At 40.5% G+C, this 72,089-nt stretch overlaps 4 protein-coding genes across 4 annotated transcripts; 2 read left to right on the forward strand and 2 right to left on the reverse strand.

The window, feature by feature from the left end:
- Positions 1-936: 936 nt before the first annotated feature.
- Positions 937-3,439, forward strand: LOC307028049 (general transcription factor II-I repeat domain-containing protein 2-like). The gene is made up of 2 exons (XM_079662779.1): positions 937-2,728; positions 2,847-3,439. The coding sequence occupies exon 1, from the start codon at positions 1,106-1,108 to the stop codon at positions 2,708-2,710; it is 1,605 nt and encodes a 534-aa protein (XP_079518905.1). The 5' UTR covers positions 937-1,105; the 3' UTR covers positions 2,711-2,728; positions 2,847-3,439.
- On the reverse strand, positions 3,360-7,397 carry LOC307028050 (uncharacterized protein). The gene is made up of 2 exons (XM_079662780.1): positions 5,331-7,397; positions 3,360-4,716 (listed from the first exon to the last, which is right to left on the reverse strand). The coding sequence occupies exon 1, from the start codon at positions 7,284-7,286 to the stop codon at positions 6,132-6,134; it is 1,155 nt and encodes a 384-aa protein (XP_079518906.1). The 5' UTR covers positions 7,287-7,397; the 3' UTR covers positions 3,360-4,716; positions 5,331-6,131.
- A 6,343-nt stretch (positions 7,398-13,740) lies between these two features.
- LOC307030547 (uncharacterized protein) lies at positions 13,741-20,000 on the forward strand. Its single transcript, XM_079667043.1, has 17 exons — positions 13,741-13,970; positions 14,100-14,223; positions 14,325-14,399; positions 14,568-14,963; positions 15,151-15,255; positions 15,364-15,596; positions 15,676-15,854; positions 16,444-16,537; positions 16,620-16,855; positions 17,073-17,187; positions 17,588-17,705; positions 17,809-17,900; positions 18,324-18,441; positions 18,539-18,640; positions 18,739-18,912; positions 19,378-19,554; positions 19,782-20,000. The coding sequence occupies exons 1-14, from the start codon at positions 13,902-13,904 to the stop codon at positions 18,634-18,636; spliced, it is 2,052 nt and encodes a 683-aa protein (XP_079523169.1). The 5' UTR covers positions 13,741-13,901; the 3' UTR covers positions 18,637-18,640; positions 18,739-18,912; positions 19,378-19,554; positions 19,782-20,000.
- A 4,926-nt stretch (positions 20,001-24,926) lies between these two features.
- LOC307028905 (uncharacterized protein) lies at positions 24,927-35,647 on the reverse strand. The gene is made up of 5 exons (XM_079664312.1): positions 35,201-35,647; positions 33,506-33,700; positions 28,160-28,322; positions 26,906-27,334; positions 24,927-26,075 (listed from the first exon to the last, which is right to left on the reverse strand). Exons 1-5 carry the CDS (start codon positions 35,276-35,278, stop codon positions 26,020-26,022), a joined length of 921 nt encoding a protein of 306 aa, XP_079520438.1. The 5' UTR covers positions 35,279-35,647; the 3' UTR covers positions 24,927-26,019.
- Positions 35,648-72,089: the final 36,442 nt, after the last annotated feature.

Below are 72,089 nucleotides of genomic sequence, written 5' to 3' on the forward strand. Positions count from 1 at the left end.
TTTCCCTTGTGTATAACTTCTAGTGTTTGCATTCAATATCATTCTTCAAAATAGCAGCAATGGCTTGGTATCAGAACATTTCTTCCTCCCTCCTTTCACAGAAACCGTTCTCATACCACGCTCAGTGTTAAGGCACTTATTTTTAGAAAGTGAAAAGAAACAAACCATTTCAGAATAGCAATGATTTATACAACATGAAATCTACCATATTAGAATAGTATAAAATAATAAAGTCAAATAAAATGGACTATCTTAGAATAGTGTAAAATTTATTGGAATAATAAAAATATACTATCTTGGAATAGTATGAAGTAAATTGAAATGGATTCACTCCATTTTAGCATTTTTATTTTGCTCACTTCTTCACATGATTTCATCATTTCAAGAATCACATCGGCTGGACATCCATTGATCAATCTCATCTCCGAACATCCATATCATTTAAACTAACTCATCATTGTCATCAACATCTGTATACGGGGGTTGGTCGTCTTGTTCTGCTAGCATTTGTAACTGTCTCCTCATGAGAAATGTACCCTCCCTCCTTTCATACCATTTAAGGCAGTGGTCCCCAAACTACGGCCCGCGGGCCGGATACGGCCCGCCTCCACATTTGACCCGGCCCCTTGAACAATTTCCAATATCAGAGACGCATTACCTCCCCCCCTCCCCCCCCCCCCCCGCATTATTATTTTTTCAGTCGGGCCACGCGATCGAGACCAATGCACGCATAGAACTGGGTGAAGTGAGCCTCCCCGACTGAATCCCTGAAATGTTTCCTCATGTCAATAAAGCTCATTTGAATTGAATTATGACGCTAAAAAAATGTTGCTAACGACCTCACTGTCTTTGCCCTAATCATAAAACGTGAACCTACCCCCCCCCCCAGAACGGAATAATGGCAAAAAGGTTAGGTAAGAGAAAAATTGATTCAGAATGCAGGGTATTTAACTTGCAGTGGACACACGATTATTTTTTTGTTCAATGCAAAGAAAAGGCTGTTTGTCTCATCTGTCAAGAGGCCGTGGCGGTATTCAAAGAATACAATCTGCGCCGACATTATGAATCCCATCACAAAGACAAGTATGATAGCTTGCGAGGCCAAATGCGAGCAGACAAACTAGCAAAGCTAAAAAGTGGACTGTTAGCTCAGCAGACTACATTTGTACGCCAAACTCAGCTGAACCATTCATCTGTTCGTGCCAGCCTCCGTGTTGCTCAACTGATAGCAAGCTGCGGTAAACCTTTCACTGAGGGAGAGTTTGTCAAGAAATGTCTGAATATTGTCGTGGAGGAGGTGTGTCCCGAGAAGAAAGATGTTTTTAATGCCGTGAGTCTGTCTTCGAGTACAATCACCAGACGCGTTGAAGAAATTGGGGGTAATGTATATGCCCAGCTGCAGCAGAAGACAAAAGAATTTGACTTTTTTTCATTAGCACTTGATGAGAGCACGGACGTGCAAGACACAGCGCAGCTTCTTATTTTTATTCGTGGAGTTAGCGCACATTTTGACATGTGCGAGGAGCTGGCAGCCCTCCAAAGTCTGAAAGGCACTACGACGGGGGAGGATATTTTCGGCAAAGTATGTCAAACCATCGAAGAGTTGGATCTGGACTGGGCAAAGCTTGCCAGCATCACGACTGACGGGGCTCCGAGTATGGTGGGCGCGACTCGGGGTCTGATAGGACGCATGAACCGGGAGATGGAAGAGCGGGGTCTCACCGCCCCGCTACAAGTGCACTGCCTAATTCACCAGCAAGCACTGTGCTGCAAAGTGTTGAAGTGGGATTCTGTCATGAAGGTGGTGGTATCATGCATAAACTTCATCAGAGCAAATGGACTTAAACACAGGCAGTTCCAACAATTCCTGTCTGACCTGGAGTCTGTGCACGGAGATGTATTATACTACACAGAGATCCGATGGCTGAGCCGCGGCAGAGTTTTGAGGCGTTTTTACGAGCTGCTACCTGAAATTAACGCATTTCTTCATTCAAAAGGCAAAACGGTCCCAGAGCTGATCGACCCAGAATGGAAATGGCACCTCGCATTTTTTACAGACGTGACAGAACTGCTGAACGGCCTTAACTTGCAGCTACAAGGCCAGGGGAAACTCATTTGCGACATGTATTCCCACATAAAAGCATTTGAGGTGAAACAAGCGCTGCTTTTGGAGCAAGTGAAAAAGCACAACTTCACCCATCTCCCTGCTACCCAAAAGCTTTCTGCAGAGAAACCAGCGGTCCCGTTCCCAGCTGAAAAGTGTGTGGAAGCACTAGAAATGCTGAAGGCGGAGTTCGGTGTGCGATTCCGTGAACTACATGTTCATGCAAAAGAAATCCGTCTTTTCCAGAACCCCTTTGTTGCAGACATCGATGAAGCCCAGCCTTCTTATCAGTTTGAGCTGGCCGAGTTACAGAGCTGTGATGTTCTGAAAGACTCATTCAAGCCCACCAGTCTCATTGACTTCTATGCCGCCCTCCCTCAAGACACGTACCCTAACATAAAAAAACACGCAATGAAGATGTCCACAGTTTTTGGCAGCACGTATATCTGCGAGCAAACCTTTTCACGCATGAAACACCTGAAAACTCAGAGGAGATCAAGATTGACAGATGAACATCTGCATCAGTGTTTGAGACTGGCTGTGACTAGAATGGAACCTGACATTGAACTTCTCACCAGCCAGATGCAGGCCCACAGTTCACACTGATGAACATACAGTACATAGGTAAGCTCACTATAAAAAATCCATCTCCACAACCATACTTGTATTGAAATGTATTGTGCTGTGTAGGTGCTGTATCACTTAGTTTGGTTTCTCAGCCTGCTTGCTTTGTGTTTTTCAGGGGGAAGTTGATGAGAGAGAGCAAACACTGGTGTCTACTAGGCTATAATACTGGAACTTACACAACTGGACTATAAGGAAAGAACACAAGAACTTTGAGAGACTGCTCATATGAGTCATTTAAGAGATTTTGCTGTGACAACTGAAGCTGAACTTTTACCAAGATTGTGCACAGCAAAATAGAAGCATTGTTTCTGTGAAGAACCCAGAGAGGGTTATTTGGGTATTCATAATACTGTTATTACATATTTCCTGACTTTTTTTCTGTGAAGAACCCAGAGAGGGTTATTTGGGTATTCATAATACTGTTATTACATATTTCCTGACTCTTTTTCTGTGAAGAACCCAGAGAGGGTTATTTGGGTATTATTGATTTCATAATACTGTTATTACATATTTCCTGACTTTTTTTCTGTGAAGAACCCAGAGAGGGTTATTTGATTTTTATTGATTTCATAAATAGTGTTATTATATATTTCCTGAGTTAAATTTTTCTGTGAAGAACACAGAGGGGGTTATTTGATCTCAGAAAGGGTTATTCATATTTGCTTATGTGTGGCTTTTTGGAAAACAATAAATTCTTACATTTAGGCACCACTGCGATCGTCACACTTTTTCTGTTACAAACTGACCCGGCCCCCCATCAGAGAAGGGAAAAGTTATGTGGCCCTCACTGGAAAAAGTTTGGGGACCCCTGATTTAAGGTATGAAAGTAATATGTTCTCTAGAAGGGGCCGTTGTGCGTTCTACTCTGGGGTACGGCATTCTAGACAGTCATTTCTGGGAGAAGATTTTGGTCAGTTACAACAGTTGTAGAATTTCATCACTTAAAAGTTCCTACTCAGTACCTTTGGGTGGTCTGTTCTAATGCAGTGATAAAGTCCCTGAAATGGTGTGAAAACTCGTGGAATATCAATAACTCATTATACTAATTTATTTTCAATTCTGGTCTACTTAAATAGCTATGCTAACCCCTTTAACAGTGTGTGGAACCTTGGGTGCCGAGCATGTGATAATTACTTCCTCCTTTAACAAGGATTTTAAAAACAGAAGTCATTTCATTAATGGTTTGTAGTTTAATTCAGGAATTTACACTTATGGCAGATATGTTTCTCCTTTAAATAACATCTCTAAATGTCAGGTCATCACTGATTAAATGGTGTCTTTTAAAACTCATACTCTGGTCCCGTGCGCTCCCTGTGAAGCTGCAAGTAAGATTTAAAACATCTGCAGGGTGGGTTGAGCGACCCCTTCTCCATGAACGATATTTGTTTTAACAAATATGCACCATTACAATGAGTGATCCAAGGCCCTGCATGTATTACTCCCAATTATATAAATTTCTTTTAATTAAAATGTGCAATCTCTCTTTGCCCAGTGTCTTTTTAAAACTCTACATCTTGGAAGAAAAACAAATGTTATTTCCACCTTAATCTTCCCTCCTGAGGTAATAACCATGCTACAATGGAGAAATCAATACTCTAGATTGGAATACTATCTTTGGCTTGGTACTAGCTCTACCTTTAACATTTTCCATACAAATAAAGATTTGTCTGCTTTTATAGAGTGGTTACTAAAACCATCCCTTTAAACTGTAGGTCTATAATGTAACAAATTAAATCTTCCCCAAATTCACACATGAATAAAAAACTCTTAAAGAATAATTTGTTCATATGATGAAAAGATTGAATAATATGTTCTACCCTCAGTGTGTTTTTAGGGTTATTTAATAGTTTCCTCTTTTTTTCTTTATAAATTCACCAATTGATTAATTCATGGCTAATAAATATTTTTCTTTACGTATTTCTCGTTGGTGAATAAGTGTGTTTATGTGTAAACTCACTCACTCCCGTTTTCCTCAGCCTCTCCTCCTACAAAAAACGACCAAATAGGTCGATTGTTTAAGCAGTGTTGATCAAGAAATTACGACCCATAGCCACGTAGCTTTCCCCATATTCATTTCTAGCAGCAGTTTATTACGACCTTTTGTCACGTTTTGTCACGATCGTAATCCCGTGAATTTTAACCTTGTGTTATGCCCCTAATATGGGGAAAATATAAGACAAAGGAAACAGAGACGATGTTAGCTTGCTTCAAGTCTTATGTATTATGCCCGCCAACAACATGGTACACATAGCACGCTGTATAATACAGAACATGGATTCTTGATATAAAACAACCACTAACAATGCGCGTACTGCAAACGTACATCCAATTTAACACACAAGATGTCACTTTTTAAATGCACAGTACAAACATACATATCCAAATTAACACCCAAACTCCCCTTCTTGGAGCTAAACTACACTATCATAGCTAGCTGCGCTAGCATAGCTAACGGCGCTCGCAAAGCTAGCATACACAGCTACAACAATTACAGAACCTAGAGAAACCCTCCAAAAATACCTCTAACAACTATCACTATTCACATAAATATTATACACAGTCAGTCTACATATATAACGTTTCTCACGGATGAACTCACCTAATATGGGGAAAATATAAGACAAAGGAAACAGAGACGATGTTAGCTTGCTTCAAGTCTTATGTATTATGCACCCGCGGCAAGCAAAACGCGCCCTCTGCTGGACAGACCCGGAAGGTCATCAACCATGACTTATATCTATTACACACTCCCCTTCAAAACAGATGTCGTCCCGACATTCTAATCCACAATATTATGCCTACATGTCAGCAACATCTATAACATTTATTAAACACATACCACGCTCACTGTTCAGTCTGGCAAAAGTACACACACTCAATTTACACATTTAAGCCCTTGGCTTAGTAGAAAGTCCATCATTGTATGACAAACATATGTTCACAAGCTCTCCGTTTGTTTTTGTTTTTTACAGTCCCTGAATGTATGTTGTGTGTGTGAGTGCTCTACTTCTTGCTGCATATGTGGCCAGAAGAAACGGTCTCGAATATGCATTATTTCAGGCTAAACATGTTTAGTACATTTACCTATAAAGTGCAATGTTAAAGTCTGGAACTCTTTTCATACATTTGTTTTTGACCTCCTTTGTCACACATAGTTTCAACATAGTCCGTTGCTACCTTGTTAACAGTTCTGCCTGTGCAGCATGTCCAAGTGAACTACACTCCTTTAAAACAGGTGAGTGAGATATGATTGACTGTAACAGTGTCATGTAATGATATATTGTGTGAAAACACAGCCCATAAATGTATCTCATGTCAACAATCACTTTGAATGTGACCTCTGCCGTCCATTTTCCTTTTTATGTGTTCTTTGAGTGTAATGTATGTGCATTTACTCAGTTCAATGGTGTGCAATGTCACTACCCTCATATCCATAGTACTGCTGAAAGTGGTATGGCGGTACAGTGTGTGTCCATGGCACCTTTAAGTTTGTATGCAGAGGTGGTGCTTTTATGTTGTAGCAGGCTGGTGAGCCAAGCCTATCATATGTGAAGACCTTTGGTCGTCTGCATTGTCGTCGATGCCCTTGAAGCTCCTTACTACTGGGGTCACTTTGAGCAGGTGATGGGACAGCATTCTCCACAGGTAGATCCTCAACGTAGCTGTCATTCTCCACAGGTAGATCCTCAACGCAGCTGTTTTCAACGTAGCTGTCATTCTCCACAGGTAGATCCTCAACATAGCTGTCCCCAACGTAGCTGTCCTCCCCCTCCGGCAAGTACCCAACTTCGTGTGCCATTTCTTGTTCTTTCTCTGGCTCAGCTGACAGGTTTTCCTCAGAGTGTATGCATTCAAGCTCCACAGGTGTACTAGTGCACGCAGGATTCACTGTCTCAGGTGGGCATGGATTTGATTGCTGCTTAAGTGGTGCTAGATAATACTCATCATCCTCTTCCTCCTCCCCTGTTTGCTCCGCTTCCTCATTTCTCTCCTGACTCTTTCTCTTTGCACGTGGCTGTACTTGAGTTTCCAGCGGCAGGTTGTCACATGGGAGGAGAAGATTACGATGTAAAACCCTTGATCTCCCTGTCCCTCTCTCAGGTCTGAGTTCATAAACAGGGATATCTTGACTCACTTGACGCACAACTGTGTGAATAGCATCTTCCCAGTGATTTCTCAGTTTGCCAGGACCACCGCGAGGTGTCATGTTCCTGATTAATACACGATCACCAGGCTGTAATACTGAGCTTCTCACCTTACTGCCATAATGTGTCTTGCTTCTCATAGCAGCTTTGTGAGCATTTTCTCTTGTGATCTCGTATGCCTCCTCCATGCCCTGCCTCCACTTTTCCATGTAACGATGATGATTACTGTCCCCTTGCTCCACGGTCAAGTCGAACAGCATATCAACTGGCGACCGTGGAGAGCGTCCGTACAACAGGTTGAAGGGTGAGAAACCTGTTACATCACTACGAGTACAGTTGTAGGAGTAAATCAGTTTATTTAGTGAGTCTTTCCAGTTAGTCTTTTGTCTCTCTGTGAGGGTCTTTAACATCTGGAGTAATGTTCGGTTAAACCGCTCGACCTGTCCGTTTCCTTGTGGGTGGTAGGGAGTGGTTCTCGACCCAGCAACTCCACAGTACTTTTTCAATTGTGTGAACAATTGGTTTTCAAATTCACCACCCTGATCATGGTGTATTCTTGTCGGAAAGCCGAAATCTCAGCACATAGTCGTTAAAGCAACTGTTTTTCCTGATTTGGAAGTCGTGGCGTAGGCCTGGGCAAAACGTGTAAAGTGGTCAACAATTACAAGAATATATTCATAGCCACCCTTACATTTGTCAAGGTGCAAGAAATCAATTGAGACAAGCTCAAACGGTTGAGTGGTGACAATGTTCGTCAGTGGCGCTCTTGTCTGACGGCTTGGTTTCTTGTGCTTGAGGCACACACATCTCCTCATGACATAATCTTCGATTTCTCGTTGCATGTAGGGCCAGTAAAACCGGTCCCGTACCAAAGATGTAGTCCTGTCTGCACCTTGATGGCCCATTTCATCATGGAGCTCCTTTAATACTGTACTTTTGTGCTTTTCTGGAAGCACAAGCTGTGTTCTGTTTGAAGTTTTCCTGTACAACACTCCACTCTCATTCATCTCCAACTTGTCCCACTCTCTTAGCAGACATAAGATTTGTGAACTGAGTTGTTTGAGTTCTGAGCCTGATGGCTTCTTTTCTGCCAGCTTATACTGAATCACTGCTCCAACATTGAGATCATTTCTTTGGTCATGTTTGATCTGTCCTATTGTCAATGGAATGATAGATGCGTCTACAGTTAATGCTGCACAACTTAATGAGACACCCATTGACCATGACACACTGGATTCATCCTGGTTCTCCACTGCTTGTGTAGCTGCTCCAATCACATCATATGACATTTCCTCTGTACACTCATCCATGAATACTTCCACGTCCAAAGGCATTCTGGACAGACTGTCAGCATCAATGTTTTCCGTACCAGGACGGTATTTAATTATGAAATGGAAGTCTGCCAGTTCTGCTACCCATCGACAACCTGTTGCATTCAGTTTGGCAGTGGACAGTACATATGTAAGTGGGTTATTGTCACTGTAGACGGTGAAGAATGGTGCATAGTATAGGTAATCACGGAATTTTTCTGTGATTGCCCATTTGAGGGCAAGAAACTCTAATTTGCCTGAGTGTAGATTGTAATTTTTCTCTGCTGTTGTTAAAGTACGTGAACCATAAGCAATCACACGAAGCTTTCCATTTTGCTTTTGGTACAATACTGCCCCCAATCCCTGGTTGGAAGCATCGGTATGGAGGACAAATGGCTGTGAAAACTCTGGGAAACCTAGAACAGGAGGCTGCGAGAGACAGTCTATCAACTGTTCCAATATTAACTGATGCATGTCAGTCCATTTGATGGGTGTGTTGGATGAAACTCCTCTACTGTTTCTTTTTGTTTTCGTTTTTTTCAGCATTTCAGTTTCTGTAGGTGCTTTATGCAGGTCATACAAGGGACAGGCAATACGTGAAAAATCTTTGATATACTGCCTGTAATAACTTAATAGTCCCATTATTGCTATTAACTCACCGATAGTTCCTGGGTGTTTGTTTTTCAGGGCCGTTACTGCAGCAGTATCGGCAGGGTCCACTCTATTTCCCTCAGCAGACACAATTCTTCCAAGGTAACGTACTTGTGTTTTAAACAGGTCACACTTTCTGGGCTTTAGTTTTATCCCATGCTCCCTCAGCCGTTGCAGCACCCTTCTGACAGCATTGATATGATCCTCAAATGTCCTGCTAAACACAAGAACATCATCAAGATATGGCACACATATTTCATCCCTTAAGCCCTCCAAGCACTCTTCCATGCAGCGCTGGAATGCTGCAGGGGCATTCATGAGTCCAAACGGGATTCGTACCCACTCATAAAGGCCCCAGGGGGTCACAAAGGCTGTTAGGTGTCTACTGTCTTTGGCCATGAAACCCTGGTGGTATGCCTTACCCTGGTCCAGCAGTGAAAAGAGTGTGTTTCCTCCCAGGTTATCCATAATGTCCTGTACTCTGGGGATGGGATGGCGATCTGAGTGGGTTTTCCTGTTGAGCTCCCTGTAGTCAATACATAAACGTAGAGTTCCGTCCTTTTTTCTTACGCAGACGATTGGAGAGGAGTAGGAAGACATGGACTTTTCAACCCACCCTTGTGCTATCAAGTCCAGTAAGTAATCTTTCATCTCCTTGTATAAGGGTTTTGGAACAGAGCGGTAGGCTCTTGACACTGGCTCAGCATCTTGTCGTGAAATCTTCATTTGCAAGTTTTCCACACAGCCTATGTCGTCATCAGACTTGGAAAATGAGTCTGATTCTTCTCTTAGCATCTGACTGACTATTTGTCTCTGGTGTTCATCAAGGTGAGTCAAATCCACAGGAGGATCCCACTGCTCATGCACAGGGGGGCTTTCACTGGAGATCTGGGCGTTGACATGGTGGATTGATGCAGCAGGTTTTTGGTCTGTTTTAAATATGTTTGCAGGATATACTGATCTGACTGACTGTACAGTTCCAATAATAGTTCTTGCTGCCATCGTAATGTCATGATTTGTTGTGTTTTGCACACTAACAATAATTATTGGGACTGTATCTGCCTTCACGGACACAAGAGTATCACAAAACTCTAATCCTTCAGGCCATTGTGGGCTCTCATTTGGCTCAAAAACCAGAGTTTTATCCTCTTTGAAAAATGGAGCCTGTACTCGACACTCGAGTTGAATGGAGTTACGTTTAGGCACACTAACTCTCTCATTTGCTGTTCTTACGTTATAGTCACATGTCTGTCCTACACTCACAGCATTAATAAAGGCTTTTGCTTTGTTTTTTCGAAGATGAGGAAAGGCAATTTTTACTGTCTGTACAAGCTTCTCTTTATCCCCATGTCTTTTCTGGCCTGGCTGACTGGCTATCACAAGGTGCTCAATGACATTAAAGCCAATAATGGGACACTGCTGTTGGTTACCTTTTAGCACTAGCATGGGTATTAGCAACTCGGTATCACTTGCAGTAAGTTTAAAGGACACTTCAAGCCAACCAACATATGGCATTTCTGTACCATTGGCCGCTTCAATTTGTAAAGAGTCTATAGGGTCAATTAGCTCTGCTACATCTCTTAGCGGTACATCAGTTAGATGGCTTTCTTTCCATACCTCATCTATAGCACAAATTTGTGAGCCTGTATCCCAGAGGGCCTGAGTTTTCTGTTCGTGTAGGAAACACCTGATGAGGCACTTTTTCCCTACTAACTCTCTCACAGTAGCTGTTTTTTCTTTTGCAATATTTTGTTTGTGCTTGGATTTGTCATGTGACTGTGTCGCTTTCTTAATACCTGAACATGTGTATGTCTTACAATGCCTTTTGTGTGCAGGCCAATGGTTCTCCTGACATTCTTTAGAACAATACAGTGTAATTTTGCAAGTTGAACAGTATTGTAGTTCCCTACTCTTTTTCTCTTCATTGCAATTTGCACAAGATTGGGACTTATCTGTGTGGCCGGTTGCTGCATGTCCCATGGGAGCAACCCCTCTTAGTTTAAAGGGCTCCGCCTAGTGGGTCCCTCTACCCTCTGTGCCTTACAACCTGCTCTGAAATGTTCACTGCTTCCACACCTAAAGCAATGCTGACAGTACTCTTCGTCTGCATGAGTACAGGAAACACACCTAGGTCGGGGGCGTGGTGCTGGGTAGTATCGCTGCGGTGCATACCCTTGTTGAAACTGAGCCGTTTCTCTTACTCGTGCCGGGTGGAATGCCGGTCGGTACTCCTGCACTGCTGCTGGTGGCTGCTGGTGGTACACGCTGTTGGCATTGAATTCAGCCCTATAGGGAGAGGGTTGTTGGGGTGAAAACACAGGATAAGGGGCGGAAATATTAGCTGGTTCTCTGCTTGGTGAGGGATGCTGTGGGGGTGCAGATGTGGCCGTTTGGATCGTTTCTCTGATTTGGGAGACCTCAGCTCTCAGGGCTTGCAACAGCACCATGTCAGAGCGCATTCCTTTGATTTCTGACAGCAGATCAGTGGGCAGAGTAACTGTGTTTTGCTGGCTGGTGCTTTTCATTTCCACCGGAACTTCAGTGGACTTGACTGTATTCACATTTGTTACTCGTGATGGGGCAGCAAGTTTCTTTTTATCCTGTCTCTCTTTTTCATTGGTGTACGCAATGTTCACTTTCTCCAGCAGCAGCTCATCCGAAGTACTTATCTGCATGAGGAGAGGCTGCAGGTCACTTTTAATATTGTCATTCTGTAGACCAGTCAGGACAGTATGCATGAAGAGACTCTGGACTAGTGCTGGGTCATATTTTAGGTTTGACTCGGCTTCTTGAGAAGCAAACAGGATTTTCTGTCTCATGTCCATAGTTCTAATCAGGAAGTTTTGAGGCGTTTCTTTACTACTCTGAACCTCAGAGGTGAGTTGTTTGTATAACTCTGTGACACCTTTCTCCTGGTAATGAGACCGGAGAATTCGGCGAAGGGCAGGCAGTGTAAGGTTTTCCTTCGCTTCAAGGTAACTCCGTAACTGCAGGCCTGGTGTGATGGCACGGATTACAGCATCAATGATCTCTGACTCTGGGTAGCCCTTACTAAAGCCATTTTCAATTTGTCTGGCCAGACTAGAAAATGTGAGCCTATCTTTTTGTCCTGGCTCGCCTATTTGGCCTGCGATCTTAAGATCTTTGCGCCACATAGAACTACTGGGGAGTACTTGGGCCAGATTTCTTTCTGGGGGGCTGAACCCGGCAGGGTGGTTCATGCTTGTGTTCATTAGGTCATGCATTGCATTTTCTTTTTCTTGTAATGACAACCTTAGTGCCTCTACCTCCTTCTGGAGATCTTCCCTTTTGACACTGTCATGTACATTTGTTGTAATTTTGGCTTTGTCTATGATATCCTGCACATTAAGAAGTTCGGACATGCCTTCATCCTCTAGCTCGGCCATTTCTTCACGTTCATTATGCTTTGTGACATGAGAAATTAATTGACTGCGAGATTTACCAGTCACATGCACATTATCCGGTCCTGAAATCTCCAGTTCATTGCACACTTTAATCAGTTGTTCTACAGTCAGTGTATACAATGCACCTGTAATGTCCAGCTGCAGCTTCTCCAATTCAGCCTCCATTGTATCAGAGAAGTGGGCAGAAATAGCAAATGAGGGTTTATCTTACTTAATTAGTTTTTTTTGCTGCTCCCTAGTGGTGACTTTTCACACTTCAGGATGCAGGTTACCAACGTTGTCTGAAAACGACCTCGACTGCCTTTCCAAGCTCCTTTCTCCGATGACTGGGTTGTTTAAGGGGATGATTGATCAGAGGATTCCACTAACAACTCAGGGATGGTCCTCAAATCAAATCTCCCAGCAGCGCCTCCAAATGTTATGCCCCTAATATGGGGAAAATATAAGACAAAGGAAACAGAGACGATGTTAGCTTGCTTCAAGTCTTATGTATTATGCACCCGCGGCAAGCAACACGCGCCCTCTGCTGGACAGACCCGGAAGGTCATCAACCATGACTTATATCTATTACACTTGCGCATCAATAAAAGTGCGACGAGCCAAGAAGATGAAGATGAAGAAGAAGAAGAATTGTTAAAGAGCGTCAGAGCTTTACAAGTGGTAAATCTGATTTCTGTATTTCATTTGATTTGTTTACGCTTTTAATTAATCCTGTCGTTTTTCTACTACTCATGTTTAACCACGATATTTCAGTTTGACGTTTTAGGGCTGGCCCGTGGCATAGGCAGTATAGGCGAATGCTTGTTGTTAGCAATAGCATGGCTGCAAAGGTTAGCGCTTAGCTTAGCGCTTAGCTTATATGCGCTAACGGATATGTATTGCAATATAAGAAGGTTCGTCTACAACAAGTTGGAGGGAGAGTTTTCTCCTTCGCACAAAAGGAGCTAAAATCTTGCCTAAAAACAAAACCCTTGGTAGCACGTGACATAACACATAACAATGGCAAAAGTATGTATATTCAGCTAACCAGACCAGGACATGATATGACCGTAAATAATGCGAAAGGAAATGGCATTTTAATAATAATAATAATAATAGTTGACATTTACATGGCGCTTTTCATAATGCACACACTTTTTTTTTTTTTTCTTCTTCTAAATGTCACCTAACATGTTGCATTAATGATAGTTAGGGTAAGTTCAACACTTGAATATCATCAGGTCATAGTTGTTTTACTACTTTAAACATTCGCTAATTCAACTTAAGTTTTGTGAAAGCATCACATCTAGTTAAAAAGATAAATATATTTCCCTGTAATTACTGATTTACCTGGGACTTGATTGATTTTGGTGTCTGTAGTTTTATTTTGGCAAATGCTTATTTATGAAGCAACAATTAAATTAAATGGTAGCACAGCTAATCTGAGTTCATCTGTTTGGTTTTTTTCAGGTCATCTATCAATTCAATTATTTGAAGTAGCCTATTATCCTAAAAAAATCAACGGTTCTTTTCAGAGCCATATTCCTCTTCCTACTCTCTTTCACCCCTCTCGTTTTCTTGTCTTTTGTTTTGTTTTTCTCCCTCCCTGTATGTCAGTTCATCCTTTGTTTGTTGTTGCCCTTTTTATCCTCACTTAAAAATGGCATCCAAGCAACTGAATGAATGGCTAGAGATAGGGAATGCCCTCGCAGATGAGTTGGCAAATAAGGCAAGTACAACATTATCCAAATATGTATTATAACATTTACTCAAATGATAAAAGACACACACATTACAAAGATGTGTGTGCAACAATTAAGGGAAATATATAATCTCTTTTATATATTTATATATTAAGATACCAAAGAAACCGAAGATACAGAAGATACCAAAGAAAAGAACGCAAGGATCAAATGTTTCCTGGAGGAAGAGGGACCTGGATGGGAACATTATAGCCCAACATTGGAATAAGAATCGATCTGGTCTGTAAAATATAATCTAGTTCTAGTGTTTCATTAAGTTTTAATGTCGTTGGTCGGTCCTCAATAATGTTTCCCATATCATCGTACTTTGTTTTATGCAGTTAAACCTTCCAGCTCTCAGGAGTCCCCAGAGGTCGAGGAGACACATGAGATTCCTCTACAGGTCCCAAGTCTTGGTATGCACAATGAATTCTTAAATTATCCTTCAACTTGAAATGTAGGTAATTGTTTGTAGTATGTAATAGCTTTGTTCATGATACATTGTAAAGTGAAAAGCCATGTATGGAATATCTTTTTTTAATTAAACTAAATTCCATGATTTGTTTTATATTTTGTTATTTTAGATCAACATCTTCAGACACTGAGAAACCTGTTGGGTTCTCTCACTGTCCCTGCATCATCAGAAGAAACACCCACTGCATCAACATGGACCCAAAGACAGTTGAAACGTGAACAAAAATTCAGAGCTGCAATGCCAGAGCTCCTTAATTTGAAATTGGCTGCAGAGATTGTCACTACACGTTCCTGTCTCCAATGCAAAACTGCTGATGCTGTGGTCCGGTGCTTGGACTGTGTTCCACCAGGAACTCCCTTTCTTTGTCCGGCATGTGACCCTATTATCCATGGTAAACATGTCTTCCATGACAGGGAAGCCATGTTTGATGGGTTTTACAGACCTATTCCTCCCACATCCTTAGTGGTTGTGGATGAAAGTGGCCAATATGGACTCTGTGAACAAGGTGGGTTCAAATAATGTATTACATATTCCCTTACCATGGTTTCCTAATGTGCACTACATATACAGCGGCATCATTTTCACCATGTCGGAAGTTTGCTTTAACTGTTAAAATGTCTCAATTTGTATTGACTACATGTCCTAACATGTCCTAACATGCATATGAATCTCTGAAATTGTCTTTGCTGAAGTGTGTCTGCTTCCAATTCCTCCGCCATCCCAAATCTGCTTCTGTGGTCCAAGCCAAGATTTCACCATCATCCCAGGAAAGCAGACCGTGTTGGTGACTATCAATGGTTTGTTGCCACCAGAAGACGATCAAGCAGAAATACAGGATTACTATTATACTTTTGTCCTACATTGCATAGATAGCTGTCAAATTGCACATTTATATTTTTTCTCAGGTCCATACAACGTTCGTCTGCCTTCTGTGTGCTGTCCAATTTGTTCCGCCAAATGGTCCCCGAGCATAGGTGACTTGCTGGGATACAAATACTGGCCAGCAACCGACAGCTGCAAAATAATTGTTAAGTTTGATGTGTTCACATCATTCGAGCAAATGAAATTGGCCAGCCCAGCATTATCCCAGCAAGTATTTATAAAAATGCTTGAACATCGATCGTTTTCCACAGGAAGGGTAAGAATAAAATGTGGTTTTCAAGATTTTTGAATACCAAACTTTTAATTAACCAAATGAATACCATTCTTGTTTCCAGACAGGCAGAATCTGTAGCGATACCTTCCACAGAGTCTTTCGGGAGTTTGCCTTCTGTAATTACAGACAAGAAGATCTATGCCTGGTGGAGCCCTTTAAATGCCCAGCATGCACACCTGACATGCTGGCTATTGCTGTAGATGGCAATAGAAAGCATTATCGCTTCAAGAAGTCCAGAGGGTCAGTGAAATCATATTCTCATTTTAGTTGTTGTTTTATTGACTAAGCTGAATGTCTTTGCTGAAATGTTTAACTTTCCCCAACTCTGCAATTTCTTTTTCCAAAGTTTGTAGACCATCAGAAAACAATAGTTGGTTTGAAATTACACATAATTATATAAATCCAATTCATAAACATTATTGTATATGACGCCTGTAAAGTTAACTCAACTTTAAAATGTTAAATGGTTGACGTTAGTTGGATATGTTGGAGCTAAGAACCAGTTTTGGATATAATCGCTTCATGAAAAATGTATTAAATTGCCCAGGAACCTTTTTTTATGCCTTCCTCTGCCCTATTCCATGCCCATCAATATAAAGGATGTACTTTTCTTTTTACCTTTTTACAAGAAGTCAGTAAACTTTTCACTAATGTTAAATAATGGTGACAAGAGACTTTACACAGAATTACAGATCAAATTCACAAAGACCTTTTCCACATTTATGAAAATATTATGGCAAAAGCAAATTGGCCACATTAAATAGAGGACACAATCAAACTTATGTATGTATGATAATGTTGCTTACAATTTCTTTCTCGAATTTCGCAGGACAGATGAACCGTCTCTATTTGATGGACTGTTCATTGCCCAGGACAGTAAAGTGTCTGCCTTTGTCGACAAAATCAGGAGCCAGATGATGATTGTAAGAATCTATTCAACCCACTAACCCTTTTATTTATTTTACTTAGCACAGGGTTAAATGTAACAGATTGTGTCTATTTCAGAAAAGTGGTCGTGATGTTTGTGGACCGGCAACATTCACAGCTTGCAGAGAAACCTCACACAAGTCCAGGGCCAAGGTGGATGAGGAAGGCCTGCAAATAGCTGTGTGCAGACATGGCATCTTACTACAAGGCCTAAATCACTACCGTGGTGAAATATATGCCTACCCAATGTTCCTGCAGAAGGAGCTGGCTGAAGTTGCGAATGCAACATTCTTTTGTATGGATGTTGCCTGCAGGTAGTTATAACTATTGCAAAATTGGAAGTGTTTGTGGGAAACGTGTTATCTATTTAATTCTTGAACATCCAGTAGATGTTAAGCAAAAAAAGCATTCATTTGGATAAATGCTGATGTTGGTTACAAGGATTGTACCGGTAATTTTAAGGACCTGGTTTATCTTTTTACTATTATGCCATCATGCAACTGGAAAAGCTAATTGATTTTGTCATTACAGGTACTGGCCTTATTTGGAGAAGATGGCAGCAAAGTTGCCTGAGCTCCAACCACTTACAGAGATGAAACCTTTTCTCTCTGTAATGCACGCCAAAGCCCACACAGGCAAATGCGAGGTACAGTATGCAAGTTAAACATTTGTGTCACTAGATTCAAATGTTTTAGAAATTGTAGTGCACATAAGAATATCATGTAGTATATTCTATTCAAGCCTGTGGAATAATTGTAATAGTTACAAATGTTGACAAAATTGTTAAAAACAGACTGTCACAAGGATAGGCTTCCAAAACCCATTATGTTTATTTTAGTAAATATATCCGCACTGTAGAAATAATGAATGAACAGAGCTTCAAATAACTGCAGTTGTGAAATTGTAGTTCAAAGCATAATTCCATCTCAGAACCTTTTAACTTTCTGAAATTGCTCCTGACACTGATGTTAACTAAAGATGTACAGTACAAGAAATTATAATATTGAACTAAATAGCTAGATCTCATTGTTTATGATTCTGAGCAGGTGAAGTGGGGTGGCAGAAGCCAGGAAGGTGCTGGAAATACTGTCGGCGAGGAAGTGGAACAGGTTAACAGCTTCCTCTCAAGGGCAGCTCTGACAACAAAATACATGACCAAATCAGGTTGGTAGAGGAAAACAAATAGTTTTAATTAACTTAATACAGGATTTATTGCATTGAGCTGCTCTAGTGGCTCATATGAATTTTCATGTTTTTGTGTTTACAGCTAGAGCAGATATGATAACCGTGCTGGCTATGCAATGGAACCACAGGAAGGTGGAGAATCTCCACAAGACACTCTCAAAGAGATTTGTCAAAGTAAGATGTCCATGCTGCATTTCAAAATGTATATTAAGAATATCCGAGTTTCTTGTTGTAGTAATTTAACACCATCCTTAGCTACATGTTGTTGAATTGAATGTATTCTGAAATCATTTCATTATGATGGCGCTGCCATGGCACACTGTTCTGCCAAGAGAGTCTCTGTTCTGTTTGTTTTTAATAAAGCACTATAGGTTGATTCATCTGAATTTCTGGATAATAATAATAATAATGTTAATCCTGCTTGATCTTGAAAAAAAAGGGACACTAAGGTGATACTTGCCAACCTTGAAGAGAAGGTGTTTAGCATTTCATGTTGTTGTCTGGTCAGTTAATGTGCATAAAGGAATTCAGTAAAAAACAACCTTCTCAACCAACTGGAACGCATATTCACTTTTTCCTTTTAAACATTCTAAACAGACTACACAGAGAGCACAAACTGAAGTGGACAATCTTGAGAGTCTCAAGCAAGAGCTGAACATCTCCCTGGAGGACACGGAGCAGTGGATGTTGGAGGTCAAGCAATGGGCAGCCACTGGTATGTTATATGATCACTGTGGTATAGATTTGGTTCCATATTTCCAAACATTTGGCTTCATGTTTTATGATTACACCTTGTTGTTTCTGTTTTCAAGAGAAACATGGAGCCCAGAGTAGCCAGGAGGAGCTCCAGAGAGAAATAGATGAAATTATTTATTCCCTCCGAAGAAAGAAACACGACCTCTATCGATAAAATGGTATTTATTATTACGTTATCTAGAAACAATATTTGTTTCTTGTTGTTGTTGTTTGTATTATTAATATTAGTTTATTTGTATTTTGTTTTACTTTACAGACAGCAACCAAACAAGGCAACACAAACGGAGAAGACTGACAGAGCTCAAGAAGAAACTCAGAGAGAGGATACTGCAGTACAACACCATTGATGCCTGTTCAGAGAAAATTGACACAGAAGCAGCATGCGGTCTGTCTGAGGATGTCATTCTGCCCTGAGAGGCGCAAGGAGATGGTAAGAAACAACTTGTTTTTGTTTGCCCTAGATATTCCATAAATTCAGTTGAAGTACTAGAATACAGTCACCAATGTAACACAGAGCTGTCAACATAGGTGTCACAAATCATCATGATCACAACAAATCATTCTAAAATAATTATATTGAAAGGTCTGTATGATGTTGCCCTATCAAGTCTTAATAGTCTAGTGTCACTGGGACAGGCACATCTATGGAAACAGTAAAACCCTTCCTGACCACCCTGAACTGCATACTAATGTTGAATCTCAAGACATACTGAATGTAATTCTGCCAACATAGACAGAATTGAAAAAATTCAGCAAGCGGCGAGGTTGAATTTTTTTTTACCAGATTTTAAGGTTTTGGTCAATTTAAGTTAAAAAGATTGAATACAAACTGATATTATTTGTTTTATTAGCCTTACCATTGTGGTTGTTATATTTTGTGTTTTTTCCATTATAGTGGTGAACCTGCGCACAAAGAGGCGACTTTTTGACCAGGTTATGCTGGTCAGGCGTATGGAAGAGGAGAAAGTCATCATTGTGAAGGAGATGACCCAGCATTGTCAAAATCTGAGGCAGGCACTGGACAAACTGGACCACCTCCTTCATCAGACAAAAGACGACATCAGGAACCAAAGTATGTTCCACAAATACCGATTTATAACATTTGCCACTGCCCCCCTCCCAGTGTTAAATGTCTATCACTGAATAGCATCTGTAATGATTGCATTTTTTCTGAATCACAAATCTTTTTAGCTAATATACAGCCTCGGAGTTAAACATTCAAATTGCTTATATGGAACCAACATCAATGCTAATTAAAAGTTGCCTTACATAGATTGTCATTTTGTCTTTTTATTTTAGTTTCTCCAAGCGATATAACAGAAGAGGGATACAGGGGACTGCACTGCTGTCTTTTACACCATCAATATCTTCTGGAGCAGAAACTGAGCAGAGTCACCAGCACCTACAGCTGTATTGGCTCGGACTCGTCTTTTCTCATGATGGAGGAAGACATTAAAGACGGTAATGAGGACGACGAACAGGACGGTGATGAGGACGGTGATGAGGACAACGAACAAGACGGTGATGAGGACGGTGATGAGGACAACAAACAGGACAACGAACAGGACTTAACAAGTCTATCGTGTTGTATGCATGTCAACGTATTAAAACGAGTATTACGATTGAATGGCTTGTTTATTACCTTTTTTTTATATGATCCTGCTTTGCATTTACTATGTCTGGTATTCAACTAAATGCCATTAGCAGTTATCAGTCACCTTCAGATCCAAGTTACCTCGAGGGCCGGAGGTTCCCCACCCCTGGTATAAGGTTTTGGTGATCACCCTTATTATCATCATGTCATTTAATCATGATCTGTTTAATTAGCCAATGCTTACATCCAAAGAATGTGTCTAGACTTTACTCCTACAGACACACACTAACAATACAAATTGAGCTAAGTAATACACTCACGAGCCACTTAATTAGGTACACCTTGCTAGGATGGGTTGGACCCCCATCTGCTTTCAGAACTGCACTAAGTCTTCATGGCATAGATTAAACAAGGTACTGGAAGCATTCCTCAGAGATTTTGCTCAATATTGACCTGATCGCATCACGCAGTTGCTGCAGATTTGTCGTCTGCACATCCATGACGCAAATCTCTGGTTCACCACATCCCAATGGTGCACTGTAGGATTTGGATCTGATGACTGTGGACTATGACATTTGAGTAAAATTCATTGTCATGTTCAAGAAACCAGTTGGAGAATATTTGAGCTTTGTGACACGGTGAGTTATCCTGCTGGAAGTAGCCATCAGAAGATTGGTACACTGTTGTCATAAAGGCATGGACATGGTCAGCACAACCCGGTATCACGGCAAGACGTGAACATGTGACGATTTACCATGATGGGAGACGTGAAGCTTTCACGATTTCGTCCCTTCAAACGTGACAATTACACAGTATTGTTAACGTGGCCCAACCAGTGGAGATATACCCGGAAATGCCAAGCAAATGCTACCCCGACGGTCGGTTGTTATTATTATCAATATTAATATAATAATGATTTAATTTGTAATAGTCACACTCAATTTCGCCAATTTTCTTGTTGCCCCAGCTGGTCGGCACCTCTTTTAGCAGATACAAAGGCTACATTCATTTATTAAATCGATGTGTGTGGATGTGGAATTAAAGGACGTGACGTTGCACGATTGCGTTACCAGGCAACAGCTTCGGTTCATGTTAATTTATAAACTCTTCAACTCGAACCGTAGTTATATTTTAAAACATTTTAGAAAGCCTCACGAAATACTTTAATGTACATTTTTTATTTAAATGTGAAGGAATGTGTGTATAACAAAATACATCCGTCAAAAACAATACCGGAAACAGACGTAGGCAAGATCCTCGGTTATGGCTAGAAAGGATCCGTCTAATGTAAATATGACGTCACGTTCTCGTTGCAACTCTCGTTGTAATCGGAGCGGCTCGGAAACACATCTACAGCAGTAACATGATGCAACATACACATTAATGCAGCAGCAATATTAATAGAGAAACATCAGACATAATAGTAAAACACTGCAAGGGAACATTTTATTGCACCAGGAGCTATCTTGGGACTTTTACTGCGACAACGTTAACTTGCCTGTGAATAAAAAATAAACCATAGTGTTGGTGATCTACAGTGTTGTCATTCTTCTTTGAACACCAGCAAGACCGCTTTTCAACAATCACACTCCCTGTCATTGACATAATTAATAGATAGTTTAGCTTCTCACCATCATTTGCTGTGGCCAACTGATGTTAACGATCCTAACTGAAAGGCTGCCTGCCAAACGTAAACATTCAGCCACGTGACATTCAGCCGAACTCTCGCGAGAGTTTTACATAAGACGGATCCTTTCTAGACATAACCAAGATCCTCAGCTCGGTGATTCATGGTTTAGCCGCAATGCACGTTGGGAAATGGTGTTTATGCGATGTGAAATCCGAAAACTTTTTTTTTTTAAAGAAAAAAATACTTTATTCCGAGTTGCTTGCTTTTCTCTTTGGAGCTAATCACATAACGGCATTGTAATACACGGTTCGGCTGCATTACATATTACATATCTGCCGTAGTTATCTATTTATAGAGCCCTGATGAGAAGACTTCTATACAAACAGGAAGAACTGCCGCCAAAAGTGAAAACGTGACGTGGATCACAAATATATCAGCCATTTAACAACATCTTAGATTTATTTTCACACAATATGTCTCCTTGCAATATCAACAGTAATTCGGCTGACTTTTATATTTGATCCAATTGGTAGATAGGCAGTATTTACACCATAACGGTGCACAGCTGATAGACGGGCACCTAGTCGTTAAAGCGCGTTATTGAATTGTATTATTATTATTATTATTAACTAACAGAATAAGAGACCTGACAGGTGATGGTCAGACGTTGACCTGGCTGCACAGTCACAGAGGCTGGCTGTGTCAACTGTTCACACTTCACACCTGTACAAATACAAAAAAAAGTTATGACAGATTATCCTGTTAAACAGCAGTATAATAAGTGTTGACTCACTTCCAGCTGCCAGCAGCAGCAGCAGAGAGAACATGATGATGATGACTCTCATTTCATTTAATTTCAAACCTTTATTTATACAGGTGTATCCCATTGAGATCATTGATCTCTTTTTCAAGGGAGACCTGCTCAAGTAGGTTCCACATGAAACATAAAAACATAAACAGAACAACAAAAGGACATCATACAGCATCATTTACATAACTATCCACATAAACTGGTACCAATAGCTTCCGATTGAGTAGCATCCAACCGAGCTTTAAAAACATTTAGTGGCACCAGATTGCTCAGTTTCCATTTAATTTGCAGACTATTCCAAGACAGAGGAGCTGCGCATCTAAAAGCTGTCTTCCCTAAGACAGTCCTAGCAGTTGGCACATTTAATAAAACCACAGCATTCGATCTCAGGCAGTAGCCACTTACAATTTTCCATGAGATCAGGGAGCAGATATAAGATGGAAGTTTCCCTAACATGGCTTTGTATATAAAAATGTACCAGTGACTGAGCCTCCGTACAGTTAGTGAAAGCAAACCAGCCCTTGCATACAGGGTACAGTGATGGGTTAATGCTTTACAGTTTGTCACAAATCTCAGTGCACTGTGATACGCAGCATCTAACTTGACCAGGCAATTGGCAGGTGCATTCATATAAATCAAATCACCATAATCCAGCACAGGTCGAAAGGTCACAGTGACTAGCCTTTTCCTGGCCTCAAGCAGAGAAACAGGACTTGTTCCTGTAGAAGAAACCTAGCTTAACCCTCAGCTTTTTAAGCAGGTTATTGACATGAAGTTTAGAAATGTGAGACAATCATCAAGCCAGATACCAAGGACTCTGAGAAGACGTGAGCTCCTGATCCCCTTTAATCTCCACTGACAGTCTCTTGTGAAGGCCTTATAACTGTATCACAATGGATATTACTGAGTTTGCATAGAACCAAACGTGTTCACGTGTGAATGTGAACATTAATAGAATATCACCTCCCATCTTCAGAGCAATCTGACTATTATAACATTAGCGTTAAGAAAGCTTAATTAAATATCTGCCACAACATAAGTAACTGGATCAAAGTAACAATACAGTCCGAGGCATCACATCATAATGTATCATATATTTCCTTATCTGAGTCAGCTGAGCCGTATCTGGCCGTGCAACACTTACAGTGTCACATACTGTATGCAGAAGTATTATTTTAAGCAACACATTACGAAACACTCGAGTCAAATGTAATTAAAGTCAGATCGTGTCTTAGACGGGGCATATCATAAACCTGTTAATGTACGCATTCAAACACTTTTTCTTGTACCAGCTGTATTCACCTTGCAGGTGCAGGTATGTGGCTTTTATCCTGGATAAAGTGTTTGAGTCATGGATGTTTAAAGTCTTCATATTTGTCTAATTATATAGTTGACTTTTCATTCAGGAAGTATGACGCGCTGCGCTGTCAGTACGCTTCTCCATGTTTGTGATTGGTTGAATGCTCCAAATACTACCCCTTTTATGTGAACGTGCACCTAACTAGATAGGACACGGCTGGCTTGAGCGATCCACTTGATAACCTGTGTCGTAGTGCCGTTTAGCGAGAGGGCGTATGTTTTGGATTAGGCCAACCGGCTAACTCAAACATATCCAGGTTAGGTTGAACCAGTTTCGTGGTATACCCACCAGGTCTTGTCCTGACTGAGCACAGGCACCTGTAGCCTTGGCTGCTGTGCTCTCAGTGTTTTGTCTCCCCGTTCCTGCCGATTGGCGTCAGCTGATAGAGGTGTTGGTTTTATCTTGTTATGCACAATGTTGATTCTTCTCTCAGAACTAGCTAAATATGGGTCTGGGGTAGAGATCTTCAGAATTGGTTTGGCATCTTTTGTGTCAATTCGTGGCACACAACATGTCTTGTGAATAAACCATCAGTTTGCCATCAAAGTTCCTGCTCTCCTCGTGTCTCTCTGAATCCTGTTTCCATTGCTTCAGAAGTTTCCATCGCATATGAAAGATTTGTACATGTTTGTAAATTATTTTGGTTTCAGTGTGTGTGTTTCACATGGGTGAACAGTATATTTATATGTTATGGAATGAAATACAATGTCAGATTAGGGGAAAGTTAGGGGAGTGCATGTTAATGTGTCTGGAGGTGGCGTGTTCCAAAGGTGTTTGGGTTTGTCTGCCGTGTGTGGGCTGCGTTCCATTTCAAATTGCCGCCTGTACAATGTATGCACCAGTCTGTGATATGCCGATGTGCAGGCCCGCCCCTCCATACACGCCGATCACACAGACTGCGTCTGCCTCTCGCCCTCATCTTGTGGAGGGAGCCTCATCTGATGCGCAAATGCGGCGCAATTGAGCGCGCCACAGTTTCTGCTGCGAGGCTCCACTAGCTGTAATCAGCTTGGTGTGTCCAGGGTTTACACACCACCCCCCCGTCGACGCTCGCGAGGGCCTCATCACATCACAGCCCTGCCGATGAGATATAATGTATAGGACCTTTTTCCTCATGGGTGTCATTCACAACAGACCAATCATGACAGTTTTAGAGAATGAGTTTGTATGGATACACTTAAAACATATATTTGTATTTGTCTTGGCTTCAGCTCACTGATAACATAAGAACACAAATAGGCACAACACTTACATAGATGTTTTTTTTATATGTATTTTATTACTCCAAAGTAGAAAAAAAAAAAGTCAGCCATATTTAACTGGAAAAGTTTTCCTTTGGCTACCAGGAATTGTTCCACTTTGCCCCATTGTAAAACAGAAACACAGCAAAAAGTATTACTTTTTTTCAATTGTTTGGAATATGTAGTTCTACAGTATGTTGACAATGCTATTTCAAATGAGAAGATACACTAAGTCACTCAAAAATATCATGATGAAAGTGCAGTATAATGTATATATTTATATATAACACGTACATCATATATAATACAAGGTACATTTTTTATTTCAAAGTCAATGTTTCATTTGACCAATTCTTTGAATTTGCCGTCTTATCAATGCCCAAACATACAGCACTAAACTTAGACAACTGCCTGCAAGACTGCACACAGAAATAATACTACTTACTACTACTAACTATACTTATAGTATAATTATTAAGAACAAATGTAACAAGTCAGTAATTACAAAAGAGATCAAATACCATCCAGCCTCACATATCAATCATTTAACCTTTAGTGATATTGATCAAGGATAAACTCTATTGTATATTTTATTTTAATTTCTATTTCAATGTAGGCTACTTCCCTGCTTATGTGTTACAATCAGACAGCGTTTCTAGGGCGCGATGTCTGAATGACGAAGGGCAGAGAACTTGGATGTCTTACTTTATGGCGCAAACGTCTGATAGAGCCATTGATGACATGGCTCCCCACCCCCATGTGATCAACTAAATTCAATTTACTGCTGAGGAACCCAAAATGTTTAAGTTAGTGATCTCAGGGTTGATGAAGTTGGTTGGTAAGACTACTTTGTGGCCCCTGTTCTGCCAGACCCATCAGCTACACTGAAGGAAACTTCAGATTAGATACATACCATCCAGAGCAAGACTGCCACTGCACCAACACCTCGGTATGGCCCTGAGTAAAGAAACACAGATTTTAGGTAAACTCCATTTTTTTCAAATGTCATACATGTAAATACAAAAAGTCCAGTGAAATCAAATGATAATTTGAAATAATAGTAGATACGATTAACTCAAACATATGAAGGACTGTAACATAGTCAATAGCATTTTCCCCATCAGTTTAATATTTTGGAATACTATTATTATTTTAAAAAATATTTTTACTGCCAAGAATAGGAATTCACCTACAAAGGATTACAAGAAAAAATGTAATATACAAATAAATGGCTGGACATGATGCATTAATGCGACATGAAGCATTACACAAGTACCTCAACCTTAAATTAATAATAAATTATTGTTACTGTAATTTCAATATTTACATTAGCAGTCATGCTTAAGACTGAAACACTCCTTTTAAACAAAGTATACGAAAATCCAATAAAATAAGACTTGGTTCCACGGAAACATTATTGTCATTGTTTATTTATTTTAAAATATTTTCTAAACAAAACTCCCTGATTCGTTCCCTCAGTAGTTTTTTGTAGGGGAAAGTGTCTGACCCTTGATGAATGGGACATTCTGCAAGGAATTAAAAGATGGTAATAAGTTGAAGTTCAGCAATAACCTCCTAAACATTGCCTAACATCACTTTGTGCTCAATTAAACTGTTCAAAATGGCACTGAGACTTTTGATACTGCAAAGTCTTAAACAAAACAAAAGGTGGTGTATTCTAATTGTACCGATGATTGTTTTCTTTCTCTTTAACTAATTCAATGTGCAAAATCAAACACAGTTTCAGTCTATGTAAATAAGATAATTACTAATTAACCCGCACATACCATTAATTGCCACTTTATTCCTCGTTGGTCTTCTTTCCTGTGAGGAAGACAATGAGGAGAGAGCAGGAGTCAGGCCGGAGGAGAGAGCAGGAGTCAGGCCGGAGGAGAGAGCAGGAGTCAGGCCGGAGGAGAGAGCAGGAGTCAGGCCGGAGGACAGAGCAGGAGTCAGGCCGGAGGAGAGAGCAGGAGTCAGGCCGGAGGAGAGAGCAGGAGTCAGCCCGGAGGAGAGAGCAGGAGTCAGGCCGGAGGAGAGAGCAGGAGTCAGCCCGGAGGAGAGAGCAGGAGTCAGGCCGGAGGACACAGGAGTGAGGAAGAGAGTGAACTCAGTGTCATTCTCGGTGGTAAGAGGTACAGACAAGTCTGATCCTGGGCCTGCGGCCATTTCTGCCTGTGTGGTTGAAGGGCCCTCAGGTTCAACTGCCAAAGTCACTATTGAGAAGAAAAAAAAGTAGACGCATGGTGAATAAATGACCAAGTATAATCCGCCATATACATTTATAATCTGAGTAATTACAGCTAAAAATAAAACAGCGGAACATCAGTGATTATGTGTTACAATGGCGTTTGTTAGCAACCAGGAAATGAAACCAGTAAGGACAAACAGATGAGAATGCTGCGTGGGGTCTGGGTGCCGTGTTGGCGGGACGTTGGGGGGCTTGCTGCTCCGCCCTTTGAGGCTCGAGGAGCAGACATTGTGAGCTGGATTACTGGTGTTGTTTCCTGGTTGCTTCGTGGGGTCTGCGAGACAGCGAGGAACTCAGCCTGAGCGCACACACACACACACACACTCACAGCCAGGCTGTGAGTGTGAGCGCGTTTGTGCGTGAGGAGATCCACGGAGCCTCGGCTGAGAAAAGATAAGGCTGAGTGAGTGTGTGTGTGTGAGCCGGTATGTCACTATGCCCGTTACGTCACTATACTCAGGAAGAAAAAAATTGAAAAAGAGCAGCATAGACAGGTATTTTCTGTGTTAGAGTTTTACTCGCTACAGGGTGTACTTTGAGGGTTTGTGACTCTGCAGACCGTTTACATGCAGGAAAAGCTTCATAACACACAAGGGGACGGGTAATAATCAGAAAAGCATGACATGGGCCCTTTAACTGACAAAACAAGACATAACGACATATTTTTACTACTTGGTAAACAGTGATTCACATTTTTTTACATTTAAAACCAGATAACTGAGCAACTAATTTACAAAAAATGTTAACAGATAAATTGCTGAAATATAGCATGCAGATTTGTATACTTTACCATTAATAAGGCTTTCGTAAATCCTCTTTATGGTAACAAGTGCATTGTTACCATCTTCTGTCTCGATTTGCCATGGACAGATGCAATCGGCCGCAAAACCATTTGTGCCTCTCTTGGCAAGAAGGAGGATGGGACGCCGATCTAACATTTTCCATTTGTGGAGCTGGAACACAATGGACACAAAAAAACAAGAAATATTATGTACACAACAGCTCTAAACATTTTCACACACCTAAAGCCATTATAACTCCATTTATTTTGCATAAGTGAAAAATGCACTGATGTGATACGTGTGCACATTGAGGAAGGCACCCCACAATTAACCAGGTGTGATTTTAGACCCCTTTTAGGGGAGCCCCTAAAAAAGAACTGTAAAAAAAAAAAGAAGTTTATCGAGCTCGGGTTCACTTTGAGGTTTTTTTTACATGGGCATAGTTATTTTTATATGGGTTAGGGATGCCAGCGATTATTCTATTTTTCGAATATTCGTTACAGTCTCCATAATCAACATTTATTTTTAAAATTCGATTTTATTTATATATATTTTTATTATTATTTATGTTTTTCTTTTTTTTCCTGGCTTAGTTTCAATTCGGCGGCGAATAATCGATTAATATTCGCCAGGGCTGTCCGATTTTGATCATGGTCAGTTTCTGGCATCCCTAATAGAGAACCGCAGTGACGCGTCGTAAAACCCGGAAGTAAGTTAGCATTTTTAGCACTTCCGGTTCCTTCCTCAAAAAGCAATGCATTTTTTCCATAGGGTTTTGGAAAATAGCTCGAAATAAGGTCTGTGGTTGACACAAATTTAAGAGGTAATTGACGTTTTGTTCTACGACATTAAATACATCAGCAGTGACCCCACTGGGGATTTTTGAAGAGTTTATGTGTCTGAAAAACGATGGTTGTTACCGAATGGCTGAATAGGACTACAGAAATTGTCGAGGCCGTTGTACGTCATTACGCCGAACACGTAAACACTCCCGCTAAGTTTGTTTTCCCCTGTGTTCTGCTTAAAAGCAAGTACCTGCCTATCTTTAGTATCTGTATATCTATATCTGACCATTAGAATCTGTATTTTTGAAATTGTCGTTTTTAACACCGTAGTTTTACAAATTATAGAATAATTAATTACCAGTGTTTTCCAATTTTACTCGGCAGTTCGTTTCGTTGGCTAACGTTAGCTAAAGCTAGCGCTACTACTGTAGTTAGCTACGCAATGGTTTGTTGCTTTGCTCCGGGTTGCAGCCACAGGTCTTCGCATGGAACGTGCTCGTTCTATCGTTTCCCGGCCAATGTTTTCCAAAGGAGAGTCTGGATTCGTGCCATGAGGTAAGCTGACGTTACATTTTTGTCCATGTCACGGTGAAATGTAAATAATGGGTAGTGACTGTATCGCCGTTATAGAGATGGCGCTGCTGAAAAGACCGCAACACAAGTAAAGATAATGAATACATCCTATTAAAACCTGTGTGGCTTATATGATAAGTCTTATTAGTACAAGCAGCATAACTTTTCACCATGTAACTAAAGATTGTAGTCAGGGAAATCAGTTTGACATATTGAACTAATAACAAATCACCTCTGGCTGGCAGAGAACTCTCTGCTCCATAGCTTCTCTTGGACGTAAAATCACATGTACATTTTACATTTATATTCAATTTAATATTCCATCCCTCACATACTTTTGTATATATAATAAATTATATTTTGTTTTTCTTGTTATGCTGCTGCAACACAAACATTTCCCAAATTGGGATCAATACAGTAATATCTTATCTTAATTAATTAAGAAATATAACTATTATAATTAGTGTAGCAGCTGACACCTTTTTTCAATATGGATTAATCTACCATTTATTTCTTTAGTTCAATTTTCATCTATAAAAATGTCAAAATAGTGAAAATGTTCACGAGACTTATCAAAGTGCAAGGTTATATCTTTAGATGTTTTGTTTTAGCCTATGTACTGTATGTCTTAATGCTCTTACAGTATATGTGACGGTGTGACTTCCATGAAACTATATTTTATATCTTCCCAACAGACGAGCTGACAGAAAACCTAACACTCTAACAACCACAACATTGCAAAGGCGAGTAAATGTAAATTAAAAACAATTCACAATTGTATTATTTCTTCTTCTTTCTTGCAGTGAGGTGAAGCTGACCTTGCACTTGGTGCCAGTAAGGATGTTCCTCACGCAGGCTGAATGTTTCTCCTTCCTTACTGACAAAGAAGCCCTTGATTTGCAATGCTTCACTAATTGTCATTTCCCTTGCTCCGTAGGGACACTTTACCTCCAGCACAGCGGAAGACCCTACCAGACCATCTGGAGATGCCCCCAACATTCCTGATTGGGAGAGCCACAAATCTGACTCATGGACCTGCATCTGAGTTGCAGTGGTGAATGCCCTGACGCCCTCACATTCATTCATAGTCCCCCACTGTACAGACAAAACACCATCAAGGGCCTGTTGTTGCCTTAGCACCCTGGCAATAAAGGAAGCAGTCACACGCTTTGACCTCAGGACAGCTCCAAAGTTGCTGGCAGTCAACCTTCCTTTCCTGAACAAATGCCAGTTTGGGTTGGTTCGCTGACCAGTGGTAGCCACCTGAATTGCCCTCTGTTGCTCTTCAGACAATGCCATGCTTGCCACAATTGCCTCAGGTCCCTGATGCCCAACAGATTTGATAATTTCAGGAACAGTAAGTGTTTCCAAGCTGCAGTGTTCCTCTTCTGGCTCGGGGGAGAGAAGCCAAGAAATTCCTGAGAACCTGCCCCCGAGTCTGTCCCTCAGCCAGTCACGATCTTCGGAGGTAGGCTCTCTTGTCAGCGGGTTAAATTAGTTATTGGTTTCAACAGTCACATTAAAAAATTTACTAAATCAGCTTACTATCACCTAAAGAACATATCTAGGATTAAAAGACTGATGTCACAGCAGGATTTGGAAAAACGTGTCCATGCTTTTATCTTCAGTAGACTGGACTACTGCAATGGTGTCTTCACAGGTCTCACTAAAAAATCTATTAGAAAGCTGCAGCTGATTCAGAACACCGCTGCTCGAGTCCTCACTAACACTAAGAAAGTGGATCACATCGCTCCAATTCTGAAGTCTTTACACTGGCTTCCTGTGTGTCAAAGAATAGATTTCAAAATACTGCCGCTGTTTATAAAGCACTGAATGGTTTAGGACCAAAATGCATTTCTGACCTCCTGCTAAATGATGAACCATCCAGATCTCTCAGGTCTTCAGGGACTGGTCAGCTTTCTGTCCCCAGAGTCAGAACTAAACATGGTAAAGCAGCGTACAGTTATTATGCTCCAAATATCTGGAACAAACTCCCAGAAACCTGCAGGTCCGCTGCAACTTACTACTTTTAAATCCAGGCTGAAGACTTTTCTTTTTGTCGCTGCTCTTAATTGAACTATTAATATCTTAGACTGCACTGTAACTTTTATCCATGTATTTTTTCTTTTAATGTTTATTTGATTAGCTTTTCTTTTTAATGACTGATTTTAAATGCCATTTTCTTAATGTCTTTCATTTTTTGTAAAGCACTTTGAATTGCCTTGTGTTGAAAAGTGCTATATAAATAAAATTGCCTTGCCTAATAAAGATTTCATGTGACACATAAAATTGATTTGTTGATGGGAATTAATGTGAATAAATTAACTCGGTCTTAAAAGGTTAACGGTACTCTTGCTATCACTACTCACCGACACTATAAACCTTGTCCCTCATGCTAGCCCTGACAACACCGGTAAGCACACCTTCATCTAGGCTGCACTGTTACGTGTCCTGACTTGTAGTGGTTCTCTCCTCTATCTACACTCTTCTTGTCATCTTTGTAAAACGATATCAGACTGGTAATTGACACAGCCATGACTTCTAGTTAAATTCAGTGTGGCTAAAATGAAAAGCTTTGTTAAAATATGCAAGCACGCGAAAGTCAAATTCAGCTTTATTGTCAAAAATTCTACATGTGTTATACATCCAGAAATATCAAAATATCGTTTCCCACAGTGTGACATGTATACATAAAACAAAAAGGGCCTAGATAAACGTGGTATACATTAAACAAAACGGGCCTAGATAACCGGGGTATACAGTTTAAAATGTTAATATATTTAAAGTTTTCAAAGTGCAGTTTCAGTGCAAGTCAGTTGAAACGATTTTAAGTTGGCATGACGTTGAAGTCGTGCGACCCTGCTGCTGTACTGGCTTGTAGTTCGTTTATAGCATAACGTTAGCATTTTGCTTCTGCCGACTAGATTTATTATTCAAAAATTATAAAAGTAGGGTTGACATGTGGATATTATCTGGCTGAACAAAACGTGATCCATCTCTTAAATATGTGTCAACCACAGACCTTATTTCGAGCTATTTTCCAAAATCCTATGGAGAAATTGCATTGCGTTTTAGACGAAGGAACCGGAAGAAGTTTACTTCCGGGTTTAAGGACGCGTCACTGCGGCTCTCTATATGGGTCCATTTAACTCTCACATTCAGATATCTGAATAAGCTACATTTAGCTTTGAAACATGTCAGCAAGCTATAACCTATATCATTTCAGGTTCAAAGTTCTGCATTAACAGCACTTCAGATGTAAAGCTGGTGTTACAGGGGAATTTTGAAATGACTGTTCGAACACGGCTCAAAGTCAGAGACTCTGGTAAGCTTAATGAAAGTGCTTTTAAGGGCCTCTTTATTAATACTAACTCTTTCCAGGTCTGGATTGTCTTTCAAGCACTATATTAATATGGGCTGGTTTTGATTCTGTGACATTCTTGGTTTTACCATTTATTCAAAAATGTATATGATATTTCATTTATTTTACTTTTGGAAACCATAGTCACATAATTATGTGTTTTCCATACCATGAAGTTCCAAAATAAAATATAAAACACCAAAATGCAGGTTTTTTTGTAAGATATATTTAGAAAAACATGTACATTGAAGCTCTGATTCTAGGAATTACCACTGGCCTGAACTATGTTACTTCTGGTAAAGAAATAATGTTTTACTAAAACTGGGTGCTTGCAAGTACAAACACTATCTAACATCAGTTCGAAAAAATGTGTTATGCCTTTACAGATTTAAATACAACGGTGACAACAATTTTGCTTAACACATTACATGAAGTGCAGTAATCGTGCACTAGTCTGTACTTCTCACATAAACTTAATTAAGAAATTAGGATTATTTTTAAAAAGTAAATGAGGGCGACTGTTGGAAAGTATAAATCAATTAAGTAATTTAACAATTTGTATAAAAAGATTAAGATCAGGGATTATCTACACACTTTTTTATGATAACTGACATCTGCAAGAGAAAAAAGCTTACCAGTAAATGTGTCGAGTCATACACTTTGTTGACACTGTGGTTTTTCTTTTGCGTGGCCTTCCACTCCTGTGCAACCTTTTCTTTTTGCTTGGAGAGTTTCTCTTTGTAGGGTTGGATGGCACCACATTGATTGCATTTTTTACTTGCTACTCCTATGCTTTGCCTGCATGTCTGGCACACTTTTTGATTTGGCATCTGTAACAGAAACACAGATAATGTCAGGGAATACCAAAAATAAGAATACTATACTACAAATGTTTACAGGATTCATGTATTTTATTATATCGTGAAAAATCTTGTTAAAACAATGAACTCATGTTTTTTTATCTTTTAGATAGGATGAACAAAAATCAAAAGAGTAAGGAAAACAATGTTATACAGAGTCAGTCACATGTTTAAAGTGACTGTTAAGGACAACCCTAATCTGTCAATATCTGGTTGATCCAAAAGTTGATGCTCCATCATCACAGAAAATAATACTAAAATCATCATTACCAGGGGTGTATTGCTAATTCTATAAGTTCTGCATGTGTGCACGCGCAGTTGTGGCTCATTTTGAAGCTTATGTAACTACTGTCAATTAAAACTCCAGCCAGAATCAACAAAGAATGGTCATTTATTAAGTCTGCATTATTGAATAAATTTGTGATTCTTACAGTAAATGCTGCACACAGCTGCGTGATAGTTAAGTGATCAGTGAAGGACCTTTATAAACTAACTCCCTCCTGCTGAAGTACAAAGGTTACTATATAAAAAGTGTGCACATTTATTTAGTATCCTATCCATGTGAATATGTTTTAAGTGGGGGTGGACCTCATGTCCTCTAGGGGGGTCCGGAGGCCCCCGGGAAGTTAAATGCATCAATCTTGTGCACTTTGAGGGCAAAAGTAACTAAATCTATGGATACATCTGTCAACACCCATATGAAACTTAACTGTATACATTTCAATAATAAAAAAAAATGATAAGAATAATACTTTTTTTAAATGTATCTTTGTGCATATTTAACTATTTACTGTTTTTTTTTTTTATGCATTTGTTGTATGTCCAATAGTATGAATTGTAATGATTTCATCGATGTTTTAGATTCATTCGATTTTTTTTTAGGGCGCTGTGTGACGTTGAACCTGCGACCTGCAACCTATGAACCTGTATTTGTATACTACCAAAGGAGCTATTGAACCTAAGAACTTGAATTTCCGACTCCTATTGTGGAACATTAGAATAATATAAAAGTGTGCCTTGGAAATATGTATTTCCATATATGGTGACCAAACTGTTTCAGACCCACTGAGATAACTTAGATTAAAGTTAACTGTGTAAACATTACATTAGGTACATTAGCCTCTTAGCCTATCCGTTATCATAGCTAGCTATCACCAGATGCTAACAACCATCCCCGTTTTAGGTGCCGGAGCGGTGTTCCGGCAGTATTACACCCCTAGTCACTCTTCACTTAATAGATAAATAGTATTTAATATAGTTATAAAGAATGTGACGTGTGATAACATTTGGATCAACCGCATGAATCGATGGATCACGTTAACGTTAGCTGATTCTACTTTTGGCTAATTTAGCTTTGCTATCATTATTCCTAGGTAAACATAGTAATCTTAGTCACTGTACTAGACGACAAAATAAAACAACATAATACATATCCCAAAATGAATATACTTTTGATATCTGACTACTCACGTTTATTAGCTTGTCTGGGAAATAAATGGATGTTGTCAGTGATGCAGTGACGAGTCCAAAACCCCGGTGAGTTAGCATTTTACCACTTCCGGTTCCCTCGCCTCAGAACCAATGAGATTTCTCCATAGGATTTGGGAAAATAGCTCGAAATAAGGTCTGTGGTCGACACAAATTTAAGAGACGGATCACGTTTTGTTCTACGACAGACAGCCGTGATTTTTGAAGAGTGTACGTGTCTGAAAAACGATGGTTGTTAACAGAAGTTGTCGAGGACGTTGTACGTCATTACGCCGCCTCCCGTTGATTTAAAACGCGCCCGTGGGTCGTAAAGGTATACAGGCTGACGCACCCGTTGATTGAAAACGCTGCTCTGGGTCGTATTAATGGGTCGGAAAACAAGGAAAACAATCGACCTATTTGGTCGTATTAGTTGGAGGACTTGTTGGTTTTCCTTCTCTCCCCCTCTGGTTGTCAAGCCACGACCCCCTCACGTTCTGCCGGACCATGCCAACTCCTCCGTCCTTTCCTCTCCTCCGTCCACCTTCTCCTCAGTCCATCCGCTCTTGGATCCTTCCGCTGTAACTCTTTTCAGTGTCCCATCTGCTTTGCATTTCATCTCCTCCTTTACAGTCTCTACTGGTCTCATGGAGGGCGTATTCCGCTCTCATGTCCCATACTCTGCTCTTGTGCCTAAATCTTGTGGCTCAGCTTGGAACTTCATGTCCTGTGGGGGACCGATGAGAGTGTGCCTTTTTATGTCACGTGTAGTTCTGGATTCCTCAGGTGGAGATGGTTCTGGATAAAGTCTTGTCATTGTTGGTTCAGCTCTGCTTCTCTGTCTGTTCGATGGAGGAGGAGGAGTCTTCCGTGGTGAGGTCTTTTGTCTGCTTGGAGGTTGGGGTCGTAGCGTTCTGACAGGCGGAGAGAGAGAGAGAGATCTCGGGACGCATTATCTATAGTTAATTCTAATACACTCAGGTAAAATAAATCCAACCTTTTCCACTCTATTTTCCTAATCTTACTATCCATCTTAGTTGTTAAATGTCATCTAAACACAATTCATGTCTACTAATAATTTTACCATTGCACTGTAACATGTTTACTCCAATTAACTCTTTCAGGAAACCATTTTCTTCTATACCTTTAAATACCTACATGTTTCAAACACCACATATTTCACACACTATAAAAGAACGTCTCCATATTTTCTCCATCACTTTAATCCCACTGTTATTTAGAACCTTAGTAACTTTTGTGACTGGACATATCTGCAATGTCGCCACAATCTGCTGGGGAATCTTGTTCATAGAGTTTGTACGTACAAAGCTGTACTTGTGGGTTAGTAGCCTGTGTCTAACAATCATTTTCAATAATTGTGCTCAGATAGGTCACCGGTCAGTTGTTCATAGCTTAACAGGGGGTGTTTCTGGTACAGACTAAAACATGGATCCAGTGTATTTAGAGATTCCCCTAATCTGTAAATCCCCATCACTTACATATCCCGATCACTTAAACCCATCTCATCATTTGATACAAGAACTGCATATAGGGGGGGTGAATCATCTTGATTATAACCGCCTCTTGTTTGGGACCGAGTATTTCTAACTCCTCCTCTTGTTGCTCAGCTGATCTTTTGGCTCTGGGGATAAGTGAAAGTCTCTGAAACACAGCTGGAGTCTTGTTAGCGATGTGGGCATTCTTTATGAGTGAATTAATGGTTCCATGTTTTACTTGATATTGTACTCCCCTTCCAACCAGAAACGTACCAAGTGTAATGAGCACAATCAACAATGCTATTTTGCCTCTTATCCCTAGGGGACCCCACAATTGGTTTGGCTTTGTTCTCGTCTCATTGGACTTTTTTTCAGATGTAAAAAAAAAAAAAGGTTTTCACTTAAATGTACAATCTATAAAAATCTATGGACTATTTGTCTTTTGAGCTGTTTCTATCTTTATCTTATTTCTATTTATTGTTTTGTTCCAGCTCTGCCAAATCAGTCTTTACTCCCAATAATGTTCTGGAAGTTGCCAGTGAAGGGTGACAATGTGTGAGGTGGTGTCAATTTGCTCCTTTTTCTTTACCTTTAAACCGGAGCGCGTGTGAAGTTTGTTACAACTTTTCACGCTTCCGTCCACCGGGGATGAGCCCACTGTCTTTTGTGAACTTTCACCCTCACCCAATCACCTGTCCGAACAGGAGTCTCTTCTGGTGTCTCGTCTGGTATCTCTGTCGTTTTCCTAGCCTGTGTAAACAAAACTTGCATAATATTACTCAGAGTTCTGACATATTCATCCACTTCTATTTGTCTAATATCTAAAACTGGACCACTCCCTCCTTGGAGGAGGCCCAAGCTTTGGCGTACCTCTTGTTGTTATGAGACCTATTGTTGACTACATGTTATTATTTATTAACTACAACGTCACTGAAATCAACATATCTGTATAATCATGACACTCCCTCCTTTGAGCATAAAATGCTCAATTAATATTGCAATGATTACCCTATTATGAATAGGACATGTAAAACCCACGACGTTGCATTAAATAAATATAACTTCTCCGTGTACCCACAAGGCGTACAAAAATATCGTATGATGTATGGTTTTCTGATGGTATAAATGCATATTCACTAAAAAATCAGCCATTAGCACAAAAAATAGTTTACTTGTTTCAATAATGGCTTTTGTGATGGTATTATGCATCATCGTTGCTACGAAAAACAATACCCCTGGTGTCGCTAATGCATCTCAATAATTCTAGGATTAGAGGATTGGTTGACACTGCTGAACTAACATATGATAAAATAATCTTTCTCCAAACTGGAGGGAAAATCTGAACTATTCTCACAGAGAGTGACCTGCATGAAGGGCTGGTGCCCCTCACTCAAATGAGATATTGCCTTACGCACTACATTATAAATCAGTAAAGTTACTCAAGAATAAATAAATAAAGACTGATTCTTGAAACTGATGTAAAAACCCTACAACTTCTTCATCCAAGCTCTTAATCAGTGTTATGTTATTTAATCTGCGGCTCATGCCTTAAAACAGATACTTCAGACCGATTATAAAATTGTAATCTGACTCCATAAATCACATAATTGTTTGATTAAAAACTTAACTTCTGGCTAAGAATAAATGAAGTTCCCCTTTAAACACAGCCCCGGTCTTCTGACGGGGTCTATCTATGTACTGGCTGGAAAATGTTGGGCCAGTCTCTGTCGCTCCGTCACAGTTCTCCCGCTAACAGTCACTCTCTAGTTCTGCTGGGTTCTTGTTGACTTCTTCACTGGTTTGAGACAAGCGACCCTATTGGAACACCTCCCTTTGTAGCCAGACTTCACCACAGCAGAATCGAGTTTCTGTTTTCAGGTCTGGACAGCTTCACGTCAGGTGTATCGCCGCCCCTTGCATATTTTGGGTGAAAGCCCGTCTTCTTGACCTTACTAGCTGTGTGGACACAATAGTTTTCTGTGTGGGGGAACAACATCACTCGTAATGTATTTTCCTTCTCATAATTACAAAAATAGTCTGCTAAATGTTCTACTCTGCTACTTCTAATCTGTGGATGCTCTATGTGTAAATGCAATATTCTACTCACTATCTTTTAAATAACATTCAACCTCTCCCTCCTGTGGTGACATGTGGCTCTATGTAGCTGGATTTCAAAATACCCTTGTGCTGAAGATGCATCACCAGATGGTCCGGTCCTCTAAGCTTCCTCATTGTTGTGGTTGATACCAGGCTGTCAGTGGCATTTGGTTCATGTTTGGAAATCATGTACGTCTTTGATATCTCTGGGACCCCCTGCCTCCGTCGTCATCATGGAAACTGCATGGTGGGCCGTTGTTTGGTGCGTATTTCATTTGTTGTTGTGGACAATCTCTAGCCCAATGGCCCAGCTGATTGCATATGTAGCATCCCTCAAACCGGAGAACTTTTCCTCTGCCTCTGCCTCCTCGGAAACCTCCTGGTTGTTGGGTAGATTTGAGGAATGGCAGCCCAATACCTCTACCTGACTTTGTTGAAGAAAATGTAATCTGGAGAGTTGGTGCATTTGGCCTTGGAATCCACTGCTCTTGCCTCTAGTCTTCCTTCTATCCGTCCAAGCAGTGACCTCATGTCTCCCAAGCACAGGTAGTCTTGGACTGTGTATTTCTCCAGATCATTCACCCACTTCTGACTTCCTTGTGAGTGGAGGTAGTTTTGCCACTAATGCTTCCATGTCTCTGTGAGTCCATGATTGGTATTTCAATCCTCCTTCTCCAGCCGCTATCTGTCATGTAGGGAGGAGGCGCATCTGTCAGGCTTGGAAGGAGCTTTGAAGGTTGGATTACTGGAGCTTCTTCTGTCTTTTCTTTCTTATCTTCCTTTGCTGTGAGCTCTGCTCCTTGAGCCACATACATGCTGTTTATTGATTCTTGGCTGACATATTTTAGATGGAGTACCAGACTTGTAACTCTAGATTTTCTTTTTTCAGCTCTGTTCATAGCGCTTTTAGCAGGTCCATACCAAGGGGGTTGTCCGGCTTTGATCCATGCTTTTTGTTCTCGCAGGTATTCTCCATTTTCATGGTCAATTACTGCTTTTCTATGGGCTTTCGTTGGTGCTGGTTGATCATCAACTGGATACAGTCCTCTCGTTTGCCATTGTTCCAACAGTTTCTCCATGTGGTTCCATGTCTTTTGTCTAAGATTAGGAACTGTTATAGCATCTGATCTGATTTTTATCCTTCCCTTGATATCTGCTGTTGAGCCTGGCCCTGCGTCTAGTCTCAACTTAGTTTGTTTTGGTGATATGTTCTCTAATTATTTATTAAGTTATCAAAGATGAAGCACTAATCTTCTGACTACCACCTTCGTTGCTGTTCGTCCGAACTTTAAATCTTTTTTTTTTCTTTTTTTATTTGCTCAAGATTTTATTTTTTATTTTTTAAGTTTTAGGTAAAATATTAATAAAGTTAATTAATATATAAAAAATATGCAAAATTAAAATATGAAATGTTAAAATAAAGTTGTACCGTGTATGGTTTTGACTTTGAAATATGAATATGGTTCAAATCCAAATCTCCTGTGTACAGTGCATACCGAAATGTATGAAATTATGCTAATGTCACTACTTCTGTTAGCTTCAATAAATTGGTGTTTGAAAAAGTATTATGTAAAGTTTCTTCTCTTATAATTAGAAACCACTTGCAATGCTATCTTGGCGATCAAGCATGTGTTTATTTATAACACTTAAAATTATACTTCACAATGTTATGGTGTTTCTTCTATTTGTGTAATAATTCTGTACTACCACCAGAGTGCGCTATTTTAATTTCCAGCTTAATCCACTAGGGAATAGAGAACCGCAGTGACGCGTCGTAAAACCCGGAAGTAAATTTCTTCCGGTTCCTTCTAGAAAAACCAATGCAAATTCTCCATAGGATTTTGGAAAATAGCTCGAAATAAGGTCTTTGGTTGACACACATTTAAGAGAGGGATCACGTTTTGTTCAGCCGGATAATCTCCACATGTCAACCCTACTTTTATAATTTCTGAATCATAAATCTAGTCGCCAAAAGCGAAATGCTAACGTTATGCTATAAACGAACTACAAGCCAGTACAGCAGCAGGGTCGCACGACTTCAACGTCACGCCAACTTAAGATCGTTTCAACTGACTTGCACTGAAACTGCACTTTGAACACTTTAAATTAAATATATTAATATTTTAAACTGTATACCACGTTTATCTAGGCCCTTTTTGTTTTGTTTAATGTATATCACGTTTATCTAGGCCCTTTTTGTTTTGTTTTATGTATACATGTCACACTGTGGGAAACGATATTTCGATATTTCTGGATGTATAACACATGTAGAATTTTTTACAATAAAGCTGAATTTGACTTTCACATGCTTGCATATTTTAACAAAGCTTTTCATTTTAGCCACACTGAATTTAACTAGAAGTCATGGCTGTGTCAATTACCAGTCTGATATCGTTTTACAAAGATGACAAGAAGAGTGTAGACAGAGGAGAGAACCACTACAAGTCAGGACACGTAACAGTGCAGCCTAGATGAAGGTGTGCTTACCGGTGTTGTCAGGGCTAGCATGAGGGACAAGGTTTATAGTGTCGGTGAGTAGTGATAGCAAGAGTACCGTTAACCTAGAGTTAATTTATTCACATTAATTCCCATCAACAAATCAATTTTATGTGTCACATGAAATCTTTATTAGGCAAGGCAAGGCAATTTTATTTATATAGCACTTTTCAACACAAGGCAATTCAAAGTGCTTTACAAAAAATGAAAGACATTAAGAAAATGGCATTTAAAATCAGTCATTAAAAAGAAAAGCTAATCAAATAAACATTAAAAGAAAAAATACATGGCTAAAAGTTACAGTGCAGTCTAAGATATGAATAGTTCAATTAAAAGCAGCGACAAAAAGAAAAGTCTTCAGCCTGGATTTAAAAGTAGTAAGAGTTGCAGCGGACCTGCAGGTTTCTGGGAGTTTGTTCCAGATATTTGGAGCATAATAACTGAACGCTGCTTTACCATGTTTAGTTCTGACTCTGGGGACATAAAGCTGACCAGTCCCTGAAGACCTGAGAGATCTGGATGGTTCATCATTTAGCAGGAGGTCAGAAATGCATTTTGGTCCTAAACCATTCAGTGCTTTATAAACAGCAGCAGTATTTTTGAAATATATTCTTTGACACACAGGAAGCCAGTGTAAAGACTTCAGAACTGGAGCGATGTGATCCACTTTCTTAGTGTTGGTAAGGACTCGAGCAGCGGTGTTCTGAATCAGCTGCAGCTTTCGAATAGATTTTTTAGTGAGACCTGTGAAGACACCATTGCAGTAGTCCAGTCTACTGAAGATAAAAGCATGGACATATTTTTCCAAATCCTGCTGTGACATTAGTCTTTTAATCCTAGATATGTTCTTTAGGTGATAGTAAGCTGATTTAGTAAATTTTTTAATGTGACTGTTGAAACCAATAACTAATTTAACCCGCTGACGAGAGCCCATCTCCGAAGATCGTGACTGGCTGAGGGACAGACTCGGGGGCAGGTTTTCAGGAATTTCTTGGCTTCTCTCCCCCGAGCCAGAAGAGGAACACTACAGCTTGGAAACACTTACTGTTCCTGAAATGATCAAATCTGTTGGGCATCAGGGACCTGAGGAAATTGTGGCAAGCATGGCATTGTCTGAAGAGCAACAGAGAGCAATTCAGGTGGCTACCACTGGTCAGCGAACCAACCCAAACTGGCATTTGTTCAGGAAAGGAAGGTTGACTGCCAGCAACTTTGGAGCTGTCCTGAGGTCAAAGCGTGTGACTGCTTCCTTTATTGCCAGGGTGCTAGGGCAACAACAGGCCCTTGATGGTGTTTTGTCTGTACAGTGGGGGACTATGAATGAATGTGAGGGCGTCAGGGCATTCACCACTGCAACTCAGATGCAGGTCTATGAGTCAGATTTGTGGATCTCCCTTATCAGGAATGTTGGGGGCATCTCCAGATGGTCTGGTAGGGTCTTCCGTTGTGCTGGAGGTAAAGTGTACCTACGGAGCCGGGGAAATGACTATTAGTGAAGCATTGCAAATCAAGGGCTTCTGTGTCAGTAAGGAAGGAGAAACATTCAGCCTGCGTGAGGAACATCCTTACTGGCACCAAGTGCAAGGTCAGCTTCACCTCACTGCAAGGAAGAAGAAATAAAAAAATTGTGAATTGTTTTTAATTTACATTTACTCGCCTTTGCAATGTTGTGGTTGTTAGAGTGTTAGGTTTCCTGTCAGCTCGTCTGTTGGGAAGATATAAAATATTAGATTCATGGAAGTCAAACCGTCACATTTACTGTAAGAGCATTAAGACATACAGTACATAGGCTAAAACAAAACATCTAAAGATATAACCTTGCACTTTGATAAGTCTCGTGAACATTTTCACTATTTTGACATTTTTATAGATGAACTAAAGAAATACATGGTAGATTAATCCATATTGAAAATAGGTGTCAGCTGCTACACTAATTATAATAGTTATATTTCTTAATTAATTAAGATAAGATATTACTGTATTGATCCCAATTTGCGAAATGTTTGTGTTGCAGCAGCATAACAAGAAAAACAAAATATAAGTTATTATATACAAAAGTATGTGAGGAATGGAATATTAAATTGAATATAAATGTAAAATGTACATGTGATTTTACGTCCAAGAGAAGCTATGGAGCCGAGAGTTCTCTGCCAGCCAGAGGTGATTTGTTATTAGTTCAATATGTCAAACTGATTTCCCGCAATCACCACAGATCAATCTACAGATCACTACCAACGCTTGCACCTAATGTAAGTTATTTAACTATACAGTTTTTGAATTGAACAGGTAACTGTCTCACCTTTCGTTTAGGCCCAGCCAAAAACTCCAGCAGTGAGTCTGTAGCCTGTCCTCCCTTTGTGCAGCCTGGTGTGATGCTAGTTAGCTTGCAGCCTTCCCCTCTACTCAGCTCTATCCTGCTTCAGGTCCACCCAGGGACGCCAAATTGAAAGCAATTCTAGAACCCTGAAGGCAAGAGAGACTGAAAAGAGTCAAGGGAAGCTTATAAAAGTTAACAGCATTTAATTACACAAAAGATGCGGTGGTGTACAAAATGAAATGTGCGAGTGGAGGCGCTCTCCACATCCGACCGGTCAGTTCAGGTCAGGGGGTCGAAGAGATCAATTCTTGGCTTGCTTTTCCTGTTGTCATCTGAGGTCTTCTCCTATTGGCCGGCGTTGTCGGGGGGCGGGTCTAATGCAATTCCTGCCTTTTTCTGTAGCTAAATTGCATCATTCTGGCGTCTGTGGTTATTTAAACATTCCCTGCTACACATTATTCATCGTCAATAAATGAGTGCTAATCCCAGTGTGCTCAGTGTACAACATCACATGTCATTTCACCTTGGTTCAAGGTTTGAAATCGTATGATTCCGCCAGATGCTAAATGCTAACCGGAAGTGACGAATTTTCAGAATAAAAGTGTTAAGCTAATAGTGAGAACTCCCGGTTTTTCAGATTAAAACTGATTTAAATCAAATAGTGTATTTAATTCAAATTACGCCATATCAACATTGATTTTAATTTCTAACAATAGATATACAGATACTAAAGATAGGCAGGTACTTGCTTTCAAGCAGAACACAGGGCAAAACAAACTTAGCGGGAGTGTTTACGTGTTCTGCGTAATGACGTACAACGGCCTCGACGATTTCTGTAGTCCTATTCAGCCACTCGGTAACAACCATCGTTTTTCAGACACGTAAACTCTTCAAAAATCCCCAGTGGGGTCACTGCTGACGTATTTAATGTCGTAGAACAAAACGTGACTTATCTCTTAAATTTGTGTCAACCAAAGACCTTATTTCGAGCTATTTTCCAAAACCCTATGGAAAAAATGCATTGCTTTTTGAGGAAGGAACCGGAAGTGCTAAAAATGCTAACTTACTTCCTGGTTTTACGACGCGTCACTGCGGTTCTCTATAGCTGTTGCAAAACTGACTTGTTGTTAACAAGGAGAAACTTATTTTCCTTAAAAATATCTTTAAAATAGGAAGAACTTTACACTATGGTTAAACAACACAGCACATAACCGCAAAAACACATTTGCAAACAAGAATATTCACAAAACCGCCAATACACACTTTTACCAGCAGAAGTACTTCCAATAGTTCTAACTCTAACAAGAAGTATGGTTCTTTACTAGATGGAATGCCTAGCCTCAGTGTGTTAAAGCAAACAGAGTACTTCAAACAATCATTTTTTTTTGTGAAATGGCGACTGCCGTGTGGTTCACTGTGAACATGAGGTCAAGACAAGATGGCAACTGATTTTCCAACCTTTGACCTGAAGAACAAAGGGATTTGAGAAAACACCTGGAGTTGAAATAATGGTGGGGTGATATTTTGTCTAGTAAATTCAACACACAACACTGTAGTTTAAAATAACATTTCTATTTAGTTTACAATGATAAATGGGCCTCATACCCTTACATCATAGCCCTCTACCCATATACGTAAATGTTTTGACTTTAAGAGCCAGTATGGTCATCTCTTCTGTTTAAACACGCTATTATGGGACAAAATGGGACGCTATCCAAACACAATCAGAAGAATATCGTCTATCTAACGCATGAATGTCGCGCTTCTCATCGTAATCCACCTGCAATGTCTTTTTGAAAACAGAAAAAAAGTAACCACTGAAAGCTTCAAACTCCTCAGGCCTTTTCCTCGAAAAAGGACTTTTTTAAAACAGCCTCACACTGTTGTTAACACAAAACACTCACTCCAATAACCTTAGCTTCCAACTTTGGCTGTGTCTTTGCCTCAAGCAGTCCCGACTGCTTAATGGCCTAAAACCATTCACGTTAACTTAAAACGCAACAAAAGACACCTATAGAAGTGATTGGCCTCTGGCCGACATGTAATAACAGACAAACGAATAGCATGCAGGGTTAAACAGAACAAAAGAAAAGGAACTCACCCTGCCTGTGACAAAGCAACGCCACGTGTGGTAGGATACCAATGTTTATCCATTTAGGCTTGTTTTAACTTACATTTAGGCAGTCTTTCTCAGGAGTCCAACTTACCAGACACACTCCTATTGTTCACTATGTAATCTGTTGAAGATTTTGAATAAACAGGTACTTCTTTACCTTTCTGTAGGGGCCCGAGTGTATGTCTGCCAGCATTGTTCAAGCTCCTTTGAAAACTGCAACTGCTCTCACGGTGAAACGAGATCACTTCAGCCGGGTCTCCAATTGTTAAATATGTTCGTTATTCTCAGGTCCAGGAGACAAGCTTTCAAATGAGAATAAATGGAGTCTCTGAGAAGATTCAAATGGGATACTTTAATTTAAAAAGGCGCGGTAGTGTTACAGACAGAATATTGTTCAGGCAGAAAACAGCTGTGATCCGGCTCTCATGAGCAAGAGAAGAGGGTGAATCCCTCGTCTGGTGCTGCTATATATATCCTCTGCTGGTTCCTCCCCGCCAGCCGGCTCGCCTCGTCTCTAATGTCCGTTGTTGCATTTAAACAGAGGATTGGTACTTTTGTTAGAAATTAAAATCAATGTTTTAATGGGGAAATGTAGTTTAAACATGCCGTCAGTTTTAATGCTCTTTTATACTGAAAAACCAGAAATTCTTGTGCACAAGCAGTTAAGCTTTTATTCTGAAAATCCTTCATCTCCGGTTAGCATTTAGCATGTGGCTAATATACGATTTCCTAAAGAGGTGAATTTAGTTGCGAAATGATATGGAGTGGTGCAAACCGAAGCCTACTGATTTAACACTACAACTATAGATGTCGAGATACTACCATGCTGAATATTAAATGAAGGTACAGTTTATTTGAATACATTATTGTTTACAGACGAGAGTAGCATGTGACAACATCCGGAATGACCGGAAACCAAACGAGCCGAGAAGTATTGTTTAGAGTATTGATTACAGCGTTTAGAATGTGTTAAATGAAAAGTGATGAAAGAGAATATGAGGAGAAACGGCGTGTTAAGCATATATTGAATGTGAAAAGAACCTATCCTCTGTTTAAATGCAATAACGGACATTGGAGACGAGGCGAGCCGGCTGGCGGGGAGGAGCCAGCAGAGGATATATAAACAGCACCGGAGGAGAGATCCATTCTCTTCTCTTCCCTATCGAGGAGAGCCAGATCACAGCTGTTTTTCTGCCGGAACAATATTCTGTCTGTAACACTACCGCGCCTTTTTTAATTAAAGTACCCAATTGAACTTTCACAGAGACTCCATTTAGTCTCCTATTTTAAAGCTTCTCTCCTGGACGGGAGAATAACGAACACAGTTAACAATCTGGTGACCCTGACGTGATCTCGCTGACCGAGGAGAGAAAACCAACCGGCTGTTTCCTGGAGACGCTTGCAGCCATTCGACACACAAGAGCTCAAATCAATCGGTAAGAAGATGCCTGTTATGACAAAGATTCTTCACTAGTTAAACTAGGCAAAGTTAGATTTGTGTGTTTGATGGCAGCCGGCTGATCCTGAAAATAGCTGTGCATTTTAATGTTAAAACAACCCAAATTGATAAAATAATCACTCTAAAACCACGAGGCGTTGTTTTGTCACAAGCAGGGTGAGTTCACACTTTCTTTTGTTCCATTAACCCTGCATGCTATTAACCACGTGTGGGTGTTGAATTTTAAATATATAGTGTGTGGACATTGTACTTCGGATAGGTGCCTTGCTGCTTTCACATGGGTGTCTCTTGTTACGTTAATAGTTATTTAGCCTATGACGTAAGGGTATATAGCCCATTTAACGATTTTTTGTTAAGATCTGGAGACATAGCGAATCGGTTAAGGGCCGAGTAAGTGAAAACCAGCGGGGCATAGTGAATCAACTGAGGGTTAAGACCGAAGTCAGTGCTTTAAAGAAAGTCCTTTTCAAGAAAGGCTTGGTTAAGGTCTAAGCCTTAATCAGTGGTTAAAACTGTTCTGTTTAAAAAAAGATATTGCGGGTGGGTTACGGTAATCGGAGTTACAGCAGCAGTGCAGTAATAAGACGACGGTCTATTATCAGTGGCTGATAGGTCTCCATATTAGTCCCAGTTTGGCGTGTCCAAATAGCAACAGTTAACCATAGTCGACTATAAAGTCAAATATTACGTGAACAGGTTTATAGCTAGTGCGTAAGGGTTCCTAACTTTAAGTGATGATATTAATAAGATAAAGCCCATAGTCGACTATAAAGTCAAATATTACGTGAACAGGTTTATAGCTAGTGCGTAAGGGTTCCTAACTTTAAGTGATGATATCAATAAGATAAAGCCCATTTTTTTCATAGTAAGCTAGATAGAAATATTGTTATTTTAAACTAAGTGTTTTTTTGGCTTGGATTTCAGGGTTTATAATACCACACCAGTGGTTTACTTTGTTACGGTTCCTTTAAAGATCACCTCGCCATTGTTTAAACTCCCACCTGAGAGCCGCATGGACAAATCTCTTTGTCTACAGGTCAGAGTGCGAAATAATCGGGTGCCATCTTGTTTACACCCCACATGTGGAAAAACAAAGACAGGGCAATCGCCATTTCGTGAAATGCAAATTCAATTTGCTCCTTTTGCTTTGAATTTGCATTTACACAGAGCATCCACCAATTAGAAGTAGCAGAGTAGAACATTTAGCAGACTATTTTTGTAATTATGAGAAGGATACAGATTACAAGTGATGTTGTTCCCCCACACAGAAAACTATTGTGTCCACACAACTAGTGAGGTCAAGATGTGACGGAGCGACAGAGACTGGCCCAACATTTTCCAGCCAGTACATAGATAGACCCCGTCAGAAGACCGGGGCTGTGTTTAAAGGGGAACTTCATTTATTCTTAGCCAGAAGTGCAGTTTTTAATCAAACAATTATGTGATTTATGGAGTCAGATTACATTTTTCTCATAAACACAATTTTATAATCGGTCTGAAGTATCTGTTTTAAGGCATGAGCCGCAGATTAAATAACATAACACTGATGAAGAAGTTGTAGGGTTTTTACAACAGTTTCAAGAATCAGTCTTTATTTATTTATTCTTGAGTAACTTTACTGATTTATAGTGTAGTGCGTAAGGCAATATCTCATTATGAGTGAGGAGCACCAGCCCTTCATGCAGGTCACCCTCTGTGAGAATAGTTCATATTTTCCCTCCAGTTTGGAGACAGATTATTTTATCATATGTTAGTTCAGCAGTGTCAACCAATCCTCTAATCCTAGAGTTATTGAGACGCATTAGCGACACCAGGGGTATTGTTTTTCGCAGCAACGATGATGCATAATGCCATGACAAAAGCCATTATTGAAACAAAGCCATTATTGAAACAAGTAAACTATTAGAAGTGCTAATGGGAAATGTTTTGTGAATATGCATTTATGCCATCAGAAAGCCATACATCATATGATATTTTTGTACGCCTTGTGGGTACACGGAGAAGTTATATTTATTTAATGCAACGTTATGGGTTTTACATGTCCTGTTCAGAATAGGGTAATCATTGCAATATTAATTGAGCATTTTATGCTCAAAGGAGGGAGTGTCATGATTATACAGATATGTTGATTTCAGTGACGTAGTTAATAAATAATAACATGTAGTCAACAATAGGTCATAAAACAACAAGAGGTATGCCAAAGCTTGGGCCTTCTCCAAGGAGGGAGTGGTCCAGTTTTAGATATTAGACAAATAGAAGTGGATGAATATGTCAGAACTCTGAGTAATATTATGCAAGTTTTGTCTACACAGCAGGCTAGGAAAACTACAGAGATACCAGACGAGACACCAGAAGAGACTCCTGTTCGGCCAGGTGATTGGGTGAGGGTGAAAGTTCACAAAAGACAGTGGGCTCATCCCCGGTGGACGGAAGCGTGAAAGGTTGTAACAAACTTCACACGCGCTCCGGTTTAAAGGTAAAGAAAAAGGAGCAAATTGACACCACCTCACACATTGTCACCCTTCACTGGTGACTTCCAGAACATTATTGGGAGTTAGGACTGATTTGGCAGAGCTGGAACAAAACAATAAATAGAAATAAGATAAAGATAGAAACAGCTCAAAAGACAAATTGTCTATAGATTTTTATAGATTGTACATTAATGTGAAAACCTATTTTTTTGTTTTACATCTGAAAAAGAGTCCAATTTTTTGTATGTTATTTTTGGACTCATTATTTAAATTCTGTAACGGACACAACCAGGTTTAAAATAGAGATGATGACGAGAACAAAGCCAAACCAATTGTGGGGTCCCCTAGGGATAAGAGTCAGAATAGCATTGTTGATTGTGCTCATTACACTTGGCACCTTGTTGGTTGGATGGGGAGTACAATATCAAGTAAAACATGGAACCATTAGTTCACTCATAGGGAATGCCCACATCACTAACAAGACTCCAGCTGTGTTTCACAGACTTTCACTTATCCTCAGAGCCAAAAGATCAGCTGAGCAACAAGAGGAGGAGTTAGAAATACTCGTTCCCAAACAAGAGGCGGTTATAATCAAGATGATTCACCCCCCTATATGCAGTTCTTGTATCAAATGATGAGATGGGTTTAAGTGATCGGGATATGTAAGTGATGGGGATTTACAGATTAGGGGAATCACTAAATACACTGGATCCATGTTTTAGTCTGTACCAGAAACACCCCCTGTTAAGTTTATGAACAACCGACCGGTGACCTGAGTAGAATTATTGAAAATGATTACAGTTGAAACAGGCTACTAACCCAAAAGTATAGCTTTGTACGTACAAACTCTATGAACAAAATTTCCTAGCAGACAGTGGTGACATTGCAGATATGTCCAGTCACCAAAGTTACTTATGTTCTAAATAACAGTGAGATTTAAAGTGATGGAGAAAATATGGAGACGTTCCTTTATAGTGTGTGAAATATGTGGTGCTTGAAGCAACTAGGTATTTAAATTTATGGAAGAAAGTGGTTTCCTGAAAGAGTTAATTGGAGTAAACATGTTACAGTGGGTGAAAGCAATGTTTAGGGATATGGTACAATTATTAGAAAACATTAACTGGGCTTAGATGACATTTAACATCAAAGAAAGATAGTAAGATTAGGAAAATAGAGTGGGAAAGATTGGATTTATTTTACCTCAGTGTGTTAGAATTAACTATAGATAATGCATCCCGAGATCTCTCTCTCTCTATCTCTCTGCCTGTCAGAACGCTACGACCCCAACTTCCAAGCAGACAAAAGACCTCACCACGGAAGACTCCTCCTCCTCCATCGAACAGACAGAGAAGCAGAGCTGAACCAACAATGACAAGACTTTATCCAGAACCATCTCCACCTGAGGAATCCAGAACTACAGGTGACATAAAAAGGCACACTCTCATCGGTCCCCCACAGGACATGAAGTTCCAAGCTGAGCCACAAGATTTGGACACAAGAGCAGAGTGTGGGACATGAGAGCAGAATACGCCCTCCATGCAACAAAGTAGAGACTGTAAAGGAGGAGATGAAAAGCAAAGCAGATGGGACACTGAAAAGAGTTACAGCGGAAGGGTCCAAGCGCAGATGGACTGAGGAGAAGGTGGACGGAGAAGAGGACAGGACGGAGGAGTTGGCATGGTCCGGCAGAACGTGAGGGGGTCGTGGCTTGACAACCAGAGGGGGAGAGAAGGAAAACGGGAGTGAGTGAGTTTACACATAAACACACTTATTCACCAACGAGAAATACGTAAAGAAAAATATTTATTAGCCATGAATTAATCAATTGGTGAATTTATAAAGAAAGAAAGAGGAAACTATTAAATAACCCTAAAAACACACTGAGGGTAGAACATATTATTCAATCTTTTCATCATATGAACAAATTATTCTTTAAGAGTTTTTTTTATTCATGTGTGAATGTGGGTAAGATTTAATTTGTTACTTTATTTGTATGGAAAATGTTAAAGGTAGAGCTAGTACCAAGCCAAAGATAGTATTCCAATCTAGAGTATTGATTTCTCCATTGTAGCATGGTTATTACCTCAGGAGGGAAGATTAGGGTGGAAATAACAGTTGTTTTTTGTCCAAGATGTAGAGTTTTAAAAAGACAAAAGAGAGATTGCACATTTTAATTTAAAAAAAACTAATATAATTGGGAGTAATACATGGGGGGCCTTGGATCACTCATTGTGATGGTGCATATTTTACAACAAATATCGTTCAGGGAGAAGGGGTCGCTCGACCCACCCTGCAGATGTTTTAAATCTTACTTGCAGCTTCAGAGGGAGCGCACGGCACCAGAGTATGAGTTTTAAAAGACAAGCGCCACCAGCTCCTAAAGGTCATCCATTCAATCAGTGATGACCTGACTTTTAGAGATGTTATTTAAAGGAGAAACATATCTGCCATAGGTGTAAATTCCTGAATTGAACTGCAAACCATTAATGAAATGACTTCTGTTTTAAAGTTCTTGTTAAAGGAGGGAGTAATTATCACATGCTCTAGCACCCAAGGTTCTGTTAAAGGGGTTAGCATAGCTATTTAAGTAGACAAGAATTGAAAATAAATGAGTATAATGAGTTATTGATATTCCACTGGTTCTCACACCATTTCAGGGACTTTATCACTGCATTAGAACAGACCACCAGTAATGAGAAGGAACTTTTAAGTGATGAAACTCTACAACTGTTGTAACTGACCAAAATCTTCTCCCAGAAATGACTGTCTAGAATGCCGTACCCCAGAGTAGAACGCACAACGGCCCCTTCTAGAGAACATATTACTTTCATACCTTAAATGGTATGAAAGGAGGGAGGGTACATTTCTCATGAGGAGATAATTAAAAATGCTAGCAGAACAAGACGACCCACCCCCGTATTCAGATGTTGATGACAATGATGAGTTAGTTTAAATGATATGGATGTTCGGAGATGAGATTGATCAATGAATGTCCAGCTGATGTGATTCTTTACATTATGAAATCATGTGAAGAAGTGAGCAAAATAAAATGCTAAAATGGAGTGAATCCATTTCAATTTATTTTATACTATTCCAAGATAGTGTATTTTTATTTTCAATTTATTTTATACTATACCAAGATGGTCTATTTTATTTGACTTTACTATTTTATTGCTATTCTAAAATGGTTTATTTCTTTTCACTTTGTAAAAACAAGTGCCTTAACACTGAGCGTGGTATGAGAACGGTTTCTGTGAAAGCAGGGACGAAGAAATGTTCTGATACCAAGCCATTGCTGCTATTTTGAAGAATGATATTGAATGTAAACACTAGAAGTTATGCACAAGGGAAAACTTTTATGTTTGAACACAGACAAGAATTTATTTTGTATTTTTGTAAAGCCGGCTGTAAAACCATTCCATTTGATTGTATGTTTGTTAATATGAGATATGTAATATGCAAATTTCAGATGAAGAACTCATTGATTTCAGTATTATACACACCTTTTAGGTGTGTAAGGAGGGACTGTTAGAAATTAAAATCAATGTTTTAAGGGGGAAATGTAGTTTAAACATGCCGTCAGTTTTAATGCTCTTTTATACTGAAAAACCAGAAATTCTTGTGCACAAGCAGTTAAGCTTTTATTCTGAAAATCCTTCATCTCCGGTTAGCATTTAGCATGTGGCTAATATACGATTTCCTAAAGAGGTCAATTTAGTAGCGAAATGATATGGAGTGGTGCAAACCGAAGCCTACTGATTTAACACTACAACTATAGATGTCGAGATACTACCATGCTGAATATTAAATGAAGGTACAGTTTATTTGAATACATTATTGTTTACAGACGAGAGTAGCATGTGACAACATCCGGAATGACCGGAAACCAAACGAGCCGAGAAGTATTGTTTAGAGTATTGATTACAGCGTTTAGAATGTGTTAAATGAAAAGTGATGAAAGAGAATATGAGGAGAAACGGCGTGTTAAGCATATATTGAATGTGAAAAGAACCTATCCTCTGTTTAAATGCAATAACGGACATTGGAGACGAGGCGAGCCGGCTGGCGGGGAGGAGCCAGCAGAGGATATATAAACAGCACCGGAGGAGAGATCCATTCTCTTCTCTTCCCTATACACAAGTTATTGAGCCGTTTCCGCTCTACATCCTGAACTCCTCCCTTCGATGCAATGCACTTCCGTTTTGGCGGACTGGGTTTGTTTTGCTAGCTAGCTCCGTTGTGCCGACAAAGCACTGATATCGCAGAGACAAAGAGGATATAACAATTACAACATGAAGAAAAGTGGTTCGGGAACTACGTGTGCGGTAGTTGGTTGCAATCACTCGAGAAAGCACCTGAACGAGTGGTTAGATAGAGAGTGCTACGACCACAAACCAGCACCCAGCACCCTGCCATGTTGTTCATTAAATACAGATAAACACAACAAATACTGCATGCATTGTATTTTTTAACATTATATATGAATATTTTCATAGTGATGTAATTGTGTGGGCTGCTTTTATATTTTAATTTGTAATACCTGTTAGGATTAAACATGTGATCTTTCTTGTTGAAGCCATTTCTTTAGTTTCCTCTCAACAATTAATTCATTCAGTGTTATTTATGTACAGTATGAGCTTAATATGAATGATGAACTGTGTTAAAAGAAATTGTAGCACTCTAAGGAACATATGAAATGCAATAATGCAATAATAGTGCAATAATGAAATTAAATTACATCAAACTTTATTTTCACTCAAACAGTACAGGCACATATGATATATTGCACAGCATAAAGAGATCATGTAAATTGTGCATTATGTAAACAACAGACAACTGTTGGCTCCTGTGGGCATGACCTAAATAAGGCAGTTTATTTTGGTTTTATGCTGGGCCACGTCGTCATGTTATCCTCCCAGTTTTGCACTGAATTCGGGTGGGGGAGAGTAACGCCATCTCCAGTCAAAGAAGTAGAATCGTGTTCCCAAGCTAGCATCACTGTTAGCATCGAAATCGCTGTGTTTACACCAGTGCCCGTCTGACTGTTTACATCGGTTTACACCGACAGACGCTGTGCAAAAGACTTCCGGCGGAAATGAAGTGCATTTGTGTAGTGTCATGGCGCTACCCGTGTTTTGGCGCGTAAACTTGTCTATCGAGGAGAGCCAGATCACAGCTGTTTTTCTGCCGGAACAATATTCTGTCTGTAACACTACCGCGCCTTTTTTAATTAAAGTACCCAATTGAACTTTCACAGAGACTCCATTTAGTCTCCTATTTTAAAGCTTCTCTCCTGGTCGGGAGAATAACGAACACAGTTAACAATCTTCACATTCAATATATGCTTAACCCGCCTTTTCTCCTCATATTCTCTTTCATCACTTCTCATGTAACACATTCTAAACGCTGTAATCAATACTCCAAAATATACAGAAAATACTTCACGGCTGGTTTGGTTTCCGGATGTTGTCACATGCTACTCTCGTCTGTAAACAATAATGTATTCAAATAAACTGTACTTTCATTTAATATTCAGCATGGTAGTATCTCGACATCTATAGTTGTAGTGTTAAATCAGTAGGTTTCGGTTTGCACCACTCCATGTCATTTCGCTACTCAATTCACCTCTTTAGGAAATCGTATATTAGCCACATGCTAAATGCTAACCGTAGATGAAGGATTTTCAGAATAAAAGCTTAACTGCTTGTGCACAAGAATTTCTGGTTTTTCAGTATAAAAGAGCGTTTAAACTGACGGTATGTTTAAGCTACATTATACCATCAAAACATTGATTTTAATTTCTAACAGTGCCTGTCAGTAAACTTACAAGTTATGCGAACATGTAAGCAAAGCATAAATTACAGCTACGTTGACGTTACTTTGAATCGCGCGGGTAAGCTAAACCGTTAGCAAGTAGCTATAGCTAGCCAGATATATTAAATAAACACTTTGTCATACAATATAAATGTTGTGTTTTTTAGCGTTACTTGGTGATTTCAAAGAAAGCTCTCTGGGAAATGTTGACCTACTGTCAGTGTTCGACATGAAGCTAGAAGCTACCTTACAGTAGTACACAGTTGATCCTGATTCCTGAGTCCTGTCAGTTAAAATGTTTCATAGTTAGCTTAGCTAACCATCAACCTAGCACTGAAATATATGGATGTTATGTGACAGTATTTCTGAGAAAATTCAGCTGAAATGGTGGCATAATTGCCACTGGTTTATGTGTAGACAGCACGTTTGAACGTATTTGCAGCAGTAAAGGTGGCTGTTTGGCCACTGACGTTGCCATAACAACACCTGAATTTAAATGTGCAACCTCTTTTTGTGACAGATTTAGCATGAAAATATAATTCTTCTGATTGATATTTCCTATTGACAGCTAGTTTCTATGTGAACATTATGAGATGGACAGCCAGCTAACAAGCTTTTTATACAAATATTTCAGATCAAAGCTAATCCAGTGGGGCTCCTGAAAGGGGGCAAGGGACATATGCTCCCACATATTAAACCTTGACCCCCATCTTAAAATTGATATGATCAAAAAATGATCTGCATTGTCGGAGGCCTTTTTTCCTCATTATCATGTCAAATTGTACAGCTTTCCTTAGTTTTGAATGCAGAAAGATGACTATATTAGACTATTAAGTGAAAATGACTATATTAAAGTTTTAAGTAAATATATTACTTGAATTAATCAAACTGCATTTGTATAGGAATGATTCTGTCCTATTGGCAGATAACTACTCTTAACAGTGATATCTACAAGATGTTTCCAATGTAAATTTAACTATTTTCAATTGGTTAGTATTACAATTTTGTGACAGTGTGGTGACACTCATTTTAATGAAGACAAATTTGTGTATCTTGAAATTCATTTATTTGACAGAGCTGGAAACTGATTGACTTAAAATACTTGTTTGTCTTTACCTACACAGTCATCACAGATGAGCCACACAGAGTAGAGGATGAAGAAAGGAGAACAGGAGAAAGACGATAAGAACAACAATGAACAGGAACATCAGAACAGGCAAGAGTCAATGGGTAACTGGGGAACTGATTTAGGGACTGCAGATACAGGGCCAAGGCAAGTGAGACATCACTGCTTTCCATCCGGCATGTTTGGCCAGCAAAAGAGATCATTTCGACCAAGTTGGTTTGATACTTTTAAATGGCTCAAATATTCTACAACTGCCAATGCAGCATTCTGCTTTAGTTGTAGATTATATGGCAAACCAAAGCAATCAAGGGATCAAAGGGACACCCTCACCACCTCATGATACACAAACTCGAAGCGTTCATTGGATTCTTTTCGAGAACATGAAAAGTCAAACATACACAAGGCCTCAATTATTCTCTGGAAGAGCTTTAAAGCCACCAAGGTCCAAGGGGACATCACACAGCAGCTACATGCTGCAAATGTCAGTGAGATTCAGGAACGTAGGGAGTATCTGAAATGCATAGAGCAGTGACAGCCTTTCTTGGGAAGCAAGGTATTGCTTTCAGAGGGCACAATGAAGCAGCAGAGAGTGATAACAAGGGTAATTTTATGGAATGCATGAAGCTCCTTGAAAACTTTGATCCTTTTCTGCAAACATATAAGCCACCTTCATGTGTGACCTACCTCTCACCCTCATCACAGAATGAGATGATTGAAAGCACCGCCAACGTTATAATGGCAAGGATAATATCTGAGATCAAAGAGGCAAAAATGTACTCGGTAATGGTGGATGAAGCAAGGGATAATCACACAGAGCAGCTTGCATTGTGTGTGTGATATGTAAGTCCACGAGGCTCAGTGAAAGAAAGGTTCCTTGGACTTTCTCGTGCAGCATTTGATGCTAAAACCATCACTGACACAATAGAGCAGCTACTTGACAAACATGGAATAGGACATCTTAAAGGTTTTGCCCAGAGTTATGATGGTGCTGCTGTTATGAGTGGAAAAGTGAGAGGTATACAAGCTCGGTTTAGAGAGAAGCATCCAGAAGCACTTTATGTTCACTGCTATGCCCGTGAACTCAATCTTGTCCTTTGCGCCACTTGCAAAGCCATCCCAGAGGCACGTGACTTCTTTGATCTCCTGGAGTGTCTCTACTCTTTCTTCTCCACATTTCTTGTCCGCCATCAGAGATTGGAAACATTTCAGAAACAGCTAGAGGTAGGGGACAAACAACTTGTTCAGCTGTCACACACTCGCTGGGCATGTCAAATTGAGTCTGTGAATGCAACCCTAAAAAACCTCCCTGCTTTGATCCAGACTTTAGGGAGCCTTTCAGCCCCTCTGGCAAAGGGACTGGAAAGCTAGCTTTGCTAATTCAGTACCATCTACATGCTTGTCCTGTTCCAGACACTGTTCTCAACCACTCAGGGCCTGCACAAATACCTGCAGAAAGAAACAATTGACTTGGTGCAGGCAGTAAATTACAAAACAGCAGTTGAGAACACACTGAAAAGTTACCGAAGTGACGAGAAAGCACATGAGGTCTTTGACAAGACCAAGTCCCTGTGCAATGATCTTGATATTCCCGAAACTGTGACACAGAGGAAGAAGCGTAGAAACATGGAAGACTTTGTAGTTGAGGCATCATGTGGAGCAAGGTCAGACCTGACTACAGGATATGACTTGAGAGGGAGAATCTTCTTTCCAGTTCTCGACAGAATGCTGGAGGAGCTTGAAAACAGATTTTCTGGAATTGGGGAAAAAATATTAATCGGCATACAGGCATATCACCCTGCTTCTGAGAATTTCCTGAATGAAGAGGCACTCAAAAATTGCGCACAACATTACAGCATCCATTTACAAACTGAAGAGGTTGTTGTTGCAAGACAATACCTTGCCAGGATAGAGAAAGACATGCCAAGTATCCAAAGAAGGGCTCGACATTAAGGGCTGCCCGATGGCCCGGGGCCATCTAGTGGAAGCCTCACCTGCTGGTTGCCCGATCGGGCAATCTATTATGCCAGCAGCTCGCGGATCCAGTAATGAGTGACCCAACAGTAAAACTAAACATATCTATAACTAGTTTAGGTAGTTTGAGAGGTAATTAAAATAGCTACGTGTGATATTCTAACCTGAAGTGTGTGTTTTGTCCGCTCACCGCTGCATGTGATCATGCAGTGCTGCATGTCGACTCGTCAGCAGCAGCTGATCTCTCTCTCCCGTCAGATTAGACTTCACTCGCGTTTATGTCCATATTGATCAGATCTAGCTAGTTCTAGCTAATGATAGGACTACCTGCTTATTAAAAGACACCTAAACAATAAGTGTCGCTATGCAACTGGGTGAGGCCACAAAGTATAGCGCAGCATTATGCATTTGTTTACATGCCCACCGGAACCCCGAGGCGTTACCAACAGATCAACGCACAATCAACCCATACAGGACATCTCTTTCTCCACATTAAGTGTTAGACATTAGAATTGAATATTCTTGTCTGTCACATACTCTTCTTGTCTGTCACATAAGTGGCGCAACTGAAGCGGTATTGTGCTAAAGGGAAATTATTGTGACAGAAGAGATTTAGATTTGCCGGCCAACGGGAACTCTGACGTCGCCATTTTGTATGCTTCGTGGATGCGCTCGGCTCCTCTCGACTGCTGCTCGGGTCTGCTCGGTCAGCTTCCGGATGAGGAGGCATTCGTTCGACCAACTTAGAGTAGATAACATTACAAACATTTTTAACAGGGGCCATAATAGTGTAAATAATGTTTGTTTTGGCAGTTACAACTGAATGTAATGTTTTCTACTTTTTTACATCTGATGAAGGCATTTGCCTTCATCAGATGGAAAGTGTCTTGACCAACAACTTAAGTATTTCTTATAGCTATGCGGGGTATGCAAGCGAGCAAACACAAACAAGAACAAACAAACAAGTGAAATGAAGAATAAAATTGAAATTGTACAATATAATATTGTGCTGGTTCATCTTATAATTCAGTCTAGAGAATGCACCAGACAGCATCTAAGACCCGCACAAATCTATATGTTCTAGGGGGAGGCCCACAGGGCCATCTAAGCACTGCAAAGTGTATTTTCCCTTTTGGATGAGGATATGTTCCCCTCTCTTAAGGCCATCTTCCAAGCTGCTTTGACAATCCCAGTCACCAGCTGCAGTTGTGAAAGGTCCTTCAGTGACCTGCGAAGGCTACACACTTGGCTGAGAAGTACAATGGCAGGGCCGTGGGAAGTAGGGGTGCTGAGGGTGCTGCAGCACCCTCTGGTGGAAGAAAGGTGAACTACACTTCCACAAGATTAAATACAAATATAATCCAAAAAAAAAGAATTTTCAGCCTTGATGTAACAACATTCATAATTAAGTAAAGATAACACCATTTTCACCCCGGTTACATTTTCCATTTGCCCTGTACGATGGCCGCTGTAAGTGATGAAAGTGGGGGATGTTGGCTTATCAGGCGCCCGCAGCTCACAGCCAGCGTGAGAGAGAGAGATAGAGAGAGGGGGTGCACCGGTACCGGCGGGGAATGTTGTTAGCTTCTGCTGCGCTAACGGATATAAGAAGCTGTTTCTACAATAATGTGGAGGGAGAGCTCTCCTGTCAGACTGAGAGGCTCAGTGAGGTAAAGGACTCCTAGATAGATAGTTCACTTTAGTCTAAGTTATCTCAGTGGCTCTCAAACGTTTTGATCACAATTTATGTAAACGAATATTTCCAAGGCACTCCTCTATAATTATTAGGATAAATAAAAACAGGTTTGAAATCATTCCAATGTATACTGTAGGACAGTAAACCAAAAATATTGTTTAAAACTGGAGATATTTAACAATATGCATAAATAAATTAATGTTAACTGATAAAATAAGATATAAATGAACCACAAAAATAAAAGTTAGCCTACATTTATTTGTTATTGGCTATGGGTTATTGGATATGTTCAGATACTTATTTGATTATTAAAATGCAAACCGATCTTTTTCATATGGGTGTTTTAGAGTTGTATTCCCTAGATCACTCTCTAGTTTGGGCGCTCAAAGTGCACCAGATTGAAGCATTTTACTTTAAAATGTTAAAAAAAAATCTTCCCGGGGGGACACCCCCGGACCCCCCGAGAGGATGTGAAGTCCACCCCCCAATTAAAACATGTTCAGGCAATACTAAATACATTTGAAGCCTTTTTATATAAGCTGTCCACCATATCAATACGTTTCTCTGTTTGTAGTGTATTGGTCTTTTGTAGAGGTTTTTCCTTGCCAGCTAAAATCTTGCCTAGGGCAGCAAATTGGTGAAAACCGGCCCTGGTGTCATCCCCACAGCACCCCCCATTTGAAACATGTTCCCACGGCTATGTACAATGGGCCAGGTGAGGCTTAGTCATTTGGCCATCATTTCCATTGAGAAGGAGGTCTTGACTAATGTGGCCCATGGAGAGGTCATCGACCAATTTGCGAATGTCAAACCAAGGCGATTCAGCCTAACACTTCCACCTACAAAACAATAAAGAGTGTGAAGACAGCGAGTGATGATGGGAAGAAAAAACGAAGCAAATGAAAGGTAATGTGATGAAGGAAGCAAGTGATGAAGGAAGCAAGTGATGAAGGATGCAAGTGATGAGGGGAAACAGCAAGTGATGAAGGAAGCTGCAAGTGAGGAAGGAAGCAAGTGGGGAAGGAAGCGAGTGATGAAGGAAGCAAGTGATGAGGGGAAACAGCAAGTGAGGAAGGAAGCAGAAAGTGATGAAGGAAGCAAGTGATGACGGAAGCTGCAAGTGATGAAGGAAGCAGCAAGTGAGGAAGGAAGCAAGTGATGAAGGAAGTAAGTGAGGAAGGAAGCAAGTGATGAGGGATTATTATGTCCTCCTTCCATCCCTTTTTTCTGTTTAATCTAATTAGTAACAACTTCTAATAATTTGACTTGAAAATCAAGTGTTTTTAAATAATAAACCCGTTTCTGATTCTGATTCTTTTTTTTTTTTTTTACATATGGGTGTTGAGAGATGTATCCATAGATCTCTTAATGTTGCTCTCAAAGTGCACCAGATTGATGCTTTTAACTTCAATATTTAAAAAAAATCTTCCTGGGGGAGTTCCCCCCAAAATAGTACTTTACCTCTGCTTATGTAACTCCGGTGTATTGTTCCCTCGGCAACAGATCACTCACAGTTGGTGATTACTTTCCTGCATTTCAATGGACAGCATATAAAAAGGACATGTGAGCTTCATTGCTTAACAGATCCTCACACGCTATCTCTTTTAAAAAAGAAGTGTCCAGTCAACAACAAAATATCAGTGATCGTATAGTGATAGTATATTTTTCATAAGCGATGTGAAACATTAAACTTAAAAAAACTCTCTGAGGGCCTAAGATATTCTACAAAATAATATTTAACAACATTTTAGTTATATTTTTCATTAGTTTTACCAAAATAACTTGATTTAATTGTATTTAAAATAACATTTTCAAAGAAATAAATCCTTCGAATCTGCCTATTCAGTTTCTGTTGGAATGTGAAGGGTTAAATGAAAGAAGCCCCTCTCTGCGAGTCTGTGAAGACAGGAGCTGTTGGACGTCCAGCTATGAATTCACAGAGGGCCCGCTATAGTAACTAAAACGAGAGAGTAATGTCAAATTACAACACAATTGACCAATCATATCTTCCCTCTAAATGGGTAGGTGTTATTAGGCTTGTTTGAGACAAGCGAGACCTGCGCACATCTGCGCAATTTCGATCAACGTCTTGCTAGTGCGTTGCATGATGGTTAGTAATTTTGTCCGACTTGCTCTGGAGGCTCGCCTACATGAGACGTTGAAATCTCGCGGGACAAAGACGCCCGCAGCCTTGAGAGCGAGCTGCGGCGAGGCGGCGCAGTTCCTCTCCACGGGCTGCAGAAGCGAAATGCTTGATGGGAGTCGCCGGAGCTGTATTGGATTAACATTAAAATGCTTATTGTAGTTGTAAGTGCACTGTCTTGATGGAGCATATGTGTGGGCTGGACCTGTATCAGTAGGGATGGGTACCGAGAACCGGTACTAAGTCAATACCGGTACCTGATTGGACGGTATCGGTATACCGTTATGCCGCTGGACAAACGGTGCTGCTATCGGTATATGTGTTACGTCTACTTCCTTCGTTTAACTTTAAACCATTCTGGTTGGTTGGGAACCCTCATCCTGTGTGATGTATCCGGTTTGAGACCCCTCTGATTGGCCACTGTAAATGCCACTCGTCATCTCTCTCAACAGCGCTCTTATTATTGTTGTGAGACTCCCGCAGGCATGGCGGACAGAGCGAAGCGATTGAAGGTCTGGGTGCACTTTAAACAAATGTAGTGGCGATAGTGCAAGGTGCAATCTATGTACTCAATTAGTTGCTTGTAAAGGGGGTAACACAAGCAACTTAATGACGCAGTGCTAGTGCTAATAGTGCTAGCGGGCTTCAGCCGCGCCGTGTGTAAATGTGGCCTGAGCGAAGGCTCGCAGGCAGGTTAGCTGCTGCCCACGGGTAATATGTTTTGTTTACCTGAGTGCAGTCTTGCAGGCACGTCGCCTTGTCTTTTTTTTGTTTATTAACACTGACAGTGTATTAATGTGAGCTCCTACACCTATAATAATTTGGCCTTTCATTGAATGCTTTATAAACCAGTTAAACCCGTTCAAATCCAGTTTTGGGCAGTCTGCCGTGGTTCCATCCCATTTCAAAGTGTTGTTCGACGCTCGGCGTAACCCTCGGCGCACACTCAAACATCCAATCACAGAGCTTGAGGACTATCACGGGGTTTGTCAAGCGAAGCGGAGAGAATACTTACTTCCGGGTGTAAAATTCTCTAAAGCAACCTGACGGACTCCAACTTGTGTTTATTAATCAAACAAATAAATAAACACAAGGATAATTATGTGTTATTGTTGAGTAAATAACAGTGTGTGGTTTAGAAAATAATACAAAATTAGAAGGAAAAAACGATGAAACAATACAGATTTCAGTATTCTGAGCCCCTACTCTCCCCATAACAAAAGTCCTACATTATTCAATTAAAATAAAGAAGTAAAAACAATAAGTGTGGCTTGACATTGAGTAAGAAAAAGGTTGATAAACGCTGTGAGAATGGATCTGCCGAGAGCATTTTGCAGAGATCCCAACTCCTCTATTACCAACGTTCAGGGAGGTCTATGAAGGTCTATGGGATGCCCTGTCCGTTGAAAACTGACTTCCAAGGGGTACCCTGTACGTAATAGAGTGACGGGGAGGGGCCCTGACCATCCGTCAATATGTGACGGGTTGGGAGTGACAACGTGTTGGAATGAGGTATCAGTCCGACAGGAGAGAGTTCTCCCTCCACCTTGTTGTTGACAAAGCTCCCTATATCCGTTAGCGTAGCTAGCACCAGATGCTAACCACAACGATCTCCGGTACCGGTTCACGCTCGCTCTTTCTCGCTCGCTCTCGCACGCACACAAAAATGGCTCGTGACACACACACACAGAGCAGAGCTTGAATGAAACACAGAGACCCAGAATTAGGCTATACTTGTACTGTAGCATATTATTTTCAAATCAATCCTTTTTCAAATTATGAATTTCACACATAAAAAAAAGATACATTTCTTGGGGGTGCTCAGGGGGTGCAAGGCTATCCTGGGGGGTGCTTCAGCACCCCCTAGCGCCCCCCTGACACCACCACTGCTGTCGGGTCACTTATTACTGGATCAGCCAGCTGCATGAGACCACGGATACTGACGGGCGGAAGGAAGGAGAGGGAGAGGAAAAGAGAGGCTCTGTCCTCCGTGTATTATTATTATATTATTATCAGGGTTGGGAGAGTTACTTTGTAAATGTAATCAGTTATTGATTACTGAATACATGGCTCTGAAAGTAATCCAAATACAGTTACAGTTACGCGTCTTAAGAAAGTAACAATCAGATTACTTTTAGATTACTTTTGGATTACTTTCTTTTTCCATCACAGATGGTATGTTTTGGTGAACAGGACACACAAAAAGCTAAAGGAAACTGAACGTGTTTTTACTGTTTTAATGGCTTATCAAGAGCACAACTGAAACATAACATCTGAAACGATGCAACAACATAATAAACTTTTTGGGGATGCAGCTTGGGATGTGAGGAGTGAGGGACATGGCTTAAAACGGGTGTGTCGCCTTCTGTCCTGCCAATGTTGGCAGGACATGAATTAAAATGTCAAACTCGGACTTCATTTTAAGGACATGTCGGCAAGGAGTGTAGAGCAATATTTGTTTAAGCACCGGATCGGCAAAACAGGAGACTCTGTGCACCAGTCTGCCTTGATCTACAGTATGTATTCATGTCTGTGACACTCACAGTATCTGCTGCCCACAGCTGTTTTATAGAAGGAAAACCTCCTTCACTTCATGAAATCTCTGCAGCACCAGGAGGCAGCGGGAGGGTTAACTCAGTCTCTGAGAAGACGAGCGCGCAGTGCCTTTCACGCACCGCCTTTCACGCACCGCCTTTGCTGTGTTTACCTTCAGAATCATAAGGCTAAAGGGCGACCGCAGGCTGATGTGTTTTAACCACACACACCTCTACACACACACGACTTAAAGGCAGACTTTTGTTCCTCCATGTTTCGTTGTTATTGTTACACTGAGCGGACCCGCCCCTTTTTTTTCAAGCGCTCCCTTTTTTGGTCCATCTGCGGCGGTAAAAAATGTTGTGCGCTGTGATGATTCGGCTGTACCTTTAATCATGAATATTAAATGTTGTGAGGAAATCTTTCCACCAATAATTCCAATAAGTAATCCAAAATGTATTCACTTCAGGTTTACGAAAGTAACTGTAATCGGATTACTCGTTTTTTAAATGTAACGTGAGCTGAATACAGTTACTTGATTTTTGTATTCTGATTACGTAACGCCGTTACATGTATTCCGCTACAACCCAACCCTGATTATTATATAGTGTGGTGACCACGTATTAATACACTGGTTCATAATTCATACATGGAACTGCAGTTGGGGTTTTGTTTCCAATCGGACATGTTGTGTGTTCCCTTTATATATTGTGTGCCCTCCTGGTTCTCTCTCGTCGACCCGGGCTGCGACCCGACAACATGTCCTTTGCAGCTTGTGAATAAAGTACCATTTTGCACCTTCCTTGCACTCCCTATCTCTCGGCACTACACTGGTGACCCCGACGTGATAGGCAGGGGGTTGTGTGGTGACCACCTTTAATACACTGGGACATAATTCACACACGGAACTGTGGGGTAGGGCTATTGTTTCCACAACGCGACACCTACTGCGGCCCCCTTACGACAGCCCGTTCCGGCCCGCCCTCGGTGGGGTGTGGGTGCCCTCGCCCTCGTTAGGGCTCCTACCCTCTCCTGCGGCCTCCTTTCGTCGGCCCGTTCCATGGCCCTCACCTGCGACCCCGCCCTCCTCGGCCCCTGTGGTGCTTCTTCCACGGGCGCGAGGATTTATTTTTGCCGTGTTTGAATTCTGGGGGGGCTTGTGTGGTGACCACCTTTAATACACTGGGACATAATTCACACACGAGTAGTAAGATTCATCCCGCTTTCGTCTCATTAGTATGCATAAAAAAGTGACAGGTCACACCTCCCCCCATTATGCAAATGAGCTAAGTCCCGCCTCCCCTTTTATCGAGGTGTGAGATCTCAAGTAGGTGTGATATCCTAAGTAGGTGTGAGATCCGTCGATAGGAGGGGGTTGATGTGTATTCACAGGTGTGAAAAGCCCCCACTGTTGCGCCTTATGGTGTATCATAAAAAATGTTTCAATCACATTAGTATGCATAAAAAGTGACAGGTGGGCCCGCCCCCAAGTCTATTAAAACAAAATGCCGCTTCCATCACATTAGTATGCATAAAAGGGACAGAAGGGCCCGCCCCAATTATGTGATGTCAAAAGACCGAGGGGGTGGAGTGAGATAAAAAAAAAGAACCCCGTGCAGATAAAAAGCCAGTCATTTCCAATCATCAAGTCATCTCTCCAAAAAGAAAAAATGGCCAAGAGACGCCTTGATATGGGTTTAATCAGCGAGACGCCTGTGACAACTTACCGCCATCCGTCCGGAGCGCCAGTCAAGAAACGGATGCAGTATCTGTGCCGGGTTCAAACACCTCCGGTCAAAGATCTTGAGAGAAATGGCTTCTGGAAAATGAACATGTTTGGGGATACGTATTCAACTATATGGCGAATGAACTGCATTTCTACAACCTGAAGAATGGAGAAACGTATGGACCCCACAGTGTTAAAGCGACGTTGACCTCAACAGATTGGGCTGTGTTAACTCTGGTGTCTTCCAGAGATCTCCACACAACCATTGTATTGGAAGAAGTAGTGCATCAAGAAAATACTGTGAAACCAGCGGTGTACAAGATATTTGCAACAAAAAGCAAAGAAACGCAAACAAAAAGCGAGATCAGAGAAGAGTTCTCACCGTTACCCCTCAATGTGGAGGAAGAAGAAGGAAATATCCCCCCGCTGCCAGAAGTGAAAAGAGTCCTGACAAGCACCGTCTGGGAAACTAAAAGCGGACCATCTGGACGATGGTATTACCGAGCAAGCCATAGCTGACGCAGGGGAAGGACCCCTCTGATGATTTTGTTTTGGAGTATTTCAACTCTACATGCGGGGTTTTTCAAACATCCTTGCGGGTGCCTCTGACTGCTTGGCTGAAAATGATTGATGAGAAATCTACAAAGCTTAAATAACTTTTTAAACAGAGTCAGACATCGATGGACATTATACTGGTGAAAAAGACTGTCACCTATGCAGATGACTCCTCCTCCCACTCAGCATAACAAGTCCCACCCCCCCCCCCCCCTCCCCAGATCATTTAAAAGTAAGGACCGCTCAAAGACATTCACTGAACACTAACCATGGATCTGAGAAAAAACAAGTCTCTCCCCGCGAGTTGCAGCCTGGAACAAACGCCTGGAGGACCCCCATCATCTCCAACAAGCTGGAAACCCTATATTGACTATGGTGTTGCTGCCATTGATGTTACTGGTTGGCTGGATATGGATCAACCTCCATCTACTCCATCCGTGTCTCCAGGGAAATCAACAGCTTCTTCACACTCCCCGGTAGCAGACATTGAATCGCCATGCTTTTCTTATGCTCCAGAGGGTGATGCTGCAGAAGGTGCTAGGACTGCTTCGTTCCTGAATACGGTAAAAGCTGTAGTGGTTCATCTGCTGGACAGGGTCCTACATCTGTACAGAAAGGAGAAATGTTACGGATGTCAAGTCGACCATCCCAGTCAAATTCAACATGAGTGTTTGTTTCCGACCGAAGAATACTATCTGGATCGACACTATGATGAAGTGGTAAAGAGACTGTGGACCGTTCGTTTCATTCCAGCCATTCGGGACGCTCTACACCAGAGCCACCTTCATGTGTCGGGGAAGAGGATCTTTGGAGCTGCTGAGGCGATTCTGCACAATCTCAGAAACACAAGACTCTTTGAGGCTAAAATCGACAAGTTTTACAAACGGCTCGACGAGACCCAGACAAAGAACATAACAGCAGCCTTGGACTCTTGGCAGCAATAGGAAGAGTTTGATCGTTTTTTTTCGTAAAAGTATGTTTTTTTATTTTATCTGTTTTATTTTTATTTTACTTGATCTAGTGTGTCCTTCCTAACAATCCCGTTTGTGCTTTTAAAATGTTTTTTTTATTCTCTGTTTGGAGAAAATGGTTTTTGATATATGTGCCAAATCAATAAAATGCGTTGTAAGAAAAACTGTTGTACTCATTACCTCACTGGTGCTGTAACAGGGAACATGTCTGAGAAACGTGTCATGCGAAGGGTGTATTACACTCCGTCTAATCCAGGGAGTTTAGGGGGCGTTGATAAACTCCATAGAGCTGTACAGATTGAAACGGGTAAACAAGTAAATGTAGAGAAAGTCAGAGAATTTTTATCTGAACAGGATGCATACTTTGCATAAGCCGTCTAGGGTGAATTTTGTAAGAAACAGAGTTTTCGTACTCAGACCGCTACAACAATTTCAAGCTGATCTCTGCAATATGCAGTCGCTGTCCAAACATAATGATGGTTTTAATTATTTGTTAACAGTCGTAGATGTATTTTCGAAAAAAGCCTATGCTCAGGCAATAAAGAAGAAGAGTGGTATAGAGGTTGCCCAAGCCTTTGATACAATTGTAACACACAGTCAGATTCCTAAAAAGATACAAACAGACGCCGGGAAAGAATTCTTTAACAAAGTTTTTCAAGCCTTATTGAAGAAACAAGGTATTGTACATTATGCAACAGCCAGTGATATGAAGGCGTGTGTGGTAGAGATTTAACCGTACGCTGAAAACTAAAATGTGGAGGTATTTTACAGCTAAAAACACTCATAGATATATAGACGTCTTACCTGAATTAATTGAAAGTTACAATAATAGTTATCATCGCAGTATTAAAATGACACCACTGCAGGTGACCAAGGAAAATGCGGCTCAAGTGTTTCGCAACCTGTACACCCCCTCCAGCCATGGTAAAAAAGCTGCTACGAAAATGAACTTTAAGGAGGGTGAGCTTGTAAGAATATCCAAATTGAGAGGGGTCTTTGATAAAAAATATGAGCAGAGTTATACGGACGAATTATTTACGGTGTCTGAAGGCATACCTCGCAACCACCTGTTTACAAACTCAAAGATTATGATGGAGAAGAGATCAAGGGGAGTTTTTATGAGAAAGAGTTACAAAAAGTGAAGGTATCAAGTGACAAGGCTTTTCAAGTGGAGAAAATTCGGAAAAGACGTGTGTTGAGGGGGAAAAAACAAATGTTTGTATGCTGGAAGAACTGGCCCGAGAAATTCAAGAGCTGGGTTGAGACGGGCGCCATCAAGGATGTATAAAAACAAACAGACTCAACGCTTAGTCCTTCATTACAGCCATGGAGATAAATGAAGGGTTCTACATTACGCTGCCGTCCAATGCCAGCCTTGATGTATTTCAAAACAATACAAGCTCTAGTTATCAGGTAAACCTAGCACAACCTTTACACTTGGACGGTTCGTGGCAGGTCGCCATGACAGAAATGTCATACCCCCACACCTGGTATAACATGCCTTTAGAATTAGCCTATTTTGAATGGATAAAGAAACCAAAAGCCCCCGCGATAGCGAGCAAGTTAAAGCTTCAAATGTTTCGAGGAGGTTACTATAGTAGCATAAGTCAGCTCATGGTGGAACTCGAGTCCTGCTTCAGAAAAATTGACTCTGGTGTTAGTTTGTACTATAGTCCAATTCACAGGAAAATTGAATTTCAAGGAGATGGATAATATCGTTTTCGCTTTCCAAAAACCGTGGCTTATATGCTTGGAATAAAACCAGACCAGTGGCTCAAAGTTGATCATAAATCAGCAGCCCACCCCGCAGATATAAATGCAGGCGTAACTCATCTCAACTGTTATAGTAACGTGGTCAGTCACCAGCGGGTAGGTGATGCTTTTGCTCCTCTCCTGAGAACCGTAGATATAAAAGGGACATTCGGCGACACCATCACCCAGTATTTTATTCCTGCGTACTACTTGCCGGTAACAAAAACGCATATTGAGAATATACAGATAGAGATAAAAAACGATCAGAACGAGCCGATAAAGTTTACCTACGGCAAGAGTGTAGTGAAACTTCATTTCCGACCTTCAAAAGCCGGGCAATCTTTTGCAAAACGATGATTCATCACGATCCACACCGTTTTGTGAGTTACTATGAAAATCAAGCTGGGGGGTCCTTACCTGGTTTTTATGGAACACCAGTTATGTACGGCCGAGGTATTGGTTCTATATTCTCCAGATTATTTCGTTTTGTAGCCCCTCTGGTGAGAAAGGGATTTGCCATAGCTAAACCTCATCTGAAATCGGCGGCCAAAAATATTGCATCAGATGTTATCAATAAGGCGGTCCATAAATTTAGCAGCCAATCAGATCAGGGGTCTCAAGAAGGAGCAGGAGGTCTGATGGTTTTAGCAAGAAGGGCCAGGAAGAGACCTCCAGGAAAACGGGTTCCGGCCGGCGTTAAAAAGGGGAATATCAAAACATACAGCATCCCGGTGAATTCCAGAATATGCACCCAAGAAAATCTCTTTCTGGGTAATATGCCTAAATACATAGTATTGGGTATGGTAAATCACGAAGCCTTCACCGGAAGGAGAACGCTTTCACCTTTTAATTTCCTTCATAATGATATGGAATATCTGGCTTTATGTCAGGACGGTAGGCAAGTACCGGCCAAAGCATTCCAACCTCAATTTAACCAGGGGTCTTCAGTCAGAGAGTTTTACAACATGTTTACGGCTACAGGGAGACACATGAAAGACTTACCTCTGTGTATCGACCGAGAGGATTTCGAACAAGGATACTCGTTATTCGTATTTAATCTCACTGCAGGGGAAGATGCTGACGCATTGTCCCCGATTACAAGCGGTAGTTTAAGACTGGAAATGAGATTTCGAGTACCGCTACCACAGACTACCACTTTAATCGTATATTCTTGTTTTGATTCGATTCTGGAGATTAATTCAAAACGTCAAGTGTTGGTAGATTATTACTAAGAAGATATTACACCATGAATAATCATCAATTGGATAGTCTGCTACGTCATATGGTGGGAGACTCTTTTGGTGGGGTGTGGGCGTCAGATCAGCCAAGTAAAACAATTATTTAGATACCCTGTATACATGATTGTAAATACCCACCCCTCCCACATGCCGGGAGAACACTGGCTAGCAGTGAGCTTAGAGGAGGACGATGTGGGGACTTTTTTTGATTCTTTTGGCTTTCCTCCCGATTTTAGTCATTACCCCAAAAGCATCCTCCAATTTCTAGAAAAACAATGTAAAACTATTTTACACCACAATCAACAGCTTCAATGTCAGCCTGTGGTCAGCATTGTGTTTTCTAAGAGCGTCTGGGTTGTCTTACGAAAATGTGTTGTCTCTGTATCAAGATGATGTGATAAAAAATGATGCTGCTGTAACTAATTTTGTGAAAAAATACCAACGGTGTGAGAGACGTCATAAAGACACTCATTTTAACCACAGTGTTTGCTCTCTACAAATGTTTAAAGATTGTTACAAAATGTAGAAAATACAAATAAAAAGGTCTGAAGACAAAATTAATTCAGGTGACTCTGTCTTTTATTGAAAACAAAAATAGAATACAACTTTATGGGGTAAAATGTAACCAGCTGGGGCTTATTTTTCTATCTTTCCTTATTCTTTTCTTCTTAAGAGGGGCACTCTGAGGTTCTTCCGCATCTACGGTGTCTAGGGTTCCTGACACCTCGCGGCTGAGGGTCGTTGGAGATGACTTATTATTTCCTCTTCTTCTTCTTCTTTTGGACATATTTTCTCCATATAGTTCGCCCTCTTTGACTACACGATATTGTTCACGAGCTTGTAGGTTTTGAAAAGCTGATAGAGGAATGTTGAGCTCATTCATACTATTTAAAAAAAAAAAACAGCCTTTAGG

The sequence above is a fragment of the Notothenia rossii genome, assembly GCF_949606895.1.
Source record: "Notothenia rossii genome assembly, chromosome: 2".
In the NCBI taxonomy this organism is placed as follows: Eukaryota; Metazoa; Chordata; class Actinopteri; order Perciformes; family Nototheniidae; genus Notothenia; species Notothenia rossii.

Excerpts from the sequence above, each read along its gene's own strand:
- LOC307028049 (XM_079662779.1), top strand. The coding sequence starts at position 1,106 with ATGCGAGCAGACAAACTAGCAAAGCTAAAAAGTGGACTGTTAGCTCAG.
- LOC307028050 (XM_079662780.1), bottom strand. The coding sequence starts at position 7,286 with ATGTTAAAGACCCTCACAGAGAGACAAAAGACTAACTGGAAAGACTCA.
- LOC307030547 (XM_079667043.1), top strand. The coding sequence starts at position 13,902 with ATGGCATCCAAGCAACTGAATGAATGGCTAGAGATAGGGAATGCCCTC. Across the intron at positions 14,964-15,150 it reads ATATGGACTCTGTGAACAAG|TGTGTCTGCTTCCAATTCCT; the intron begins GTGGGTTCAAAT and ends TCTTTGCTGAAG. Across the intron at positions 17,188-17,587 it reads CCCACACAGGCAAATGCGAG|GTGAAGTGGGGTGGCAGAAG; the intron begins GTACAGTATGCA and ends GATTCTGAGCAG.
- LOC307028905 (XM_079664312.1), bottom strand. The coding sequence starts at position 35,278 with ATGCTAACTCACCGGGGTTTTGGACTCGTCACTGCATCACTGACAACA. Across the intron at positions 28,323-33,505 it reads ATGACTCGACACATTTACTG|CTCCACAAATGGAAAATGTT; the intron begins GTAAGCTTTTTT and ends ATTGTGTTCCAG. Across the intron at positions 27,335-28,159 it reads TTACGAAAGCCTTATTAATG|TGACTTTGGCAGTTGAACCT; the intron begins GTAAAGTATACA and ends TCTTCTCAATAG.